This window comes from Salvelinus fontinalis, chromosome 1, assembly GCF_029448725.1.
Source record: "Salvelinus fontinalis isolate EN_2023a chromosome 1, ASM2944872v1, whole genome shotgun sequence".
NCBI lineage: Eukaryota > Metazoa > Chordata > Actinopteri > Salmoniformes > Salmonidae > Salvelinus > Salvelinus fontinalis.
In genome coordinates, this window is record NC_074665.1 from 33,374,878 (window position 1) to 33,436,574 (window position 61,697).

The 61,697-nt window shown below is 42.3% G+C and overlaps 3 protein-coding genes across 4 annotated transcripts; 2 read left to right on the forward strand and 1 right to left on the reverse strand.

The window, feature by feature from the left end:
* The first annotated feature begins 5,674 nt into the window (after positions 1–5,674).
* On the forward strand, positions 5,675–7,675 carry nanp (N-acetylneuraminic acid phosphatase). Its single transcript, XM_055919229.1, has 2 exons — positions 5,675–5,896; positions 6,052–7,675. The coding sequence occupies exons 1-2, from the start codon at positions 5,807–5,809 to the stop codon at positions 6,691–6,693; spliced, it is 732 nt and encodes a 243-aa protein (XP_055775204.1). The 5' UTR covers positions 5,675–5,806; the 3' UTR covers positions 6,694–7,675.
* Positions 7,676–16,354: 8,679 nt separating this feature from the next.
* LOC129853330 (tubulin--tyrosine ligase-like) lies at positions 16,355–32,634 on the reverse strand. 2 transcript variants are annotated; one of them, XM_055919254.1, is made up of 7 exons: positions 32,447–32,634; positions 29,324–29,402; positions 28,964–29,196; positions 28,570–28,705; positions 28,104–28,373; positions 27,774–27,917; positions 16,355–20,726 (listed from the first exon to the last, which is right to left on the reverse strand). In XM_055919254.1, exons 2-7 carry the CDS (start codon positions 29,383–29,385, stop codon positions 20,522–20,524), a joined length of 1,050 nt encoding a protein of 349 aa, XP_055775229.1. In that variant the 5' UTR covers positions 29,386–29,402; positions 32,447–32,634; the 3' UTR covers positions 16,355–20,521. The 2 variants fall into 2 exon arrangements, with proteins under 2 accessions (XP_055775229.1, XP_055775219.1); XM_055919244.1 differs by lacking the exon at positions 32,447–32,634 and adding an exon at positions 30,006–31,693.
* Positions 32,635–42,315: 9,681 nt separating this feature from the next.
* On the forward strand, positions 42,316–56,820 carry fignl1 (fidgetin-like 1). Its single transcript, XM_055919267.1, has 2 exons — positions 42,316–42,488; positions 54,566–56,820. The coding sequence occupies exons 1-2, from the start codon at positions 42,410–42,412 to the stop codon at positions 56,524–56,526; spliced, it is 2,040 nt and encodes a 679-aa protein (XP_055775242.1). The 5' UTR covers positions 42,316–42,409; the 3' UTR covers positions 56,527–56,820.
* Positions 56,821–61,697: the final 4,877 nt, after the last annotated feature.

Consider the following 61,697-nt stretch of genomic DNA (forward strand, 5'->3'; position numbering starts at 1 on the left):
CACTTTTAGTTCTTAAGTATATTCGATAAAGAGCAAAACAAATATACTTTGAATACACCTTAAGTACACTATATATATTTCACATAAATTTGAATTATACAAAAATGGTATTTAAATTAGAAGTCCTGTATTTGACAAAAAATGTGTATTTATAATGTTTCAAGTATACTTTTACAAATACACTTCTACTACTTACCTACATCAGCCATGTAAAGGTTACCTTGATTGACCAAGGTGTCTTCTCAGCAAATGTTAACATGATATTTACAAAGCAGTTGTGGCTGGAGCAACAACTTAAAATAAACACTTTTGAGAACTGTGCACCATTGGCATTTCACACTTAGATGTTCATCTTACTGTAATAAATTAACATTTCAATAATGTGTAATATGTAAAAGTAAACAATATTCAGTTTGAAAATTAACATCAAAACATTTGAATAAGCTAAATGAATAACTGTATCAGATTATAAATCAAAACTTCAGTTGCAGAAAAGGATGCTGGGTAATATGCTAATTTTTTGTTCACATGCTATTTTGAAAGTATACTTATACGTATATATTTTGTGGACATTTAGGTTAAATATACAGTACCAGTTAAAAGTTTGGACATACCTACTCATTCAAGGGTTTTTCTTTATTTTTACTATTTTCTACATTGTAGAATAAGACATCAAAACTATGAAATAACACATATGGAATCATGTAGTAACCAAAAAAGTTTTAAACGAATCAAAATATATGTTATATTTGAGATTCTTCAAAGTAGCCACCCTTTGCCTTGATGACAGCTTTGTGCGCTCGCAAAAACCATCAAGCGCTATGATGCAACTGGCTCTCATGAGGACCGCCACAGAAAAGAAAGACCCAGAGTTACCTCTGCTGCAGAGGATAAGTTCATTAGAGTTAACTGCACCTTAGATTTCAGCCCAAATAAATGCTTCAACGAGTTTAAGTAACAGACACATCTCAACATCAACTGTTCAGAGGAGACTGCATGAATCAGGTCTTCATGGTAAAATTGCTGCAAAGAAACCACTACTAAAGGACACTGTCATTACTCCTGGGAGGGTCAAAGGATCAGGCTACAGTGGATCAGCTCGACAGAGATCTCTCCCTCCCGCAGAAGGGGGAGGGATGAATGTGGGAGTTTTATCATCATCTACATGTCTGATTAGCCATCCTGAGAAGACCACTCTTACAGAACGACTGCAAGAAAACAGACATCTAAGAGAAAGGACATTGTGACATCTTGTGAACAATCAGAGACTTACACCTGAGGACAAAAGACCAGGCCAATCCGGCCTCACGGGTGCCGCAGTGGTCTAAGGCACTGCATCGCAGTGCTAGCTGCGCCACCAGAGATTCTGGGTTCGAGCCCAGGCTCAGTCGCAGCCGGCTACGACCGGGAGGCCCATGGGGCGGCGCACAATTGGCCCAGCGTCGTCCGGGTTAGGGAGGGTTTGGCCGGTAGGGATATCCTTGTCTCATCGTGCACTAGTGACTCCTGTGGCGGGCCGCGTGCAGTGCACGCTGACCAGGTCACCAGGTGTACTGTGTTTTCTCCGACACATTGGTGCGGCTGGCTTCCGGGTTGGATGGGCATTGTGTCAAGAAGCAGTGCGGCTTGGTTGGGTTGTGTTTCAGAGGCTCTCGACCTTCGCCTCTCCCGAGTCCGTACGGGAGTTGCAGCGATGAGACAAGACTGTAACTACTACCAATTGGATACCACGAAATTGGGGAGAAAAAAGGTGTAAAAAAAGACCAGGCCAATCCGAAGACATCCAACGGAGATCTCCAACACATAAACATTATGGATCACACCTGGTTCAGTTCAGTCTTTTGAAAAGGTATTTACAAAACATAAGAGATTCATACTGATAAGTACAGAACATATAAAATAAATATATGTTTTGTGGAATTAGCAAAGATTGTACATGTAATGGAATAAACATACAGACAGTGTAGAATGGAGATAATTATCTATAACATTTTTCTTAGCGCATGCCCCCAAGTTTAGTCTCTATAGCAGAGATTTGTCACCTTACAAACAGGGCCAATCACTAGGGCCAGCTAACAAGTTTTAGATTTTTAGACACAGTTCCGAATCAACACTAAAAGCAAAATTATTTTGAAAACATAAAAACAAATGATCGCATCAACACAGGGCGCAAACTGGCTACACAAAGCTTAAGTAGGCTACCGGAAAGGGAAACTGAACGCTGTTCGCTAGAAGAGTCCAGCGTTTCAGTCTATGTAAAGGTACTTATTGTATTTCTTTGCAGCGCATACATAATTTCAGATTTTCAAATTTGATAAAATATTAAATCTAGTGCAAAAGCATTTTAGAAGCATTGCCTCTATAGCTAATACCAGACACTCATTCATTCTTCATCGCGCAGTCTTCTAAACTCCCGACATTTGATGCCAAGATGTTTCTATTTATTTTTTATTATACTTTTGTAATGCTTTTTGTGACGTGGATCATAATTACAGTTAGTCTCAGGTTGCGTGATACTCGTAATGTTACATGGAAAATACAACTAACGGGACGCAGAATTATATGTATGTCACACTCGCACAAATGCGACCAGTTATTATTCGTAGTTGCATTTAATTCCTTTCACTAGCAAATGCGAGTGACCTGCTGGCACTTTAGAGCCCACAATGTCCTTATGTTCGCTAACGTTAGCTTGAAACAATTAGTGTTTACGTACAGCTGACAGTCAGTGGAGTTATGTTTTGTTCAATATTTTTTTTTATTAATAATACTAATAAATAAATAAATAAATAGAGCCCTATTCATTTCTGCGTACTTTTAACTCGGATCTCGTACCTGCGTACATGGAGGTATGTATGAGTACATTGGTATACAAAATACGTGCATGTTGGCATGTCTGCTGATATAAGGAAATTATTGACTACTATGATAGAGATTCTGATATATTCTTGAGTTAATTCTGGAAACGGTAACTCATTAAACAAACTTTTCCCGTGGTGCCCCAGGTTACTAACGAGTTAATTGTTACATTATTAATTGAATCACATAATAATTAAACATGGCTAATTATTCAATAAATACCATGTCATCAAATGAATGATAGTCACTTCACGACAACACTAATAAGAAGAGACTTGCCTGGGCCAAGAAACACGAGCAACGGACATTAGACCGGTGGAAATCTGTGCTTTAGTCTAACGAGTCTATATTTGAGATTTTTGGTTCCAACTGCTGTGTCTTTGTGAGACGCAGAGTAGGTGAACGGATGATATCCACATGTGTGGTTCCCACCATGAAGCAGGTGGTGTGATGGTGTGTGGGTGCTTTGCTGGTAACAATGTCATTGATTTATTAAGAATTCAAGGTACACTTAACCAGCATGGCTACAACAGCATTCTGCAGTTATACGCCATCCCATCTGGTTTGCGCTTAGTGGGACTATCATTTGTTTTTCAACAGGACAATGAGCCCAAACACACATCCAGGTCGTGTAAAAGCTATTTGACCAAGAAGGAGAGTGATGGAGTCCTGCATCAGATGACCTGGCCTCCACAATCACCCAACCTCAACCCAATTGAGATGGTTTGGGATGAGCTGGACTGCAGAGTGAAGGAAAATCAGCCAACAAGTGCTCAGCATATGTGGGAACTCCTTCAAGACTGTTGGAAAAGCATTCCTCATGAAGCTGGTTGAGAGAATGCCAAGAGTGTGCAAAGCTGTAATCAAGACAAAGGGTGGCTATTATATATAAAGATTGATAGATATTAAATAACTAAAATATAGTCGTTGCATAAGTATTCAACCCCCTGAGTCAATACATGTTAGAAACACCTTTGACAGAGATTACAGCTGTGAGTCTTCTTGAGTAAGTCTCGAAGAGCTTTTCACATCTGGATTGGGCAATATTAGCCCTTTATTATTTTCACAATTCTTCAATCTCTGTCAAGATGTTGGTGCTCATGACTACAAAGCAATTTTCAAATCTTGCCATAGCTTTAAGCATATTTAAGTCAACTGTAACTTGGCCACTCAGGAACATTCTGTCTTCTTAGTAAGCAACCCGTGTAGATTTGGCCTTGTGTTGTAGGCTATTGTCCTGCTGAAAGGTGAATTCATCCCCCAGTGTCTGTTGTAAAGCAGACTGAAGCAGGTTTTCCTCTAAAATTTTGCCTGGGCTTAGCTCCGTACCGTTTCTTTTTATCCTAAAAATCTCCTCAGTATTTGCCGATGTCAAGCATACCCATAGCATGACGCAGCCACCACCATGCTTGAAAATAAGGCGGCTGTTACTCAGTGATGTCTTGTGTTGGATTTGCCCCAAACATAAGGCTTTGCATTTAGGCATTCTGTACATTTGTATTATTCTTTTCACTCTGTCATTTAAATCCTTCTCGTGGAGTCACTACAATGTTGTTGATCCATCCTCAGTTTTCTCCCATCACAGCCATTGAAGTCTGTAATGGTTTTACAAATCACCAATGGTCTCATGGTAACATCCCTGAGCAGTTTCATTCCTGTCCTGCAACTCAGTTCAGAAGGACGCATGTATCTTTGTGTCTGGGTGGTTTAATACATAATCCACAGCATAATTATTAACTTCACTATGCTTAAAAAGATATTCAATGTCTGATTTGATATTGTTACCGATCTACCAATCACTGGCATTTTATGAGGCTTTTGATAGGCTCCTTGGTCTTTGTAGTTGAATCTGTGCTTGAAATTCAAAACTTGACTGAGGGACCTTACAGATGTTTGTACTGTATGGGGACAGAGGAAGGGTTAGTCATAAGAAAATCATGTTAACCCCTATTATTTCCCATAGTCCATGTTACACATTCTGTGATTTGTTAAGCCAAATTTTACTCCTCAGCTAATTATTTCAGCTTGCCTTAACAAAAGGGCTGAATACTTATGCAATGACTATATATTAGTTAATATATCTTATTAATCTTTATTTTCCTTCCACTGACAGAGTAGAGTTCATTGTTGACAACAAATGATAATTAAATATATTTTAATCACACTTAACACAATTTGAAGAAATACAAGGGGTATGAATACGTCTGCAAGGCACTGTATACTTAGATTTTAATTGATCACTAAAGCAGTTTCATAAAAATAAAATTAATGCTTTAACTTAAAAACAATTGCAACTCACGCATCAAATTAGTAAAAGTAATGTGTAAATATTTTGTTAAAAGGTGCAATATGCATAAATCGCATCGCTCCGCCATTTCCTGGTTGCTAAAATTCGAATACTCGCCTAATTTCAGTTTGTGACTAAACAAGGAGTCATTGTAGAGTATCATTGTACCATCTAAACTGCTGTGATATTTTTTCCATAACCAAAAATATTGTAATTTCAGCTGTTTGCTGGTGTACAAATAAACAAAAAATTAATTTAAGAACTGGAAGAATAAAAATATCGCACATTGAACAATCTACTGCTTCTTAACTTGCTTTCAATGAGAATCACAGATCCAGAACTTGATCGGGTCACCCAAAAGGTTACATATTGTAGCTTTATAAGGCTTTTAGAGGGGGTTGCTGATGTCCTTGAAAATTGCTTGCAATTAGGCATATTTATCTGGAACGTATACTGTTTTGTGATATATTGACGCTCTCTAGTGGACAAAAACGGAAGAAAAAAAATAGATCTGAAAACCTACAGCTCCCATAATGCGTTTCTTTATAGCCAACATTTCCGCATTGAAGGCATGCATTTACAGTAGCTAGCCAGTAACTTGCTTCGCCGTATAAAAGCTTTACTAACATTACATTTCTGTGTAACCTGTTGATAGCGGCAATGAACAGTGAAGGTATCAAGGCGATATTGCTCGACTTGGATAACACGCTCATTGACACAGCGGGTGCCGGTGGAGTGGCCATTCAAAAAGTGAGTAGCCCTGCCGTTTCACGACGTTCCATTTTTTCCCCCGAGTAAAGTAGGCTTACAGGTACTTGATTAGGTTGTCCTTTGCTTGATCAAAACATTCTCTGGGTTGTTTAGGTACACATATTACAATCAGCATTGATTTCCTTGTTTCCCAGGTCACAGAGCTCTTGAAGACAACATTAGACCATGAACACGCCATTGCCATTTGTGACAGATTTAAGCACAAGCTCCATCACGAGACCTTTGACCCAGCTGGTGGTAGGACAATAGATGAGGTGCGGATCAGTCACTGGGAAGAGAGCATCCAGGAGGTTATGGGTGGGAGTCCCAGCTCTAACCCCACCCTTGCCATTGAGTGCTACTACCAGTGGAAGAACACTCGCCTGGAGCTTCTAACCATAACACCTCCAGTACTTACCCTGCTGAAGCAGCTGAGGACCAGCCACAAACTGCTGCTGCTGACCAATGGAGAGACCCAGACACAGAGGGAGAAGGTAGTGGCGTTAGGGTGTCAGGGGCTGTTTGATGCTGTGGTGGTGGGGAGAGAGCATGCAGAAGAGAAGCCAGCCCGCTCCATCTTCACCCATTGCTTTGGCCTGCTCAGGGTGCAGGCTCACGACTGCGTTATGGTGGGAGACTCCCTGGACACAGACATTGTCGGGGGGTTTAATGCAGGGGTTAGAGCCACAGTGTGGATTAATAACAGAAGGGTGTGTCCACCTGAGGGATCTGTCAATCCAGACTACACCATTCCCTCTGTGCTGGATTTACCTGAGGTGCTGGCCAAGTTGAAGTGAAAGTACAGGGAACAATGTCTAAACCAATCACATGAAGATTGTTTCCAAAGGCCCAAGTTAATGAAAACATGATTTCTTTGTAAAAGGGATTGTAAAAAAATCTAAAATCAGCTTATTTTCTTTCATATTCATTCTGGATGAAAGACAAAATTACTTTACAGCAACCAAACAATGATTAGCTTACCTACCAAAATTCTGTTTCATTGTTCATTGTCTGTACTCTCTAATGCAGCTCATGTATAATTCTGTCATTTTATGTTATCTGTTGGTGGAGGTCGGTATTACATATAGTTTAATGGAAATAAAAAGCTGAAGCCCTGTGCACAGCAGTGTCAAGGCGCTGGTTAGGTCCGAAACAACTGAGCCACTTGGAAGTGTCTTGATTGTCATTCCGAAAAAGTAACGTAAAGTCAAAACTCACTTTCCCTAGTGGTCACATGAATCAACTTTGTCTAATACATTTACATTTTACATTTAAGTCATTTAGCAGACGCTCTTATCCAGAGCGACTTACAAATTGGTGCATTCACCTTATGACATCCAGTGGAACAGCCACTTTACAATAGTGCTTCTAAATCTTTTAAGGGGGGGGGGGGGGTCAGAAGGATTGCTTTATCCTATCCTAGGTATTCCTTGAAGAGGTGGGGTTTCAGGTGTCTCCGGAAGGTGGTGATTGACTCCGCTGTCCTGGCGTCGTGGGGGAGTTTGTTCCACCATTGGGGTGCCAGAGCAGCGAACAGTTTTGACTAATACACCATCAAAGTGTATTTTCTTACAGAATGTCACTCTAAATAGACTGATTTACAGTATTGTGTGCTGATAAATACTTTGAGGGAAAATGTACTTGATATGATTGTGATGTGTTGTCTCACCTAGCCACCTTAAGATGAATGTACTAATTCTAAGTCTCTCTGTATAGAGCGTCTGCAAAATGACAAATGTTATTTATATATTAAACAGTTACTGTGCAATATGTTTACAATTTTTTGGTAGATTCCAACTATCCTTTGACTTGTCTTAACTCAGCCATTATTTATGATAGGTTAGAGACCATTTTTTATTTATTTCACCTTTATTTAACCAGGGCCAATTGAGAACAAGTTCTCATTTACAACTGCGACCTGGCCAAGATAAAGGAAAGCAGTGCGACAAAAACACAGTTACACATGGGATAAACAAACGTACAGTCAATAACACAATAGAAAAATATATATACAGTGTGTGCAAATGTAGTAAGATTAGGGAGGAAAGGCAAATAGGCCATAGTGGCAAAATAATTACAATTTAGCATTAACTCTGCATAGATGCGCAGATGATGATGTGCAAGTAGAGATACTGGGGTGCAAAAGAGCAAAAATAAATAACAATATGAAGATTAGGTAGTTGGGTGGGCTATTTACAGATGGGCTGTGTACAGGTGCAATGATCGGTAAGCTGCTCTGACAGCTGATGCTTAAAGTTAGTGAGGGAGATATGTCTCCAGCTTCAGTGATTTTTGCAATTCGTTCCAGTCATTGGCAGCAGAAAACTGGAAGGAAAGGTGGCCAAAGGTGGAGTTGGCTTTGGGGATGACCAGTGAAATATACTCGCTGGAGCGTGTGCTACGAGTGGGTGTTGCTATGGTGACCAGTGAGCTGAGATAAGGCAGGGATTTACCTTGCAAAGACTTATAGATGACCTGGAGCCAGTGGGATTGGTGACGAATATGAAGCGAGGGCCAGCCAACGAGAGCATACAGGTTGCAGTGGTGGGTACTATATGGGGCTTTGGTGACAAAACGGATGGCACTGTGATAGACTGCATCCAATTTGTTGAGTAGAGTGTTGGAGGCTATTTTGTAAATGACAATCGCCGAAGTCAAGGATCGGTAGGATAGTCAGTTTTACGAGGGTATGTTCAGCAGCATGAGTGAAGGAGGCTGTGTTGCGAAATAGGAAGCCAATTCTAGATTACATTTTGTATTGGAGATGCTTAATGTGAGTCTGGAAGGAGAGTCTACAGTCTAAACAAACACCTAAGTATTTGTAGTTGTCCACATATTCTAAGTCAGAACCGTCCAGAGTAGTGATGCTAGTCGGGCGGGCAGCGATCGATTGAAGAGCATGCATTTAGTTTTACTAGCATTTAAAGAGCAGTTGGAGGCCACGGAAGGAGTGTTGTATTGAATTGAAGCTCGTCTGGAAGTTTGTTAACACAGTGTCCAAAGAAGGGCCAGATGTATACAGAATGGTGTCGTCTGTGTAGAGGTGGATCAGAGAATCACCAGCAGCAAGAGCAACATCGTTGACATATACAGAGAAAAATAGTCGGCCCGAGGCAGTCAGAGCAGTTGAATAGGTGGTCGTGGAGCAGGAATGAGATCCCGTGCGTCAGCAGGGGTCGTCGCACTCCATCTCCCCAAAGCGGATGCCCCCCTGGATGTTCCTCCCGCCCACCGGCTGGTTGGTCACCTTGTCCCGCGCTCCGAACCTGGAACTTGTCGGAGACCATGTGACGTAGCCTATGGTAGTAGAGACCACGCCGATGAAGATGTCCCCATCCAGCTCAAGGCCGCTGAGGCCAGCTGAAGAGGCGCTCGGTGCTATAGTGGTTGTAGCCGGCGGCGCGTAGCATGTCGCCGAAATGCTCCAGCGCCGAGCTCTCCTCAGAAAAGGTGAAGGGCGTGGCGTATTGGCACAGGCCGTGGAGGGCGCCTGACTTGCTAGCCATTTCTCTCGATGAGCATGCAAATGGTCATGACTGGAGGGGAAGCCGTGGGGGTTGGACAGGATGTCGGGGGTCATGCCGCGGGGGGGCAGACCATCAGCATCCAGTTTGTCCATTACCTTGGGATGACCGGGTTTGACCCCAAACACCAGATTGTCCTCACCCTTCTTCTCAACCAGGTCCACCAGCTCTGTCTTGTAAACACAGCCGCGACCAAAGTTCCTCTCCCATGATGACTTGTTCAGAATCTGGTAAGAAAAGACAGAAACCATGAGCATTCATCTACACATTCCTTCTAAACATGCAAACACAGAATTAAATAGAACACTTATTAATTTTAATATATACAGTGCATTCGGAATGTATTTAGACCCCTTTCCTTTTTCCACATTTTGTAACGTTACTGCCTTTTTCTAAAGTGGATTAAATTAGTTGTCCTCAATCTACACACAATACCCCATAATGACAAAGCAAAAACAGGTTTAGACATTTTTGCAAATGTATTAAAAAACAAATACCTTTGTCACCTTCCTGACCTTATTTCCTTTATTTTGTCTTTGTTTAGTATGGTCAGGACGTGAGCTGGGTGGGCATTCTATGTTATGTGTTTCTATGTTTAGGTTCATTGTTAATTAGCCTGATATGGTTCTCAATCAGGGGCAGGTGTTTTACGTTTCCTCTGATTGAGAACCATATTAAGGTAGGCTGTTCACACCGTTTGTTTGTGGGTGATTGTTTTCTGTGTCAGTACCACACGGGACTGTTCCGTTTGTTTAGTCTGTACCTGTTCGTGCGTTCTTCGTTATATGTAAGTTCACATGTTCAGGTCTGTTGACGTTGTTTGTTGTTTTTGTATTAGTTTGTAAAAGTGTTTATTTTGTCTTCGTTATAATTAAAGTACATGTATTCTCCACAAGCTGCGTTTTGGTCTGATCCATGCTCCTCCTCAGACAAACAATCGTTACAACCTTAAAACATGAGTATTCCGATCCTTTGCTATGAGACTTGAAACTTAGCTCAGATGCATCCTGTTTCCATTGATCATCCTTGAGATATTAATAAATAAAAGGCCACTAAAATGTGCAGTTGTCACAACACAATGCTACAGATGTCACAAGTTGAGGGAACGTGTAATTGGAATGCTGACTGCAGGAATGTCCACCTGAGCTGTTACCATAGAATTTAATGTTAATTTTACCATAAGCCACCTCCAACGTCATTTTAGAGAATTTGGCAGTACGTCTAACCAGCCTCAAATTGCAGACCACGTGTATGGTGTCATGTTGGCAAGCGGTTTGCTGATGTTAACGTTGTGAACAGTGGCCCATGGTGGGGTTATGGTATAGACAGGCATAACCTTTGCACAACAAACAAAATTGCATTTTAGTCAATGTCAATTTGAATGCACAGAGATAACATGACGAGATCCTGAGGCCAATTAGTTTTTTTTTACGGCAACTGTGACCAACAGATGCATATCTGTGTTACCAGTCATTTGAAATCCATAGATTAGGGCCTAATGAAATGATTTCAATTGACTGATTTCCTTATATGAACTGTAAGAGAGTAAAATCTTTGAAATTGTTGCGTTTATATTTCTGTTCAGTATACTTCCATTCGTTTTTTCAACTGATATCGAAGGACCTTCAGACAAGCCTTGAGAGGCCTGTTGGCATCCTGGAGAAAAACAACCGACGTGTTCATGAGTCTCACATTTCCACAAAGGTGTCATGGTCATATTTGTGTGTAGCCCTAACTGTTCAGACGCTACAGACAGAAGTTGGCAGAAGGACAGTACAAACTTCAGATTGAGTTACTAGATGCTTGTGGGCGGGATGGGGGGGGGGGTAAACTTTGTTTGTAGGCCAAACTGTTCGGACTCTACAGACAATTTTGTGAGAAGACCGGTTTTCGGGATGTCTCATGACAAACACAGCTCTAGCTCTGTCACCGCCGATGCAAAAACCCAGACATCTCTAGCTTAGACAGATTTTTTTGTGTGAACGTTTGTATTATGCTAATTTGATTTATGCAGGGGTGTGGACATCGACTCGAGGTTTTTAATAAAATGTCACATGTAGTGCGGGGCGATATGGCCTAAAAAAATCATATTGATTTTTTCAAATTCATGGCTGATTCACAATATATTTGTATTGTTTTCTCTTAATAGGCTGTTGTACAATTACAGTTTTAAAAAAACACTGCATTTCAAACAGTCAGCAATAATCTAATGAATTCAGGGTGTGTGTAATTAAGCTAAATTTAGCCCCACTAATAATGTAATTCTTTTATCAAAATAATTGAACCTGCTTCTTTGCAATAATCATGATCTGGCTTTCAAGTCTGTATATAAAAAATGACCAGAACTATGCATAATGCAAATTCACTTAATAATGACTAACTTCTTGTAGCAACCATTAGAACATTAACACAGGTCTCAATCTTTCAAGCACAAGCCCACGTGCTTTATATTTCAAGTTTAGCCAACTTGAATGTATTTATTAGCGAACAAGGGAGAACATTTGAATTGTTTTGAACACACCTTTCTGTCTGTCTCCAACTGTTTGAACAGCATGCTAGCCTTTCCACTTTGTTCAGATGTTGAAATCAAATGGCCTACCCCATTTCTCAGAATGAGTTGCCAATGACTTGTATAAATTGTGTTTTATGCTTATTGCACATTTATAAAATACAGACTAGACAGCAAGTAGAACAGTCTTTGGCTAAAATGCTGCTAGCATACATTTTCCAGGATCAACGTTCTTCAATAGTCCTGTTTTAGTAGTCTGCTCTGCGTGCAATTTGAGTAGCTGAGACATAAAAATGATATTGTTAGAGAGGTTAACTTCTCTATTAGAGAAAATAATGTTGCAATGTGTTTTGGTGTCCATATGACCGATTCTGTTGAACCAAACCTCAAATGCAAATAGTGAGTTGAAACCGCTTGTCAGAGATGAAGAAATGATCTCTCAACTGTGTTGGTGTGAGTGGCAGGGGGAGGGGCTTGGTGTGTGTGTGTGTGTGTGTGTGTGTGTGTGTGTGTGTGTGTGTGTGTGTGTGTGTGTGTGTGTGTGTGTGTGTGTGTGTGTGTGTGTGTGTGTGTGTGTGTGTGTGTGTGTGTGTGTGTGTGTGTGTAAAAAGAGGAAGAGGAGAAGTGCGAGGCTTCACTCTTGCCAAAATATGTACAAAATAAGCCCAATGCGTTTCTACGGGCTTATTTTGGACCTAAGCTTGTCGCCTGCATTCCCGCCATTTGGGTCAACGGCTCCCATTGTTAGGGCAGCGACATGAGCATCTCGCCATTATATTCAGATTTCTGATGTAAATGGAAGATGCACACCGCACAGAAGGAACGAAAGAGACGAGACCAAAAAGACAGGAGAACAAGCAGACACGAACGCTCATAAAAACGAATTCTTGCGATACAGGCATTTGGAATATTGTGCAAAAACAAATTTGAATTAATCAAATTCAATATATCGCCCTGCTCTAGTCACATGTATGTTCCTGTTCCAAATATCCCTGCTTCATTTCACCTTCAGTGCAAAGCCTAGGGGCAGGAAGAAGAGCTCTTTCTGGTAGATGAGGTTGAGCATCGCAGTCCCGTTATCCAGGTAATGCAAGTTCATATTGATAGCTGTGCACTCCTCCTTTACACAGTGCATGGTGATATGTGGGGAGACAGACAAAGCATAGCTTGATCTTTTGTCTGGATCAAGGTGATAGAATTGTGATAATGAGGGCGGCAGGTAGCCTAGCGGTTAAGTGTTGGGCCCAGTAACCGAAATGTCGCTGGTTCGAATCCCAGAGCCGACTAGGTGAAAAGTCTGTCGATGCGCCCTTGATCAAGGCACTTAGCCCTAATTACTCCTGTAAGAGTGTCTGCTGAATGACTAAAATGTAAAATCAATGTTAGGCTATTTACAGTAGCCTACATACGTCTTAAATACTCCAACACCGCAATGTTCAGCTCGTACATAAACATCCTCCACATACTGTACATTAACTGCCTTGCTTACCATACTGAGTGTATCCCTAGCCTCTGCTCTTCCACTTGGGTCTTGACATAGCAATAGGGTAGTTCCTCCTTGGCATGATCAGCATGTGAATAACTTTCTAGATCCCATTCACAAATTAATCATATCATATATATATATATATACACAGTTGAAGTCGGAAGTTTACATACACCTTAGCCAAATACATTTAAACTCAGTTTTTCACAATTCCTGACATTTAATCCTAGTAAAAACCCCTGTCTTATGTCAGTTAGGATCACCACTTTATTTTAAGGATGTGAAACGTCAGAATAATAGTTGAGAGAATGATTTATTTCAGCTTCTATTTCTTTCATCACATTCCCAGTGGGTCAGACATTTACATACACTCAATTAGTATTTGGTAGCATTGAATTTAAATTGTTTAACTTGGGTCAAACGTTTCAGGTAGCCTTCCACAAGCTTCCCACAATTAGTTGGGTGAATTTTGGCCCATTCCTCCTGACAGAGCTGGTGTAACCGAGTCAGGTTTGTTGGCCTCCTTGTTCGCACATGCTTTTTCAGTTCTGCCCACAAAACTTCTATAGGATGAGGTCAGGGCTTCGTGATGGCCACGCCAATACCTTGACTTTGTTGTCCTTAAGCCATTTCCCACAACTTTGAAATATGCTTGGGGCTATTGTCCATTTGGAAGACCCATTTGCGACCAAGCTTTAACTTCCTGACTGATGTCTTGAGATGTTGCTTCAATATATCCACATAATTTTCCTTCCTCATGCTGCCATCTATTTTGTGAAGTGCACCAGTCCCTCTTGCAGCAAAGCACCCCCACAACATGATGCTGCCACCCCCGTGCTTCACGGTTGGAATGGTGTTCTTCGGCTTGCAAGCATCTCCCTTTTTCCTCCAAACATAACGATGGTCATTATGGCCAAACAGTTATATTTTTGTTTCATCAGACCAGAGGACATTTCTCCAAAAAGTACTATCTTTGTCTCCTCGTGCAGTTGCAAACCGTAGTCTGGCTTTTTAAATGGCGGTTTTGGAGCAGTGGCTTATTCCTTGCTGAGCGGCCTTTTAGGTTATGTCGATATACTACTCGTTTTACTGTGGATATAGATACTTTTGTACCTTTTTCCTGCAGCATCTTCACAAGGTCCTTTTGCTGTTGTTCTGGGATTGATTTGCATTTTTTCGCACCAAAGTACGTTCATCTCTAGGAGACAGAACACGTCTCCTTCCTGAGCGGTATTATGGCTGCGTGGTCCCTTGCGTACTATTGTTTGTACAGATGAACGCGGTACCTTCAGACGTTTGGAAATTGCTCCCAAGGATGAACCAGACTTGTGGAGGTCTTGTGGAGTGGTAGAAAAACGTGTTTTAATGACTCCAACCTAAGTGTATGTAAACTTCCGACTTCAACTGTACATCAGATCTCAGTTGCTCTATGTATTGATTTTGACCGAGTTCGAGAGCATCAAAACTGTTGTATTATGGGTAAACTGTGACCGACTGATAATATTGAGTAGTTATTTATGATGCAAGATGATTTGTAGATCAGTCAGACTCAACTAGCCTTTAATGTCAGCTGCAATGTGGAAAGCCTTTTGTGTCAGTGGTCTATTGCAGAGTCAACGTGACTGTCATTCATAGTTGGCAATTATGTACAACAAACCTACTCATTCAAGGGTATTTCAAATGTATTACTATTTTCTACATTGTAGAATAGTTGTGATTACGTCAAAACTATTTAATAACACATATGGAATCATGTAGTAACCAAAAAAGTGTTAAACAAATCTAAATATATTTTATATTTGAGATTCTTCATAGTAGGCACCATTTGCCTTGATGACAGCTTTGCACACTCTTGGCATTCTCTCAACCAGCTTCATGAGGTAGTCACCTGGAATGCAATTCAAATAACAGGTGTGCCTTGTTAAAAGTTAATTTGGGGAATTTCTTTCCTTCTTAATGTATTTGACCCAATCAGTTGTGTTGTGACAAAGTAGGGGTGTTATACAGAAGATAGCCCTATTTGGTAAAAGACCAAGTCCATGTTATGGCAAGAACAGCTCAAATAAGCAAAGAGAAACAACAGCCCATCATTAATTTAAGACATGAAGGTCAGTCAATTCAGAACATTTCAAGAAATTTTAAAGTTTCTTCAAGTGCAGTCACAAAAACCATCAAGCGCTATGATGAAACTGGCTCTCATGAGGACCACCACAGGAAAGGAAGACAGAGTTAGCTCTGCTGCAGAAGTTCATTAGAGTTACCAGCCTCAGAAATTGCAGCCCAAATAAATGCTTCACAGAGTTCAAGTAACAGACACATCTCAACATCAACTTTTCAGTGGAGATTGCATGAATCAGGCCTTCATGGTCAAATTGCTGCAAAGAAACCACTACTAAAAGGACAGCAATAAGAAGACTTGCTTGGGCCAAGAAACACGAGCAATGGACAGTAGACTGGTGGAAATCTGTCCTTTCATCTGATGAGTCTAAATTTGACCAAGAAGGAGAGTGATGGAGTGCTGCATCAGATGACCCGACCTCAACACAATTGAGATGGTTTTGGATGAGTTGGACCGCAGAGTGAAGAAAAAGCTCATATGTGGGAACTCTTTCAAGACTGTTGGAAAAACATTACAGGTGAAGCTGGTTGAGAGTGTGCAAAGCTGTCATCAAACCAAAGGGTAGATACTTTGAAGAATATAAAATATATTTGGATTTGTTTAACACTTTTTTGGTTGCATGATTTCATGTGTTATTTCATAGAGTTGATGTCTACACTATTATTCTACAATGTAGAAAACAGTAAAAATAAAGAAACTTTTGAATGAGTAGGTTTTCTAAAACTTTAGACTAGTTCTGTATATTATTTTATGTTATATCTAGTGTACATCCCTGGGTCTTATATCACTTTACACCACAAGAGAAGTCAGGAGCCGCAGATCAACAATACATTTTATTCTACATACATTTTTTATCCAATCAAATTTTCATGCAAAAGTTTGAGAAACATTAGCAAAAGAAAAACACATCATAGGCATTCCTCTGACGACATACAGTACAGTAAAATCCTGTTGACTGGAGGAGAGCTTAATATTTAAAATGTGCCAATGTTGCTGTTATGTCTTATACGGATTTATTTCTTCTTGGCTGCCTTGGTTTAGTGAAAAATGTTTGATAATGACAGAATTAAGTCACTTCATCTCCCATGGCAGTACACAAAGGAAGTTACACATTGCTCTTTAAAGGCCTTGAAATACCTACAACTCACATTCATAGCTAGAGAAGTAATACTACGGGGGAAAAGAATGACATTCATTTTAGACATAAAGAAATGTTCTTTGGTAAGAAATAGGAATTCACAAAATACGATGATAATGCAAGTAATTAAAAATGGGAAACGTTCAGTGCAAATAAACTGAGGAGAACCAGACATTACAAGAGATTGAACAATTAAGTCACACAGACCAGATAGCAATAGCCAAATGTATATTTTTGCAATCAAACAAATGAAAGGTGCATTTATATGAAGGAGGTTATTGCGTCTTCCAAACATCAAGAGGCAATTCCCACTAAGACACCCCTTCCCTTGGATTGAAAGACATTTCCCTAATTTTGATAATACTGATAGTCTTTGGATATTTTCCAATATGTTGAATAATAAAGTTTAGCTCTTACCAAATTTTTTAAAATCTAGAAACAAACTCCCCCCCCCCCCCTATGATATACAATCTAACTGAACATTCAACGGCAAATACTATATAATATAATTCATAGCCATTGTATGTTTTGACCATGCGCATATCAAATAGATTATATTTTAGCAGTCATTCACTTGTCCGTACATCATTCCCAATAGCAATCTTGTAAACATAAGATACGGATTAAAATATAAATATGTGCCAATGTTGTCCCTTAACCGGTGTTTCACTCAAAACATGTTGAAGCATAACCTCAACTAAAATATTTGAAAATGTGTGATAATGAAGAGAAGCGGTAGTGGTTAAAGGGGCAGTCTGCAGTTGTACCCATTGATTCTTGAAGAATATAACTTGCACATGCCTCATGAGTTAAGTTAAACTGTCATATCCCATCAGAACCCAAAATACACTATATATTCAAAGGTATGTGGACACCCCTTCAAATTAGTTGTCGTGGCTATTTCAGCCTCACCCTTGCTGACAGGTGTATAAAATCGAGCACACAGCCATGCAATCTCCATACACAAACCTTGGCAGTAGAATGGCCTTACTGAAGAGCTCAGTGAGTTTCAACATGGCACAGTCATAGGATGCCACCTTTCCAATAAGTCAGTTTGTAAAATTTCTTCCCTGTTAGAGCTGCCCCGGTCAACTGTAAGTTCTGTTATTGTGAAGTGGAAACTTTTAAGAGCAACAATGGCTCAGCCTTGAAGTGGTAGGCCACACAAGTACACAGAACGGGACCGCCGAGTGCTGAAGCGTGTAAAAATTGTCTGTCCTTGGTTGCAACACTACCGAGTTCCAAACTGCCTCTGGAAGCAACGTCAGCACAAGAACTGTTCGTCGGGAGCTTCTTGAAATGGGTTTCCATGGTCCAGCAGCCGCACACAAGCCTACGATCTCCATGCACAATGCCAAACGTTGACTGGCATGGTGTAAAGCTCGCCGCCATTGGACTCTGGAGCGACGAATCACGCTTCAACAACTGGTAGTCCAACGGACAAATCTGGGTTTGGCAGATGCCAGGAGAATGCTACCTGCCCAAATCCATAGTTTGGAGGAATAACCGTCTGAGGAATAATGTTCTGGGGCTGTTTTCCATGGTTCGGGCTAGGCCCCTTAGTCCAGTGAAGGGAAATCTTAATGCTACAGCATATAATGACATTCTAGACAATTCTGTGTTTACAACTTTGTGGCAACATTTTGCGGAAGGCCCTTTCCTGTTTTAGCATGACAATGCCCCTGTGCACAAAGCAAGGTTCATACAGAAATGTTTTGTCGACATCTGTGTGGAAGAACTTGACTGGCCTGCACAGAGCCCTGACATCAACCCCATCGAACACCTTTAGGATGAATTGGTACGCCAACTGCGAGCCAGGCCTAATCGCCCAACATCGGTGCCCGACCTCACTAATACTCTTGTGGCTGAATGGAAGCAAGTCCCAGCAGCAATGTTCCAACATCTAGTGGAAAGCCTTCCCAGAAGAGTGGAGGCTGTTATAGCAGCAAAGGGGGTCCATGTTTATGCCGATGATTTTTTTAATGAGATGTTCAACGAACAGGTGTCCACATACTTTTGGTCATGTAGTGTATATGCTTGGTTCACTCCAATGTTTGTAAACAAACAATAGCCTAAAAACATTGTTAAAACTATCATGTTGATTACATGGATGGACAGTCCTTGCATCCATAGCTCGGTCTATGAATTTGAGAGTGGTTACATTTTTCCAGCCGCACTTCGTTATTGTTTCAACTGCGGATTGCCCCTTTTAAGGGACTAACTAATACTACTAATACTTAAAACAAACGTTTAACAGAGGACAAAGTAACTTAATCTAAGAGTTAACTGTGGGTGACAATGCTATAAAGCCTCTGTAAACTGAACGTGGTCAGGTTGTCTACACTGAATATTACAGTTTAACACAGACAGACAAGGGCAGGGAAAATTACTTGTTAGCATGCATGCATAATAACTCCACGTAATATCATGGAAGCTATGCAACACCATAACCAACAGCGTTAGAAGTCTAAAAATCCTTTAAAAAATAAAAATAATACTTGCGTTGACAAAGTAGTTTTGTGGGGTTGAAGCTACTACGTTTACTACAGGTTTTCAAGGAAGCAAGCAAAAACTAACAAGAAACTCACTTTCTATGAAAGACCATTTTTTTTTAAAGGCAGCTCTTGGCTAAGAACCATCAGTATTAGAGGCAAAAGGGAGAGTAGGTCTACTTCCATTATGACACACAACAGACACAGTAACATGCTTCCACACCGACATGCAATCTCTATTAAAATCACAAACAAAAAACAGATCTACAGCTGTAGTGGAGATCCCCATGCATAACCGTGTAACAGTTTGACCGGTAGAACCTTTAGAAGGTTCAAATGGGTTGAAATGTTCTGAAGTTGCAAAGCTAGTCTCAAATTAAACAGGGGAGGTTTATGTCTAGTCCGTCCACAAATGCTCTTTGTTGACAGAGGAAAAAAAGAGTAATCTGTCTCGGAATCTTTTATAGTGTGAATGAACAACACTGACTAAATGAACTTGAATAAAAGTCTGTCAAAATGGAAGACCTAACTCTACACAGCGTGCATGGAATAATAGCTATCAAATAGCTATAATACAATTACAGTAGCAATAAAAATGTAGCCTATTTTCTGCTTTGATCCTATTTTAAAATACAGTACAAAAAAACTCTGGGGCTTTGTGAATAACCATGATATGAAGTATGCCTATAATCAATGTCAGGTATTCATATCAAGATGTAGGAAAGTTACCCCCCTGATAATGCTAACTTTTGTGGATCAAATACAAAGATCTCAAAACCCAGAGAAAAAAAGACTAGACCACACAGACATACACACTTGCCTGACCGACAATAGACAGGCTCACATAACACACACAGTAGCAGAGGCGTTATGCTAAATCGACAGGTTGCATCTTTAAGGGGGTATGGGTGGAGATGTAAGGCACTAAAGTCTGTAGAATAAGTGAAGCGTCCCCTCCATCTTCAGAGGTCGTCCATACAGTCTAGGGGCGCAGTCTAAGGGAATCTCTTCTTGTTCTGGGACCCCCAAATCCGTCATCAGTCTGTCGCCAATTTATCTTAATCCTCATCACCATCCGAATATTCACCAAGTCTACACACATTCATTTTCTGCATGCCTGTCCAGGCTTTCCTCTGAAATGCGCTTCAACTGTGGGGGTATGGGGAGGAGAATGTGGTAGCACATACGAGAAAGTCACACAATCTTCAGTCAATCACAAGGGTATTCCCATTCGAGACAAAACTTGCCATGCAAGAACCAATGAGATGGCAAAGCTTCCTGGCCTGTGGGACATCTCGGGAAAAGCGTAGGAGTGAGGAGCAGAGGGCAGAGATTGGAACTTCTGAAGCAGAGGGACTTACAATCGGGTGAATGGGCCCATGTGGAGGGGTCCTCTCAGTTTTGGCGAGGAACAGGATGAATTGAGAGTGGAAAAGGAGGGGGAGGAGGAGTAAGGAGCGGGGGAGGAGGAAGATGATCGTGGTTCGGGATCATTGTTCAGTGGGAAGACACTGGAGATGGCTACGTCCACGATACCTTGGCATAGCTCCGGGTAGAGTTTCCTAGAGGATGGAGAGAGAGTGCAATTAATAAGATGCCCCTTAAAATCAGGCTTAGTGAGATGATACTGGGAAAAATGAATGATTCAAAGGACAATTTTACAAGCACATTTAGGTTCACTGGCACGTCAGTCATCAAAAGACACAACATTAATTAAGCCTAATATGGGGGGTTGACATAGCTTTGAACAATGGAACAAACATTTTCAAAATAATTCAAATCTCTGCCCAAACCTCTCGGTTGGACAGAAACTAGCGTGAACGAGCAAATATATAACTGACACACATTGTGTTACGTTACAGCCTTATTCTAAAATAGATTAAATCATTTTTTCGCCTCAATCTAAACACAATACCACAAAGCAAAAACAGGTTTTAGAATTTTTTGTAAATTTAAAATAAAAAGCTGAAATATCAAACAAGTATTCAGACCCTTTACTCAGTACTTTGCTGAAAAACCTTTGGCAGCGAATACAGCCTCAAGTCTTCTTGGGTATGACGCTAACACCTTGGCACAGGTGTATTTGGGGAGTTTCTCCCATTCTTCTCAAGCTCCGTCGGGTTGGATGGCGAGCGTCGCTGCACAGCTATTTTCAGGTCTATTTTCAGGTCTCTCCAGAGATGTTAATTCGTGTTCAAGTCTGGGCTCTGGCTGGGCCACTAAAGGACATTCAGAGACTTGTCCCGAAGCCACTCCTGCGTTGTCTTGGCTGTGTGCTTAGAGTCGTTGTTCTGTTGGAAGGTGAACCTTCGCCCCAGTCTCAGGAACCAGAGCGCCCTGGAGCAGGTTTTCATTGAGGATCTCTGTACTTTGCTCCGTTCATCTTTCCCTCGATCCTGACTAGTCTCCCAGTCACTGTCGCTGAAAAAAATCTACACAGCATGGTTGCTGCCAACACCGTGCTTCAACGTAGGGATGTTGCCAAGTCTTCTCCAGACATGACGATCGACATTCAGGCCAAAGAGTTATTGTTTTCGTCAGACCAGAGAATCGTATTTCTCATGGTCTGAGAGTTCTTTAAGTGCCTTTTGGGAAATTCCAAGCGGGCTGTCATATGCCTTTACTGAGGAGTGGCTTGCGTCTGGCCACTCTACCATAAATGCCTGATTGGTGGAGTGCTGCAGAGCTGGTTGTTTATTTAACCAGGTAGGCCAGTTGAGAACAAGTTCTAATTTCAACAGCGACCTGGCCAAGATAAAGCAAAGCGACACAAACAACACAGAGTTACACATGGGATAAACAAATGTACAGTCAATAACACAATAGAAAAGTCTATATTCAGTGTGTGCAAATCTAGTAAGATTAGGGAGTTAAGGCAATAAATAGGCCATAGTGGCAAAATCATTACAATTTAGCAATTAAACACTGGAGTGATAGATGTGCAGAAGATGAAGGTGCAAGTAGAGATGCTGGGGTGCAAAGGAGCAAAAAATAAATAACAATATGGGGATGAGGTAGTTGGGTGGGCTATTTATAGATGGGCTGAGTTCAGGTGCAATGATCGGTAAGCTGCTCTGACAGCTGATGCTTAAAGTTAGTGAGGGAGATATAAGTCTCCAAGCTTCAGTGATTTTTGCAATTCGTTCCAGTCATTGGCAGCAGAGAACTGGAAGGAAAGGCGGGCAAAGGAAGTGTTGGCTTAGGGGATGACCAGTGAAATATACCTGCTGGAGCGCCTGATACGGGTAGGTGCTGCTATGGTGACCAGTGAGTTGAGATAAGGTGGGGCTTTACCTAGCAAAGACTTATAGATGACCTGGAGCCAGTGGGTTTGGCAATGAATATGAAGCGAGGGCCAGCCAATGAGAGCATACAGGTCGCAGTGTTGGGTAGTATATGGGGTTTTGGTGACAAAACGGATGGCACTGTGATAGACTGCATCCAATTTGTTGAGTAGAGTGTTGGAGGCTATTTTGTAAAATGACATCGCTGAAGTCAAGGATCGGTACGATAGTCAGTTTTATGAGGGTATGTTAAGCAGCATGAGTGAAGGATGCTTTGTTGTGAAATAAAAAGCCAATTCTAGATTGGAGATGCTTAATGTGAGTCTGGAAGGAGAGTTTACAGTCTAACCAGACACCTAGGTATTTGTAGTTGTCCACATATTCTAAGTCAGAACCGTCCAGAGTAGTGATGCTAGACGAGCGGGCGGGTGCGGGCAGCGATCGGTTGAAGAGCATACATTTAGTTTTACTTGCATTTAAGAGCAGCTGTAGGCCACGGAAGGAGTGTTGTATGGCATTGAAGCTTGTCTGGAGGTTAGTTAACATAGTGTCCAAAGAAGGACCAGAGGTATACAGAATGGTGTCATCTGCGTAGAGGTGGATCAGAGAATCACCAGCAGCAAGAGCGACATCATTGATATATACAGAGAAAAGAGTTGGCCTGAGAATTGAACCCTGTGGCACCCCCATAGAGACTGCCAGAGGTCCGGACAACAGGCCCTCCGATTTGACACACTGAACTCTATCTGAGAAGTAGTTGGTGAACCAGGCGAGGCAGTCATTTGAGAAACCAAGGCTGTTGAGTCTGCCGATAAGAATGTGGTGATTGACAGAGTCGAAAGCCTTGACCAGGTCGATGAAGATGGCTGCACAGTATTGTCTTTTATCGATGGCGGTTATGATATTGTTTAGGACCTTGAGTGTGGCTGAGGTGCACCCATGACCAGCTCGAATACCAGATTGCATAGCGGAGAAGGTACGGTGGGGTCAAAATGGTCGGTGATCTGTTTGTTAACTTGGCTTTCAAAGACTTTAGAAAGGCAGGGTAGGATAGATATAGGTCTGTAACAGTTTGGGTCTAAAGTGTCTCCCCCTTTGAATAGGGGGATGGCCGCAGCAGCTTTCCAATCATTAGGGATCTCAGACAATACGAAAGAGAGGTTCAACAGGCTAGTAATAGGGGTTGCAAAAATTGTGGCGGATAATTTAAGAAAGAGAGGGTCCAGATTGTTGAGCCTAGATGATTTGTAGGGGTCCAGATTTTGCAGCTCTTTCAGAACATCAGCTATCTGGATTTGGGTGAAGGGGAAATAGGGGTGGCTTGGGCAAGTTGCTGTGCGGGGTGCAAAGCTGTTGACCGGGGTAGGGGTAGCCAGGTGGAAAGCATGGCCAGCCGTAGAAAAATGCTTATTGAAATTCTTGATTATCGTGGATTTATTGGTGGTGACAGTGTTTCCTATCCTCAGTGCAGTGGGCAGCTGGGAGGAGGTGCTCTTATTCTCCATGGACTTTACAGTGTCCCAGAACCTTTTCGAGTTTGTGCTACAGAATGCAAATTTCTGTTTGAAAAAGCTAGCCTTTGCTTTCCTAACTGCCTGTGTATATTGGTTCCTAACTTCCCTGAAAAGTTGCATATCGAAGGGCTATTCGATGCTAATGCAGTACGCCACTGGATGTTTTTGTGCTGGTCAATGGCAGTCAAGTCTGGAGTGAACCAAGGGCTATATCTGTTCTTCGTTATATATTTTTTTGATTGGGGCATGTTTATTTAAGATGGTGAGGAAAGCGCTTTTAAAGAATAAACAGGCATCCTCTACTGACGGAATGAGGTCAATATCCTTCCAGGATACCCGGTCCAGGTTGATTAGAAAAGCCTGCTCGCTGAAGTGTTTTAGGGAGCGTTTGACCGTGATGAGGGATGGTCGCTTGCCAGCGGACCCATTACGGACGCAGGCAATGAGGCAGTGGTCGCTGAGATCCGGTTGAAGACAGCAGAGGTGTATTCAGAGGGCAGGTTGGTCAGGATGATATCTATGAGGGTGCCTGTGTTTATACGGATTTAGGTTTGTACCTGGTAGGTTCCATGATAATTTGTGAGATTGAGGGCACCTAGCTTAGATTGTAGGACGGCCGGGGTGTTAAGCTGTTGATGGAATTTATAGGTTTAAATTAATGACTAGAATATTCCACCCTGAAGCCAAATAATTGTATGAAATTGATTAGAATCGTGAAATTATAATCAATTACGTGTGTAGTGCTAGTCAGTAAAATTATAATAAATGATGTGTGTAGTTTTAGTCAGAATTGGGGTAAAACAATATAACTGTAACAATGTCTATTGTAGTATCTTAAAAACAGACTGAGCAAGATTCGGTGCCAACCTTGGCTGGGGGGCCACAGAGTACTTCCCAGGGTCTCCCTATCTTGAGGGAGGACGGGGAGTGATTCTCACGGACTCCCCTAATCTTTGTCGGCTGGGTAGCAGGACAGTATGTGCATAGGATACCTACTGTTTGTGTGCAAATGTATGTGCGTATAAATTCTGTTTGTGTGCAAGAGTATGTGCGTAAGGAGCTAGTATAAAATTAATGGTTTTGTACAACTAACCAGCGCTCTCGTGAATAAACCTTATTGACTATCTTAGCTGGGCCTCCGTCTGTTTCATTTCAATCAGTATCTTACAAATCCTGATTAGCAGACTGAGTAGTTTAATTGAATTGGTTTATGAACATCGAGAACATAATTCTCATGACATAAGCACATCCCAGTTTAGGTCATTTAACAGTACAAACTCTGAAGATAAATGGGGGGGCAATTAATTCACATATAGTGTCCAGGGCACAGCTGGGGTCTGAGGGGGTCTATAACAACCTGCAACAGCGAGACTTCTTTCTGGAAAGGTGGATTTTTAAAAGTAGAAGCACGAACTGTTTGGGCAGAGACCTGGATAGCATGACAGAACGCTGCAGGCTATCTTTGCAGTAGATTGCAACTCCACCCCCTTTGGCAGTTCTTTCTTGACGGAAAATGTATTAGTTGGGGATGGAAATTTCAGAATTTTTGGTGGCCTTCCTAAGCCAGGATTCAGACATGGCTAGGACATCAGGGTTGGCGGAGTGTGCTAAAGCAGTGAAAAAACAAAGGCTTCTAATGTTAACATGCATGAAACCAAGGCTTTTACAGTTACGTAAGTCAACAAATGATAGCGGCTGGGGAATAGGAGAGAAACTGGGGTCTACAGGGCCTGGGTTAATCTCTACATCACCAGAGGAACAGAGGAGGAGTAGGATAAGGGTACAGCTAAAGGCTATAAAAACTGTTTGTCTAGTGCATTGGGGACAGAGAATAAAAGGAGCAGATTTCTGGGCGTGGTAGAATAGATTCAAGGCATAATGTACAGACAAGGATATGGTAGAATGTGTGTACAGTGAAGGTAAACATAGGCGTTGAGTGATGATGAGAGAGGTTTCGTCTCTGGAGGCACCAGTTAAGCCAGGTGAGGTCTCCACATGTGTGTGGGACAAAAGAGCTATATAGGGCATTTTGAGCGGGACTGAGGGCTCTACAGTGAAATAAAACAATTAGAACTAGCCAAGACAGCAGTAGACAAGGCCTATTGACATTAGAGAGAGGCATAAAGCAATCACAGGTGTTGATCAGGAGAGCAAAGACAACAGGTCAATGGCGATGAATGGGCAGAGCGGGTCAGTTAGGTACATACAGGACCTGAGTTCAAGGCTGGGGCCGACAGGTAAACAAAATGAGGTACTGTGTTATTGAAACAGTCCAGGAGGCATCAGCTGTGTAGCAGAGTGATCATAGGGTCCAAAGAGCAGCAATAGGTGAGTCATGTGCCGTTCGCTAGTCACTACTACGCTAGGCGAGCAGGGGACACAGCGTTCAGAAAAGCTAGCGGGGCCGGGGCTAGTAGATGGCTCTTCGGTGACATCGTAACAGAATAGCCTGTTGAGACCACATCGGGCGATCACGTCGGCAGTCCAGTCGTGATGGATCGTCGGGGCTCCATGTCGACAATAAAGGGTCCAGGCCAATTAGCAAAGGAGGTATTGTAGCCCTAGAATTAGCTGGTATATAGGCATAGCTCGAGGCTAGCTCAAGGCTAGCTGGTGCTTGCTTCGTGACAGAGGCGTTAGCTAACAGTAGCCACTCGTTTGCAGCTAGCTAGCTCCAATGATCCGGAGTAATGATCCAGAGCGGCAGGAATCCGGTGATATGGTAGAGAGAAGCAGTCCAATATGCTCTGAGTTGATATCGCGCTGTGCAGACTGGCAGGTGTTGTCCGAGCTAAGGCTGGCTGATGACCGGGAAAAAGGTGAAGACCGCTAGCCGTGAAGACTAGTAGCTAGTTAGCTGGCTAGCTCCGGATGGAAGTTCCAGTTATAAGGAATAAAAATAGCAGATCCGAACCAAATTCGGTGAAGCGGGTTGCAGGAAAGTGTATTTAGTTTGTAGATAGAAAGTGAGATTAAGATATATACGGAAAAAACTGGCTATTTACACGGGATAAGACACGGGAACAAGACAACAACAAATACACACGTCCTACTGCAACGCCGTCTTGGATCATCTGGAAGGTTCTTCCATCTCCACAGAGGAACTCTGGAGCTCTGTCAGAGTGACCATCGGGTTCTTGTTCACCTTCCCGACCAGACGTTTGGAACCACCAAGGGCGATTGCTCAGTTTGGCCGGGTGGCCAGCTGTAGGAAGAGGCTTGGTGGTTCCAAACGTCTTCCATTTAAGAATGATGGAGCACACTGTGTTCTTGGGGACCTTCAATGCTGCACATTTTTTGGTACCCTTTCCCAGATGTGTGCCTCTGCACAATTCTGTCTTGGAGCACTACGGACAATTCCTTCAACCTCATGGCTTGGTTTTTGCTCCGACATGCACTGTCAACTGTGGGACTTTATATAGACAGGTGTGTGCCTTTCCAAATCATATCCAAACAATTGAATTTACCAATCAAGTTGTAGAAACTTCTCAAGAATGATCCATGGAAACAGGATGCACCTGAGCTCAATTTCGAGTCTCACAGCAAAGGGTCTGAACCTTATGTAAGTAAGGTATTTCTGTTGTTTATTTTTAATAAATGTGCAAACATTTCGAACAACCTGTTTTCACTTTGCCGTTAGGGGGTATTGTGTGTAGATCGGTGAGTTAAATTTTTTAATTTTAAATCAATTTTAGAATAAGGCTGTAATGTAACAAAATGTGGAAAAAGGGAAAGGATCTGAAAACTTTCTGAATGCACTGTATATGTGTATATGACCACTAGGAGGAGAAGGATATAAAATAATACTGACTGCGCGCAGGCCGGCGCTCCATTGATCTCGATCAGCCACACCTTGAAGCTTTCGTCCACCATGAAGTCAAAGCCAAAGAGCTGGAAGCTCTGATAGGACAGGTGCTTAGTGCTGATGGCTGGCTCAATGCATGTCAAACAGCTCCTAGGAGACCAGACAGAACAACCATTGTCAGGAGTCTGAGTAGTGGTGTAGCAAATACCTGTACATAGCTATTTGTAGAACTATGCATGTTAGGGAAAGGTCATGTTTGCAAGGTCATCTGACAAAAAAATTGTATTTTTCCATCTTCAATTAAGTAAAACACAGCACAGGATGAAAAGTAGCTACCTTATGATCTGCTTGATCTGAGGTAAAATGCTGGTCTCCAGTGTTATGTTGTGGGTGCTCAGCAGGTACTGTCGGAACTCGTCGAAGAACATCTCATTGCCCTCCTCGTAGCGGCCGTAGTTCTGGGAGTGCTCTTTCTGGATGCAGTGGTTAGTCAGGTGGCTGGTCATGTCCTGGAAGTTGGAGCTGTCGTAGGGCTCCGAGGCCGTCCTCAGCACACCCTCCCGGTAAAGGTAGATGTTGTACTGATGGTCCACGAGCACCCAGCTCCTAAGAACAACACAAACCCGCAGAGTCAGAGACTACTGGGCAAAACCCCAGCAATAACATTGCTTCTGTTACTGTTCCTCAGACAGCCTGAATTGTGTATTAATAAGGCTATATGGTATTTTGTTGGTAATAAATATGTAATAAACACACATTAGATGTGCTATCACTCACAAAAATATCAGTATCAGCTGCTTACCTGATGTCAAATTTACGGTTGCCAGGTTGCAGCAGTAGTGGTCTTTCTAGGTACTTCTGAATGACATGAACCTGCCCTTGATTATCAATGAACTCCAGCAATTGATTTGCATCGTAGGATATCAAAATTCCAGCACCTGGAACAAGAAAACCAACCCAAGCCTAATCTTTGTATACAAACCTTGGAATACATATTTAGCCAATAAAGAGTTTGTAACTCACTGGGCAGTCCAAGGAAACTTCCAAAAACATGAGGCAAGCATTAACTTAAAAAGAGAGATTCTTTAGGCAACAATACTATCCTATTTTCCCCATAGTGCCCAATGACTACAGTATCTAGCAGTATAAGCTGTCAATAGAAACCCGAGCCTTCAGACGTGATGACTGGGATGTACCTTTTGCTCCAGCAGATGACTTGGCGATCCACACTGTTCCCTCTCCGCTTTCCTTCCTTGAGTGATAAGAGGCCAGGAAAACTTCTCTTTCATCTGTCTTGGGGTTACTTTTCAGGTGGCCGATGCCATTCTTTACAGGAGCGACGGGGGTATTGAGGTTAGTAGGATAGATGATGTAGGATTCAGGCAACCAGTTGCTGGGGTCTGGAAGCTCTGGGCTAGTCTTGATTAACCTGCATAATGTAAAGAAAGAGGATATTGATCATATTTACAGCATCAGTGTGAATTTGAGTGAAAGTTACAGTATCAGAGTGAAAATGATTACACAACCCTTTTCAATACCAAAGTTTAAATACCTACTTGACTAAAGATGCTTTGCGGCACAACTTGTCTGCTCCTCTGTAATAATTCACCTGTTGCATCAGTCCTGGCTCATGACCTATGGAGGATAAACAAACACACAAAGGAAAAAGTGATGACGATAGGGCGGTGTAAGCACAGGAAAGCATTTTGCATGTGTCTGGTCCTTTCCCTCTGTAGTCAAACTTCAATGTGTGTGGCATTCGTACTTATAATGTGTGTGGCATTCGTACTTATCTGCAGAGGATGTGATTCAGTGATGTCACCAGCATAAGGTTTAAATTTCGTAACAAAGTAGCCAATATAGTCTAGACTATAGGCTCCAGGATAGTCAAGCCCAAAATATGAATCATAAAGTGAAACAGGGGTGGGCCACAAAAAATAATTAAGGAACATTTTTAGTGGTATAAGGGAATAACTTTCTTGTACTTTGCATAATGCAGCAGTCCTGGTTAGACTCACAAGGAGGCTGGGAACGATGCAGTGAGTGCCATAATAGTACTGGTGGTGTGTGTGTGTGTATCTACTATGGGCCTCCATCAAATCTCTACATTAACTGTTTCATGCGACACAATTCATGGGTTCAACTTGAGGGTGAGAACAATAATACTGACACTCCAACAAAAGGTATTCAAAGCCATGCAATACCATTTACTGAGTTTGCCAAAAGTGCTACTCTTACCAAGCCGTCCAAATGGCAGTCTGTTCCGTTCGCCCAACATCAAATTGAATCTGGGATTATCCCTTTTCAGTCTCTTCCATTGTCCAGTTGCGACGAGAATTTTGGAAACTTCAGCATAAATAGTGCTGTTCTCGTCTCTTGCGACAAATGTATACATCGGTGCATTCATATTACAACAATAGTATATGTGCAACAGCACACAACAACACGAATTATTAGCTAGCTAGCCCAGGTGTAGCTATTGAATTTAGCAGACTGGCTGGCAAACGCTATCTCGCGGACGGATGTCTTTGGCATGATGATGAGACAGTCATATCCAGGTTCTGAAAAAAGTGCTTCGCGTGTTCTTGTTGCTAGTGAATGTCTTTCATGATCACAAAAGTCCTAACTACTTAATGTTGCATGACTCTCGCCTAACGTTACGTTTCAGTCATGGGTGCCCAGATTTAGGGTGTGCCTGAATAACGACGTTAACGTTACTTGGTCCCACGTCTGGCTAAGATCCTCTGGCTTCTATCTGGCTTGCTTGCTAATGTTACGTATCTAGCTAACTTGCTGTCGTTTACTGGTAGCTGAATATATTTCTCAATTGTTGTTTAAATCGTTATCTATGTAAACTGGTACTTTCCTAAGATTTTAGCTGTTTAATTTGGGAGACAAAAAAAACGACCAATGAAAAGAGATTAACATTTTCCAGTAAAGGTTATTTTAAGGAGCTTTCAAGACAACTGGGAACTCGAAAAATAAGAGCTCAAATCATGACGTCGATGATGTTCAGGCCGGAAAGACTGAGCTCTTGAAAGATGCCAGAGTTTCCGACTTGGAATTCCGACTTCGATGACGGTTCAAAACAATTGTTCCCAGGCGGAGCTCGTCCCCCCCCCCAAATTCCCAGTTGTCTTGAACGCGCTGGAGTAAATCGGAGATTTCCGAGTTCACAGTTGTGGTTATTGTAGTCTTTATATTCTGGTACCTCACTTAAGGTAATTAAATGAAATACCTTCTGCAGATTTAAAATCAACCGTTACATTTCAACGGTATATTTCCTCATAATAACAGCAATTTGGATATAACGGAAATGTTGATGTACTGGATATCCCGGTGCGGACCCCCATTTTAGAAAGGCAAGTCGCTAGATATGTTTTTTTTTTTTATTGCTCATTTTTGTCTTTATTTTTAGTAGCTAGATAGTTTAGCCAGGCCAGGGTGTTAGCTAAAGCACATGTATTGTAGTGATTTTCACAGAAAATGTACAACTACGGCATTAACGTCTGTTACATTTTTGTAAATAATGCTGAGCGATGAGTGCTTTTCTAGGTCGTTCGATTATTTAAAAGGGTATCATATTTATCAGCCTAATTTTTTTTTTCATTTTTGAACGCGGCACGTGTATAATTAGAACCAGTTAGCAAGTCGTATATTTCAGAGCTTCCTAGTAGCAGTCGTCACTAGTTCCCACGGCCACAAATTCGACCAATCAGATGAGGGAGTGATGTTTGATAACGCGTGACCCATCAATGATTTGGTTATTTGTTAGCTATAATAAAACCAAATATTCTACAAACAAAGTGATAATCGGATGTCTTATTCAAACCCAGCTCGCAAGTTTATCATGAGTGTGTGTCCTTACTCATAGTAAATCTTAATAGTAAATAAATAGTAAGTAAATAAATAGTAAATAGTAAATCTCATAGTAAATGTCTTAACCCAAAATAGTGTAATGTTTGACAGAATGTTGACAGCTGTATAGAACACATTGTATTGCTAAAATGCGCAAACTTAATAGCTACTCACCGACACAGGATACACATTATCCCTCATGATGGCCTTCACCAAACCTGCAAGTTTCCCCTAACTATAGCGGCACTTCTCCACATGGCCAGACTTATAGCAGTCTTCTCCCCTTTTAAATTTTCATTCTTGAAAAATGTCATATGGTCTGAAATAGACACCAGTCGACATACTGTACAAACAATTATCTAGGCTAAGTAATACAAAAATATTATGTATCTACTGCTCTGCTAACTAGTTCAAGTGTAGTCAGTGGCTAGCCAAGACAGAGAAAGGGGACATAATAAGTTAAACACTTTATTCAATTCAAAATCAAATTTTATTGGTCACATACACATATTTAGCAGATGTTATTGCGGGTCTAGCGAAATACTTGTGTTCCTAGCTCCAACAGTGCAGTAGTATCTAACAATTCACAACAATCTACACAAATCTAAAAGTATTCATTTCAATGCAGATTTCAATGCGGATTCAACATGGATTGGGCACAGGTATCTGATCGCACTGGTGAACGTAGCTGAAAGCGTTGGCTAGAGATGATATGCAGGAGCTTCCTGCAGGAATTTGTAGTCTTGCTGAGGTCTTCTCTGTTGCTAATTAGCATTTCGATTTTTGGGGTAAATTTAGACAAATATATTGATAACACTCACCTTATCCGAGAAAGAATTACACCAAACACATACTGTACTTAATTTGAAGTGTTGGTAAAATTCACTATGTAAAAAATGAATGGTGGAAAGACAATTGGAACCATTGCTGCGTTTGGCCGCTAGGTTTTATGGGTATTATGATGCGTCCACTGTGTCAGACTACAGCTGCATTGTTTTTAAAATGGCATTTAAACAAACGGACAAGTAGATCACGTAAAGTAAAACATACACACTTTCGCATAAATATTCAGTTTTTTTTCTTTTTAAATTAGTTGATTTTTGGCTAATTTAAGAGGATTTCAACCCTGTTGATTTATTTGGCACTTACTACGGTCATTTTTTAATTTTTACATCTTAAATAAATGCAGCTATAGACTTTTACGAACAGTAGGTAGATATACTTTTTCATATTTACCTTAAAACCAGGAAAGTAAAGCAGATAACTTGTGTGATGTTTATTATCACCTTGCAGTCCAGCTTTTTATTTTTTTAAAAATCAGTTTCCATCTCTGTGCAAAGGCATGGTCCAAGCTACGGAAGATGGTAAAACAGTATTATAATAATTGATTGGAATTGCATCGCACTTTTCTAAACACCCCAAATCTCTTTACAGTGTTTCCTTCCAAAGGCTGTGCATCTGTTGAAGGTAAAGAATACGATAGGCGAGGGATTGGGAGGGATGGTAGGATTAGGGGGAACTAATAAAGGAAAATATATTTTAAAATATATTATATTGGAAATGATGCAGACAATTACATTGACGGAAGCCACAATCTATCTGCAATATTAAAGCTGATCTACCCCCCCCCCCTAAAAAAATTTTACAAATAAATATAGAAATAATATACTATTATAATAAAAGGCTTGTAGAGAATCTAAAAACGAACAATGTTGCTCTATCAAATAGAATAACTCTGTGGTTGGAATGGAATCCATTATGCTAGTTAGCTAGCTCATTTTAGATGAGAGTTGCAACTTAGCTGTAACTAGTATATTAGTTAACTAAAAAAGAAAAAGACAACTTACCCTTTTGTCCTTTCTCAATGTTATGAACGTCAGTGGCGTTGCCGAATGTATTGGTGGTTCCCAGTTGTCTTGAACGTCCTGATTCTCAGTTGTTTTGAACATGGCATATTTAGTTATGTGTGTCGCATTCAAAACAACTTGAAACTCGGAAATCCCCGTCTTCTGATTTCAGTGCATTCAAGACAACTGGGAACTCGGGGGAAAAAAATAGCTCCGACTGGGAAAAATAGTTTTGAACGGTCATCCAACTCGGAATTCCAAGTCGACAACTCTTGCATCTTTCTAGAACTCAGACTTTCCGACCTGAAGATCATTGACGTCATGATTTGACCTAATTTCTTTCCAAATTCGCAATTGTCTTGAAAACACCATTGAACCTAAAACTTGAACTCGAAATATACCGAAACCGGTAAACGTGTTATTACACTCCCTCACCTGATTGGTCGTGTAGACAGACTTTGTAGTTGTGGTAACTAGTGACGATCTAGCTAAGCTGATGCGCAGAAACACGTCATCGAGTCTAACAGTCATCTTGCGCCGAACTGCGCATGTAAAGGCGGTCAAATGAAAGGAACTCCAATATGAAGTTGTTTACGGAAAAAAAAACGTCAGTCTGTCAATTTTATGAGGTTGGAGTAATTACATGTTCAACTACTTATGGCAATTTACAACTAAGGAATAATGTTTATCTTCTCTCAATTGGCTGCCGACTGACTGATCTACAAATAACTTTGCATCATAAATAACTACTCTATTTGTTGAAAAGTCAGTCACAATTTACCCATGATACACTACAGTTTTTGATCCTCTCGAACATGGCCATTGACTTCTCAAACCCCAAAGCGGTCTGCTTTGTCTCTTTCGCAAGCGTTCCTGGAAGTCTCGCGATGTTGAGCCTCTGGGTTTAGAAAGTCTGTTCTAAGGGTCAAAAGGTTTTGATAGAGAAAGTGTTGTTTTTTTGTCTAAAAGAAACCTCTATTTTGCTTGTTTGAAATGGATACAGATGTAATCTCTGAATTCACGTATCTTATTCTCTTGAGAGTATTGCCTAATAATGGTCAGTTGAGCTTGCCTCCTATTCAATCAATACCCAGCAGATCTTATAAATTATGAGACATATAGTGAAAGACAATACACAGCAATGTCCGGGGTCCAAGCCTGTTTGGACACGTGGCTAGACATGACTGATTGACTAGACTGGGCGGACTACACTTGACTAATTAGACTTGAACTAAACTTACTGGACTGGCCCGGACTATCCCCAATTAAACAAAATATATTTGAATTCCCACAGTACGCTATAAATGTTCTGCTATTAGCTACAGTGGCAAGAAAAAGTACGTGAACCATTTGGAATTACCTGGATTTCTGCATAAATTGGTCATAAAATTTGATCTGATCTTCGTCTAAGTCACAACAATAGACAAACTGTCTGCTTAAACTAATAACAAACAATTATACATTTTCATGTCTTTATTGAACACACTGTGTAAACATTCACAGTGTAGGGTGGGAAAAGTATATGAATAACTGGTTGACCCTCCTTTGGCAGCATAAACTTAACCAAACGTTTTCTGTAGTTGTGGATCAGACCTGCACAATGGTCAGGAGGAATTTTGGACCATTCATCTTTACAAAACTGTTTCAGTTCAGCAATGTTCTTGGGATGTCTGGTGTGAACTGCTCGAGGTCATGCCACAGCATTTTAAATCGGGTTGAGGTCAGGACTCTGAAGGCATATTTTCTTCTGTTCAAGCCATTCTGTTGTTGATTTACTTTGGTGTTTTGGGTCGTTGTCCTGTTGCATCACCCAACTTCTGTTGAGCTTCAATTGGCAGACAGATAACCTAACATTCTCCTGCAAAATGTCTTGATAAACTTCGTAATTCATTTTTTCCATTGATAATTGCAAGCGGTTCAGGCCCTGAGGCAGCCCCAAGCTATGATGCTCCCTCCACCATACTTTACAGTTGGGATGAAGTTTTGATGTTGGTGTGCCCCCCCACCCCCCCCATAGTGTTGTGTGTTCCTTCCAAACAACTCAACTGTAGTTTCATCTGTCCACAGAATATTTTGCCAGAAGCGCTGTGGAATATCCAGATGCTCTTTTGCGAACTTCAGACGTGCAGCAATGTTTTGTTTTTGGAAAGCAGTGGCTTCTTCTGTGGTGTCCTCCCATAAATACCATTCTTGTTTAGTGTTTGACATATCGTAGACTCCAGATATTTCTGTAAGTCTTTAGCTGACACTCTAGGATTCCTCTTAACCTCATTGAGCATTCTGTGCTGTGCTCCTGCAGTCATCTTTGCAAAACAGCCACTCCTAGGAAGAGTAGCAACAGTGCTGAACTTTCTCCATTTACAGACAATTTGTCTTACCGTGGACTATTGAACATCAAAGCTTTTAGAGATACGTTTGTAACCCATTCCAGCTTTATGCAAGTCAACAATTCTTAATCTTAGGTATTCTGAGATCTCTTTTGTTCGAGGCATGGTTCACATCAGGCAATGCTTCTTGTAAATAGCAGACATTTTGTGAGTGTTTTTATAGGGCAGGGCAGCTCTAACCAACATCTCCAATCTCGTCTCATTGATTGGACTCCAGGTTAGCTGACTCCTGACTCCTGACTGGAAAAGTCATTAGCCTAGGGGTTCACATACGTTTTCCAACCTACACTGAATGCTTAAATGATGTATTCAATATAGACAAGAAAAATACAATAATTTGTGTGTTATTAGTTTAAGCACACTGTTGTTTGTCTATTGTTGTGACTAAAATGAAGATCAGGTCAAATTTTAAGACTAATGCAGAAATCCAAGTAATTCCAAAGGGTTCACATACCTTTTCTTGCCACTGCATTTCTTCACCACCAGATGGCACCATGGACTATCATTGAGCTCTGTAAGATGGGAGGGCTCAGGATTCAACCCCAATTTGAATATAGTGTTTTACACCTATCCTACCCAAGTGTTAAACATAAGTCTCATCTAGGCCTCCGCATAGCTACATAGATCTACAAATCACTGCTTCGTTGAAGGACGAGAATCGTGAGGAGTGACGCCACCTAATATATGCCAAGCTTATGTGCATGTTGCAGCAGTGTGTAGGAAGGACAGTGTGTAGGAAGGACTGATTCCAAGATGTAAGAAGTGTGCAGGTCAGGAGGGCATGAGACAAAGCAGTGTGTAGAATCGTTGGAAAAAGCTGTGTGTCAACTGTGGGGGTTCCCTGGGGATCAGAAGTGTCGGGTGCGATAGAGACAGTTAGAGGTTGTCAGGGTCATTGTGCAGAAGGTGTCGTATGCTGAGGCATGGAGGAGAGTAGAGGATGATGGGCAAGGATAAGAGTTCAGTTCCCTGTGAGTAGTAGGCCAATACAAAGTGATCTGAATAATATGTCATTCAGTAAGGTTGGCTTCTTAACATTATGTTTTTATAGGAGAGTGGGATATAGGTGCAGGGTTAGTTGGTGGTGCCATCTCCCCCCCTTTTTTAACTTCCCTTTTCACCACAGCCAGCACACTGTTTTTTGTATCACAAAGTAAGTGTAACGTGATCGACTACAACAGTGAACTCTGCTGAGGGGAGGACGGCTCATAATAATGTCTGGAACGGGAACAAATGGAATAATACTGTTCCACTATATCCGCTCCAGCCATTACCACAAGCCTGTCCTCCCCAATTAAGGTGCCACCAACCTCCTGTGGACTACACACTCCCGCACAGTAGGTGGTGGCATGCACATTCCAATTGTTGGTGGCCACAATAATTAATGACACAAAAAAAACAGTAGGTACAGTCAGGGCTGGCTCCAGGCATAAGCGACATAAGCGGAATAGTAGAATGCACAAGGTGCAAGTTCGGAATTTGGTTATGGCAGTCAATGACAGTCACTCAATTAGCCATGTCAGCTAACAATTGTTTTATTTGTAAATTAGTCTAGACAGCTATCATGTCCAAATACCGACCGGTTACGCATTGCACTTGCCCAGGGGCCCTGACCTCCAGGGGGCCCCTATTGATTTTGTTAGTTACTCTCACTCAGATATCATTAACATGGCTTAAGTCACGGCAAAATGTGTAGAATTGCGGGAAATTAGCTTCAAAACGGAAAAAACATTATCTCCACCCCATGGCAAAATGGTAGAATTGCAGAAAACTTGCTTTAAAACTGAAAAAAATATAAAACATTTTGGAGGAACTCAGTCGGGGTCTCAACTTACTGAGTTAGAATAGTAGAATACACAAGGTGGAAGTTCGGGCCATGTAAGGGCCATGGGAAAAAAGTTATTTTTGCGCATTTGATATTGCCTATAGGGTGCAAAATTGCTGGGACCATGACTGGCAAGTGAGCTGCATCGCTAAAATAACATGGCGGGACTGCGGTTGGGTTTGGGACCAGTTCTTGCGGTAGCTGGTGGGAGTCAGAAAAGCTGCAGATGCAGGCTGGCGGGAGCGGAATGAAGAGATTGGTTCCACAAAGACCTCTACTGTGCACCATGACAGTGAAGCCTGTAACGTTAGAGCTGTTTATTACTATGTCAGTGTGAAAAGTAGGGAATTAGCTAGGGAAACTGACAGATCAATAATTGCACTGAGAAAAATATCAGAATATCAATCTTGAATCATTTGGCTGATGGTTTCATTTGATTCAGGTCTAGTGTGAGTGAGGCAAAAATAATAGCTAACGTTAGCCAAAATTTGGCCAGCTCTTTCTCTCTAACGGTACATCAACTGGCGAAAGCTAGCCAAGTTAATTTACTTCTGTTCAAACTGGAAAAAACTAAGGCAAAAAAACATTTCCATACAAACAACTGCTGTAATATTGTAATAATATCCACTTCATATCGCTATCTGAAAGATAGCTAAAGGATAGAGCTGACCTGGCTGTTGTAGCTACTAGCTAGTATAGCTAATTCATTCACCTCAGTCGATAGGGGATGAAACAGTAGCTAACGTTACAATGCTAGCTCAGCACTGCGAATAAACACTGGCTTCGTTTTTTCTGTTAAGTTAAACAGCAGTTACCTTGCCAGCTACATCAGTCAACTAAAGAGTAGCCAGTTTCTGCTCTGCTTGCCTTCCAGAAGCTTTGCTTTCACACAGCCTGTCAGCCTGCTCTGTAGTGTCCATGCAGTCCTAAATCCAGCAGGCTGAACCCTCTGAACAGCCCACCCAACCACTCGAAGGCATCCGCATGGTACTTAAGCACATCGTTGCCGCTTTTTGTATCGCATTGCAATGATAAAACTGGGGGGGGGGACAAAAAAGCAATTTCAGAATGTTGTGGGGGGGACATGATCCCCCATCCACAGTGAAAGTTGCGCTCCTGTCAAAAACGTATAAGAATGTTTTAAGAAAGCATTGCGTTCAGTACAAACCAGTCTGCAACATTACAAACGTTCAAGCTAGCTGAACGCACCCATGGTGTGGTGCCTAGTTGAAGCAAAATCCTGCAGTACCTGCGGCATTCCAGGAACAGGGTTGCCTACCCCTGCTCCAGGGTCCTGTGGTGAACGGACTGCTGTGCAAGGTATTGGGCAACAGCTTTCTTCCAGGGCCCATATTCACAAAGTGTCTTAGAGTAATCAAATCAATAACTTGCTAACACCAGACATTTATATATTAGCCCTTTTTGAGACTCACTTAGATAATTAATTTGATGATACATCCGTAGCAATACAAGGATATAACATCTATAGAAGAGACAGAAATGCTTATGGGGGATGTGTTGCTGTATATATTCAGAGCCATATCCCTGTAACGCTTAGAGAATATATTATGTAAAGTGTTAGTGAAGTGTTGTGGTTGCAGGTTCACTTGGCACATCTACAGCCTTTTCTATTGGGGTGTCAGTAAGTACTTTTTTTTTTTTTTTCACCTTTATTTAACCAGGTAGGCTAGTTAAGAACAAGTTCTGATTTGCAACTGCGACCTGGCCAAGATAAAGCAAAGCAATTCGACACATACAACACATAGTTACACATGGAATAAACAAAACATACAGTCAATAATACAGTAGAAAAATAAGTCTATATACAATGTGAGCAAATGAGGTGAGATAAGGGAGGTAAAGGCAAAAACAAGGCCATGGTAGCGAGGTAAATACAATATAGCAAGTAAAACACTGGAATGGTAGATTTGCAGTGGAAGAATGTGCAAAGTAGAAATAGAAATAATGGGGTGCAAAGGAGCAAAATAAATAAATACAGTAGGGGAAGAGGGTAGTTGTTTGGGCTAAATTATAGATAGGCTATGTAAAGGTGCAGTAATCTGTGAGCTGCTCTGACAGCTGGTGCTTAAAGCTAGTGAGGGAGATAAGTGTTTCCAGCTTCAGAGATTTTTGCAGTTCGTTCCAGTCATTGGCAGCAGAGAACTGGAAGGAAAGACAACCAAAGGAGGAATTGGCTTTGGGGGTGACCAGTGAGATATACCTGCTGGAGCGCGTGCTACGAGTGGGTGCTGCTATGGTGACCAGTGAGCTGAGATAAGGCGGGGCTTTACCTAGCAGAGACTTGTAGATAACCTGTAGCCAGTGGGTTTGGCGACGAGTATGAAGCGAGGTCCAGCCAACGAGAGCATACAGGTCGCAGTGGTGGGTAGTATATGGGGCTTTGGTGACAAAACGGATGGCACTGTGATAGACTACATCCAGTTTGCTGAGTATGGTGTTGGAGGCTATTTTGTAATTGACATTGCCGAAGTCAAGGATCGGTAGGATAGTCCGTTTTAAGAGGGTATGTTTGGCAGCATGAGTGAGGGATGCTTTGTTGCGAAATAGGAAGCTGATTCTAGATTTAATTTTGGATTGGAGTTGCTTAATGTGAGTCTGGAAGGAGAGTTTGCAGTCTAACCAGACACCTAGGTATTTGTAATTGTCCACATATTCTAAGTCAGAACTGTCCAGAGTAGTGATGCTGGACGGGTGGGCAGGTGCGGGCAGCGATCGGTTGAAGAGCATGTATTTAGTTTTACTTGCATTTAACAGCAGTTGTAGGCGACGGAAGGAGAGTTGTATGGCATTGAAGCTCGTCTGGAGGTTAGTTAACACAGTGTCCAAAGAAGGGCCAGAAGTATACAGAATGGTGTCGTCTGCGTATAGGTGGATCAGAGAATCACCAGCAGCAAGAGCGACATCATTGATGTATACAGAGAAAAGAGTCGGCCAGAGAATTGAACCCTGTGGCACCCCCATAGAGACTGCCAGAGGTCCGGACAACAGGCCCTCCAATTTGACACACTGAACTCTGTCTGAGAAGTAGTTGGTGAACCAGGCGAGGCAGTCATTTGAGAAACCAAGGCTGTTGAGTCTGCCGATAAGAATGTGGTGATTGAGAGAGTCGAAAGCCTTGGCCAGGTCGATGAATACGGCTGCACAGTATTGTCTTTTATCGATGGCGGTTTTGATATCGTTTAGGACCTTGAGCGTGGCTGAGGTGCACTCATGACCAGCTCGGAAACCAGATTGCATAGCGGAGAAGGTACGGTGGGATTCAAAATGGTTGGTGATCTGTTTGTTAACTTGGCTTTCGAAGACCTTAGAAAGGCAGGGTAGGATAGATATAGGTCTGTACAGTTTGGGTCTAGTGTCTCCCCCTTTGAATAGGAGGATGACCGCGGCAGCTTTCCAACCTTTGGGGATCTCAAACGAAACAAAAGAGAGGTTGAACAGGCTAGTAATATGGGTTGCAACAATTGTGGCGGATAATTTTAGAAATAGAGGGTCCAGATTGTCTAGCCCGACTGATTTGTAGGGGTCCAGATTTTGCAGCTCTTTCAGAACATCAGATAGAGGACTCATCTTTGTATCTGTGCCATTATAGCATCTGTGACAGCATTGAAGCTATCTCGATTTAAAAATAGTCCATTTTATTCTTCTTTATTTTTTCTTTATTTATCATAGGAATCCCCACCCAGTTGACTACTTTAAAATAGTGGAAGCCCTCAATGGCAATGTCCATGCTAAAATGTGTTTTATAAACTGGGTGGGTCGAGCCCTGAATGCTGATTGTCAGACAGCCGTGTACCACGGGTATGACAAAACATTTCCTTTCACTGCTCTAATTACATTGGTAACCAGTTTATAATAGCAATAAGGCACCTCAGGGGTTTGTGATATATGGCCAATATACCACGGCTAGGGGCTGTGTCTAGGCACCCCGCATTGCGTTGTGCATAAGAACAGCTTTTAGCCATTGTATATTGGCCATATACCACACCTCCTCTGGCCTTATTGCTTAAGGGTGCATTCGTAAATTTCCTCTGGCTATCTACTCCGATTTTTGAGCACTCTAATCTGAGTGTGCCAGAGCGCAGAATAACTGATGAGTTGAACATGGCTGGTGTCAGTAAACATCGGCAAAGAGTTAGTACAGTTACAGTCAAGTCAACGCTCTGAATAACATGAAAACAGCCTAACCAGCTCTGTTAGGGCAAGTAAAATGGTCAAAGTGAGGTGTTCTCTCATTTATGTCTGGAAGTAGCTAACAAGCTAGCTAACTTTAGCCAGTTAGCTTGGGTGCTTAACTACAGTTGTCAGAACACTCGAATGTACGCTCTGAGAGCAAAAACGCTCTGAATTTACGAACGGACAATCTGATAATTATCTGAATTTACGCCCTCTGGCACTCCACAGTGAAATATCTTTGACAAGTCCCCTATCTGTTGCTATGACAACGGGCTATAAAGTCGTTTTCCCACCCAAAGTTGCCAAAATGCCTCGTGCGTCCACTTATATCACTCCATTCGTAACAACCTAACCATTACGAAACTTATATTCGAACAAATAAACCTCACGTAGCAATATATGTTATTGTTGACCAAATTCGAAATTAATTTACCTCCATACAACATTTCGTCACTTCGTGGGCGGAGTAAAACCTCTCGCTTCTCCTCTTCCTATGGACGGGAAGCATTGTTGTACCAGCTGGGCCTGTGAATGGGATATAACCACTTTTCCATGGTGCAAAAAGTTATTCTCTATTTTTCCAGCTACAACTGTTTGTTACGTATCTGTGGTAAGTCGAGATCTGTCTAGCACGCCAGTTAAATTTGTAAATTAGCTAGCTTAGCTAACTAGCTAGAAGATACCGATCCTACCGCGCTTGTTTACGACGTGCACTGGGTCCGAACGCAATCATTGTTACATTACATTAAGACATCGTGGATCCGACGCGTATCTCAAAGCAGGGATGGGATATGCCACTGTACTCCAAATGTTACCTTTATCCACACTGCTCCATCGAGAAGATTGAAATACTGCTAGCCACTATGTGAACAGAATAAGCAGTTATTTTTGATTAAGCTGTCCATTTTCCTAGCCTGGTCGCCTGCAAAATGTGCCCGCTAAATGTACAGTTCATATAGTTTCAGTCGCGCTGCACTTCGTTATCCAGCCAGGTGTTACGAAAATATGCCCGGAGCGAGTAAAAAAAAAAAGACAACCTTGAACACAAATGACAACAGTAATTTAGAGGACCGTGACGCCAGGCTAGTGGGTAAATATTTTCCAAAAACATTATCTTCCACTTTCGGACGTTATATTCATAATCCTAACTGGAGTTCGGAAATGTGCCATATGGCTAAAATGTGAAGTTCGCTACTTGACATGACACATTGAATAAGTGAAGTAATGTGACGTTCTCTTCAACACTAACTGGACTCGGGGGTAGATCCAGGACACTCAAATTAGTATGATATGTTATGTTTGGTATATTTACAGTCAGATAATAGACAGAACGTCTGCGCCCCGCCCGCCTCGGGGGGGAAATATCCAATTATCACCTTGGCTCACAGCAAAAACATTACCTTTTTCAAACACAATTTTCTTGTTCTGTGCAGTTTTGGAAATTGCATTGCCTAATACAGACAGAAGCATGTCTGTTTTACGAAATATATAATCAAATATTTTATTTTCTCCGTATGATTGTTGATGACACTCCGATGTTCCGATGAAGGGAATTAAATAGTCAAATAATGCGCTCAACTCAGACAGCGGTGTGTAGGCTACTGTAGCTGCTGGCAAAGTAATTCAAAGCCTATACTGTGTCACTCAGGATGTAACTTTCCAGTGCTACTATTTTTTGCAATGTAATGTTACTTAAACAAAATCAGACAACCCCATAGTAGAATAGTTTACATATTTACCTAGTCGGCTTGTTGTGTGTGCTATGCGAGATAAATATTCTTCTTGAGACGCATTTAATGCTAGAGTCATAGGAAAGAAACATGTGTTCAAGCAGTCAATGCACAACAATTCTTAAAGCAAACAGGAGGAAAACACTTTTGAAAGCAGTTTTGGCCTTTGTTTTTTTAAAGAGGGGGGATCCCAGTTTTACATTGCTACCACGTTTATTCCTATACTCATTCAATTGTGGCATTCAATAATGGTTTACGGTGGCAGCAGACTATGTTGCGTTCCATCCAGAGAGGAAGTCTGTTTTGTGTAGTGTATATCCACTGGGGGCTTGGGGAGCCAAGGTAGTTTACCATTCAAGAGGGGCTGAGGCACTCTGACTCTAGCTAGCGAAGGTGTTTGAACTTCCGGATCTGGTATTATATGCCTGTTTACAAATGCTAGTTGCATGCCAGACTAGTCTGGTGTTCTATGCTTAATGACACTACTTTTACTTTTGACACTACTACCTTTGACACTACTACTACTCTATGCTTAATGACATTTTCAATACTTTCGGGTGTCGGTTGCCAGATTTGCCGACTTGCTTCAGCGACTTGCCCCATACATCTCGCACGAGAGAACTCACAGCTTGCCTGTAAGTTCTGCAGAAAGGCTGTCTGTGACCCTTTGGGTTTTTAGCGAGTGGCAGAACACAGAAAAGTATCGCTGAGAGTTTATAAGTTAGGAATCTCAACAGTTTGTGCCATAGTGTGGCACACTTCCATGACGATCTGGAATGTCCTGAAGGAAGATTTTGTTGCTTAATGGGCAGATATTGCCAGAGGTTCGGGGTACTGCTGGAATGATCCGTTTTGTGCATGAGCTGTCGACAGAAAACATGTTCAGATCCGAGATCCGGCAAGCTCGGGCAGCGATTACTACAACTAAAATCAATTTTTCTCAATGGTCCTGATGGCAGTCTGCGATGCAAGGTACCAGCCATATCCAGGTAAGATGCGCTAAATACATGTGACTATGTACATATGTGAAAATTATACCAATATAAACGTTGTAATGATATGCCTCACATAAAAGTGATCTGGCATCCCTATAAGAGGATGGGTCCTATGTCCAAAGTATAGGCCACACAGTTATGATAGTACACATTTGATAGCTTTCATGGTCCTTTTCAATACTAATGGTAACTCTTTTATTCAAAGGTTCTTCTGGCCTTGATGACGCCAAGAAGATCTACAACTATTGCCACTCAGGAGCCAGAATAATTTCAAAGAACTGCTTTGGGATCCTTGCTGCAAGATGGAGGATCCTGGGATGAGCCCTTGAGGTTGCCCCAGACAAAGCTGAGACCATTGCGAAAGCATGTGTGGCCTTCCACAACTACCTTTGCACCACAGACACTGACAACACAACACAGATTCATCAACACGGTACATCCACCTCACATTTGTTGACCACTCCACACCCACTGTGTGGGACCTACTTCCAGAGCAGTGGAGACAAGGTTGTACAAGGCGACACCAGCTTCCTGGACCCAAGAAACATGTCGGCAGAAAGGTCAACCAGAGTTGCAATAGACGTGTGCAACAACACAAAGGACTACATCCACACACCAGTTGGTCAAGTGTCTTTCCAGGATGCTGCTTTCACACATGGAACCCTACAGTAAATGTTGGAGTGTGGTTTTGAAAACATGTCCACAAGTACAGTACCAGTCAAAAGTTTGGACACTTACTTATTCAAGGGTTTTTCTTTATTTTTACTATTTTCTACATTGTAGAATAATAGTGAAGACATCAAAACTATGAAATAACACATATGGAATCATGTAGTAACCAAAAAAGTGTTAATCAAATCAAAATATATTTTATATTCTTCAAAGTAGCCACCCTTTGGTTTTATGACAGATTTGCACACTCTTGGCATTCTCTCAACCAGCTTCACCTGGAATGCTTTTCTAACATTCTTGAAGGAGTTCCCACATATACTGAGCACTTGTTGGCTGCTTTTCCTTCACTCTGCGGTCCAACTTATCCCAAACCATCTCGATTGGTTTGAGGTCGGGTGATTGTGGAGTCCAGGTCATCTGATGCAGCACTCCGTCACTCTCCTTATTGATCAAATAGCCCTTACTTAGCCTGGAGGTGTGTTGGGTCATTGTCCTGTTGAAAAACAAATGATAGTCCCACTAAGCGTAAACCAGATGGGATGGTGTATCGCTGCAGAATGCTGTGGTATCCATGCTGGTTAAGTGTGCCTTGAATTCTAAATAAATCACAGACGGTACCACCAGCAAAGCACCATCACACCTCCTCCATGCTTCACTGTGGGAACCACACATGCAAAGATATGTTCATCTGCTCTGCGTCTCACAAAGACATTGCGGTTGGAACCAAAAATCTCAAATTTGGACTCATCAGACCAAAGGACAGATTTCCACCAGTGTAATGTCCATTGCTTGTGTTTCCTGGCCCAAGCAAGTCTCTTCTTATTATTGGTGTCCTTTTAGTAGTGTTTTCTTTGCAGCAATTTCACCATGAAGGCCTGATTCAAACAATCTCCTCTGAACAGTTGATGATGAGTTGTGTATGTTACTTGAACCCTGTGAAGCATTTATTTGGGATGCAATCTGAGGTGCAGTTAACTCTAAAGAACTTATCCTCTGCTGCAGAGGAGACTCTGGGTCTTCCTTTCCTGTGTCGGTCCTCATGAGAGCCAGTTTCATCATAGCGTTTGATGGTTTTTGTGACAGCACTTGAAGAAACTTTCAAAGTTCTTAATTGTCCACATTGACTGACCTTCATGTCTTGAAGTAATGAAGGACTGTTGTTTCTCTTAGCTTATTTGAGCTGTTCTTGTCATAATATGGACTTGGTCTTTTACCAAATAGGGTTATCTTCTGTATACCACCCCTTCTTTGTGACAGCACTGATTGGTTCAAATGCATTAAGTTCCACAAATTAACTTTTAACAAGGCACACCTGTTAATTAAAATGCATTCCAGGTGACTACCTCATGAAGCTGGTTAAGAGAATGCCAAGAAAGCTTTTCATATTTTTTGGGAGACTCTCAAGGCATTTACCTTAACTTGGGTCGTGTCATGGCCTTTCAATGAGATCTTTCCTGCTATGTTAAATGGGTGAGAATGGCTGTCCAGCTGTTTATTTTTTTATTTCACCTTTATTTAACCAGGTAGGCAAATTGAGAACACGTTCTCATTTACAATTGCGACCTGGCCAAGATAAAGCAAAGCAGTTTGACACATACAACAACACATAGTTACACATGGAGTAAAACAAACATACAGTCAATAATACAGTGAAAAATAAGTCTATATACAATATGAGCAAGTGAGGTGAGATAAGGGAGGTGAAGGCAAACAAAATATATATATATATAAATAAAAATAAAAATAAAAAAAGGCCATGGTGGCGAAGTAAATACAATATAGCAAGTAAAAAAAAAACACTGAAATGGTTGGTTTGCAGTGGAAGAAGGTGCAAAGTAGAGAGAAATAATGGGGTGCAAAGGAGCAAAATAAATACAGTAGGTAAAGAGGTAGTTGTTTGGGCTAAATTATAGATGGGCTATGTACAGGTGCAGTAATCTATGAGCTGCTCTGACAGCTGGTGCTTAAAGCTAGTGAGGGAGATAAGTGTTTCCAGTTTCAGAGATTTTTGTAGTTCGTTCCAGTCATTGGCAGCAGAGAACTGGAAGGAGAGGCGGCCAAAGGAAGAATTGGTTTTGGGGGTGACCAGAGATATACCTGCTGGAGCCGTGCTACGGGTGGGCGTTGCTATGGTGACCAGCGAGCTGAGATAAGGGGGGACTTTACCTAGCAGGGTCTTGTAGATGACCTGGAGCCAGTGGGTTTGGCGACGAGTGTGAAGCGAGGGCCAGCCAACGAGAGCGTACAGGTCGCAGTGGTGGGTAGTATATGGGGCTTTGGTGACAAAACGGATGGCACTGTGATAGACTGCATCCAATTTATTGAGTAGGGTTTTGGAGGCTATTTTGTAAATGACATCACCGAAGTCGAGGATTGGTAGGATGGTCAGTTTTAAAAGGGTATGTTTGGCAGCATGAGTGAAGGATGCTTTGTTGCGGAATAGGAAGCCGATTCTAGATTTAACTTTGGATTGGAGATGCTTGATGTGAGTCTGGAAGGAGAGTTTACAGTCTAACCAGACACCTAGGTATTTGTAGTTGTCCACATATTCTAAGTCAGAGCCGTCCAGAGTAGTGATGTTGGACAGGCGGGCAGGTGCAGGCAGCGATCGGTTGAAGAGCATGCATTTAGTTTTACTTGTATTTAAGAGCAGTTGGAGGCCACAGAAGGAGAGTTGTATGGCATTGAAGCTCGCCTGGAGGGTTGTTAACACAGTGTCCAAAGAAGGGCCAGAAGTATACAGAATAGTGTCGTCTGCGTAGAGGTGGATCAGAGACTCACCAGCAGCAAGAGCGACATCATTGATGTATACAGAGAAGAGAGTCGGTCCAAGAATTGAACCCTGTGGCACCCCCATAGAGATTGCCAGAGGTCCGGACAACAGACCCTCCGATTTGACACACTGAACTCGATCAGAGAAGTAGTTGGTGAACCAGGCGAGGCAATCATTAGAGAAACCAAGGCTGTTGAGTCTGCCAATGAGGATGTGGTGATTGACAGAGTCAAAAGCCTTGGCCAGGTCAATGAATATGGCTGCACAGTACTGTTTCCTATCGATAGCGGTTAAGATATCGTTTATGACCTTGAGCGTGGCTGAGGTGCACCCATGACCAGCTCTGAAACCAGATTGCATAGCGGAGAAGGTATGGTGGGATTCGAGATGGTCGGTAATCTGTTTGTTGACTTGGCTTTCGAAGACCTTAGAAAGGCAGGGTAGGATAGATATAGGTCTGTAGCTGTTTGGGTCAAGAGTGTCCCCCCCTTTGAAGAGGGGGATAACCGCAGCTGCTTTCCAATCTTTGGGAATCTCAGACGACATAAAAGAGAGTTTGAAAATGCTGGTAATAGGGGTGGCAACAGTTTTAGAAAGAAAGGGTCCAGATTATCTAGCCCGGCTGATTTGTAAGGGTCCAGATTTTGCAGCTCTTTCAGAACATCAGCTGACTGTATTTGGGAGAAAGAGAAATGGGGAAGGCGTGGGCGAGTAGCAGAGGGGAGGCCAGTGCTGTTGACCGGGGTAGGGGTAGCCAGGTGGAAAGCATGGCCAGCCGTAGAAAAATGCTTGTTGAAATTCTCAATTATAGTGGATTTGTCGGTGGTGACAGTGTTTCCTATCTTCAGTGCAGTTGGAAGCTGGGTGGAGGTGTTCTTATTCTCCATGGACTTTACAGTGTCCCAGAACTTTTTTGAGTTTGTGTTGCAGGAAGCAAATTTCTGCTTGAAAAAGCTAGCCTTGGCTTTTCTAACTGCCTGTGTATACTGGTTTCTAGCTTCCCTGAAAAGTTGCATATCACGGGGGCTGTTCGATGCTAATGCAGAACGCCATAGGAAGTTTTTCTGTTGGTTAAGGGCAGTCAGGTCAGGAGAGAACCAAGGGCTATATCTGTTCCTGGTTCTACATTTCTTGAATGGGGCATGCTTATTCAAGATGGTGAGGAAGGCATTTAAAAAAAATATCCAGGCATCCTCTACTGACGGGATGAGATCAATATCCTTCCAGGATACCTCGGCCAGGTCGATTAGAAAGGCCTGCTCGCTGAAGTGTTTCAGGGAGCGTTTGATAGTGATGAGTGGAGGTCGTTTGATCGCTGACCCATTACGGATACAGGCAATGAGGCAGTGATCGCTGAGATCTTGGTTGAAAACAGCAGAGGTGTATTTGGAGGGCAAGTTGGTTAGGATGATGTCTATGAGGGTACCCGTGTTTACGGAATTGGGGTGATACCTGGTACGTTCATTGATAATTTGTGTGAGATTGAGGGCATCAAGCTTAGATTGTAGGATGGCTGGGGTGTTAAGCATGTTCCAATTTAGGTCGCCTAGCAGCACAAGCTCTGAAGATAGATGGGGGGCAATCAGTTCACATATGGTGTCCAGAGCACAGCTGGGGGCAGAGGGTGGTCTATAGCAGGCGGCAACAGTGAGAGACTTGTTTTTAGAGAGGTGGATTTTTAAAAGTAGAAGTTCAAATTGTTTCGGAACAGACCTGGATAGTAAAACAGAACTCTGCAGGCAATCCTTGCAGTAGATTGCAACACCGCCCCCTTTGGCTGTTCTATCTTGTCTGAAAATCTTGTAGTTAGGGATGAAAATGTCAGAATTTTTGGTGGTCTTCCTAAGCCAGGATTCAGACATGGCTAAAACATCTGGGTTGGCAGAGTGTGCTAAAGCAGTGAACAAAACAAACTTAGGGAGGAGGCTTCTAATGTTAACATGCATGAAACCAAGGCTATTACGGTTACAGAAGTCATCAAAAGAGAGCGCCTGGGGAATAGGAGTGGAGCTAGGTACTGTAGATAGCTGTAGATAGTAAGGCTAGACCCCCAAGCCCTCATCTACATAGCTTATGTACAAAGCAGTACAATTTTACTGAGTGACTCATTCAAACACAATTACAAATAACCAGACAAATACTTTTTAAGATATGAATTTATTAGCACCAGAGAGAAATAGTGCAAAGTAATACAGGGGAGACAAGTTAGCCCCCCCCAGTAAATTACCCAAGCACCATAACGTGTGAATAAGAAAAAGAAAGCATGCAACATTTTTTGCTGTGAGACAAATGGGAGATGTTGATCAGCAGTAATAGACACCATCCATGGTACTATGACATTGTAGATGGCCTTTGCTGGACTCTGCTGCTGTTTCTGTAACTCCTGCTATCATTTCTTTAAGTCATCCACCTGCTGCTTAATGTCGGTGTCCAAAGGATCCTCAGCTGCAGTGGCAATTTTAGCATGTAAATCTTGGTGGGGCAAAATCTAGATTTTTTTTTTTAGATGCATGCCATTAAAGCCACTACACAACACTAAACCATATATTCATTGCACTATAACCGTGACAAACGGTGCCCACAAACTGTTAGGGCCTACATAAAGCAGAGCCTTTTCTGGCAGCAAAACAGTTCATTCAGCCTCATTTACTGCCTTAAAAAAAAAAAAACATGGCTGATATGGCTGACTTGCCTAAGCAAATGTGGTTTTTACTGACAATTGAGATGTACAAACTATGGCATAAGGGAACGACAAGCGGATAAGAGGCAATCCGTAATTTCGATTTAAGATGTTAATGAGCGAGCTAGGACGGATTCAGTCAATATAACTTGATAACTATAATTTGTTCAGCACTTTTGAAATGTACAGCGACAGAATTCAGAACATGGGCCGTTCTTACAGTATTCCCCCAGGGGGCACCAAGTCAAAATCGTAGGATAAATAAAGGAGGCATATAAGCAGACAATGAAAGCTCTTACAATATTCAATAATTTGTCATCAAAGTCTGGCATTCTCTGGATTTATGGTGCTTTCAAGACAACTGGGAACTCTGGGGGTGACCAAAAAAACTAGGTCGAATAATGATGTCTGATCTTCAGGTCGGAGCTCCAGAAAGAAGCCCAAATTGGATGACCGTTTTCCCCGAGTTCCCAGTTGTCTTGAACTCACGGAAGTCTGAGATTTCCGAGTTTCCAGTTGTTCCACACTGCTCTAAGCTCCGTCGGACCTCTTTGCTATCGTCTATAGACCCCTTTTTTAAAGGCGCTGCATGGTCATTCCGACGTCTACATTGGCCGTGCAGCATTTACGGTGATATTACCTCTGCAGAAGTCAGGGCATTCATACTTCTTGCGCTTTGCCGAGCAGTGCAGAGCTGTTTGTTCATACCGGACCTCTCGCCCTCACCTACTGTTAACCAATCATGTCAACGCGGAGCTATACGGAGCCCTTCACAATGTAAAAAAATTGAGAGGCACACGGCGATACAGTACGCAGCACCATTCGGCCTCTGTTATCCTCTGGAGGCTTGGTAATTGCGTCACACCATCCATACGGCGCCGCCGACCACATTTTCGGATCAAGCATCAATTGTCTGTTAGGCGCAGCTGCGTCAGAGCTCTTAAAGGGGAAATTACTTCTTAAAAGGGCATACAGTGCCTTCAGAAAGTAATCATACCCTATGACTTATTCCATATTTTGTTACAGCCTGAATTCAAAATGTATAAAAATATTTAAAAAATTTCACCCATCTACACACAATACCCCATAATGACAAAGTGAAAACATGTTTTTAGATATTTTTGCCAATGTATTGAAAATTAAATACAGAAATGTCTAATTTACGTAAATATTCACACCCATGGGTTAATACATGTTAGAATCACTTTTGGCAGTGACTACAGCTGTGAGTCTTTCTGGGTAATACTCTTAAGAGCTTTGCACAGTTGGATTGTACAATATTTGCCAATTATTATTTTCAAAATTCTTCAAGCTTTGTCAAATTGATTGTTGATCATTGCTAGACAACCATTTAAGTCTTGCCATAGATTTTCAAGCAGATTTAAGTCAAAACTAACACTCTGGAACATTCACTGTCTTCTTGGTAAGGAACTCCAGTGTAGATTTGGCCTTGTTTTAGTTTATTGTCCTGCTGAAAGGTTATTTAATCTCCCAGTGTCTTGTGGAAAGCAGACTGAACCAGGTTTTCCTCCAGGATTCTGTGCTCAGCTTCATTTCATTTTTTTTATCCTGAAAAACTCACCAGTTCTTAACTATTACAAGCATACCCATAACATGATACAGCCACCACTATGCTTGCAAATATGGAGAGTGGTACTTAGTGTTGTATTGGATTTGCCCCAAACATAGCACTTTGTATTCAGGACAAAAAGTTACTTGCTTTGCCAGATATTTTGCAGTATTTTTGCAAAAAGGATGCATGTTTTGGAATATTTGTTTATTTTGTACAGTCTTCCTTCTTTTCCCTTGGTCAATTATGTTAGTTTTGTGGAGTAACTACATTGTTGATCCATCCCCAGTTTTCTCCTATCACAGCAATTGAACCCTGTAACTGTTTTAAAGTCACCATTGGCCTAATGGGGAAATCTCTGGGCGGTTTCCTTCCTCTCCGTCAACTGAGTTAGGGAGGACGCCTGTATCTTTGTAGTGACTGGGTGTATTGGTATTCCATCCAAAGTGTAATTAATAATGTCACCATGCTCAAAGCGATATTCAATGTCTGCTTTATTTTTTTTACCCATCTACCAATAGTTGTCCTTTGTGAGGCATTGGGAAACCTCCCTGGTCCTGTTTGAAATGCACTGCTTGTCAGAGGGACCTTACAGATATGTGTGGGTACAGAGATGAGGTGGTCATTAAAAAATCATGTTAAACACTATTATTGCACAGAGTGAGTCTGTGCAAAATATTATGTGACTTGTTAAGCACATTTTTATTCCTGAACTTATTTTGGCTTGCTATAACGGGCTGAATAATCTTTTCTTTTTTTAAATTCGCCTTTGATTTAACCAGGTAGGCTAGTTGAGAACAAGTTCTCATTTACAACTGCGATCCGGCCAAGATAAATCAAAGCAGTTTGACACATACAACAACACATGGAATAGACAAACATAGTCAATAATAAAGTCTATATACTTTGTGTGCAAGGGAGGTAAGGCAATAAATAGGCCATGGTGGCGAAGTAATTACAATATAACTATTAACCACTGGAGTGAATAGATGTGCAGAAGATGAATGTGCAGGTAGAGATACTGGGGTGCAAAGGAGCAAGATAAATAAATACGGTATTGGGATGAGGTAGTTGGATGGGCTATGTAAAGGTGCAGTGATCTGTGAGCTGCTCTGACAGCTGGTGCTTAAAACTAGTGAGGGAGAAATGAGTCTCCAGCTTCAGTGATTGTTTTTTATTTTTTGCAGTTTGTTCCAGTCATTGGCAGCAGAGAACTGGAAGGAAAAGGGGAATAGGCTTTGGGGGTGACCTGTGAGATATACCTGCTGGAGCGTGTGCTAGGGGTGGGCGCTGCTATGGTGACCAGTGAGCTGAGATAAGGCGGGGCTTTACCTAGCAAAGACTTGTAGATGACCTGGAGCCAGTTGGTTTGGCGATGAATATGAAGCGAGGGCCAGCCAACGAGAGCGTACAGGTCGCAGTGGTGGGTAGTATATGGGGCTTTGGTGACAAAACGGATGGCACTGTGATAGACTGCATCCAATTTGTTGAGTGTTGGAGGCTATTTTGTAGGTGACATCGCCGAAGTCGAGAATCGGTAGCTTTCTATAGCTACTATGCTTCAGCAGTTGGTTACAGGCGATAACGCCTTTTACTATTACAAAGATTGCTCTGTTACAATGTGGTTCAATGGGAAAGATTGTTAGTTTTCCCCAATTTCGTCGAGGGGAATTCCGTCTTATGACGAGTATGTATTTATTTGTGGATGTCAATCATCAATTTCGTATGATATGTTACTACAAATTGCAATTCGTATAATATGTTACGAAGTCCAATTTGTTGTAGCCAACATTAGTTAGGTGGTTTGCTGGCTAATGCTAACGTTAGCTAGGTGGATAATGTTAGCTAGGTTAGGGGTTAACGTTAGGCGTTTGGTTAAGGCTAGGGGAAGGGTTAACTAACATGCTAGTAGTTTTAAAGTAGCTGAAAAGTAATAAGTTGCTAAAGTTGTCTGTGATGAGATTCGAATGGGCAACCTTTGGGTTGCAAGACATTTGCGTTATACGCCCACCCTGACCAACCACCCTCTTTCGTTTTTGCCTTAAGTAACCTTCTGTCTTAATGTAACCATACCAAACGTAACATATCATACTAATGAGTGTCCCAGATTTACTATGTTAAATCTTGTCTATGAGACCAGGCTGTCAACACAACTTACTGAGGCTCATGGAATTTATAAAATTACTGTTCTCTGTGTGTTGTTGTTTGCCTGGCTGCTTCTTGGGTCATGCATTTTTAATGAGTCCTGTCCCCCATTTCTCAAACAGGTTGGAGCACGCCAGGCATGAGTGGTGCACACCTAGGCGAGTGGCAGAGGAGGTCCTTTGACATTTCATCTGGCACCTGCGCACCTGAGCAGACGGCAGACGCCTATCGGGCGCACATCCTCGCCATTCAATATGCATGGGCGAGCTCCCAGCTCTCTCAGGCCGGCACGGCCAGCCTGCTCAGGACTTACTCTGAGCGCTATGCCGCAGTGCTGGACTCGGACGACCCTCGCACGGGGCTTAACAACTATGCAGAGAGCGCACTGCACCTGGCCCGCAGTCAGAGGAACCACAGTGACAAATGGGAGTCGTCCCTGACAACTGCGAATGTGCTGGAGCTGCCATGCGTGCAGAAGATGATTCAGGCTGGGACAGGGGGTGGAAAGTCCCTGGTGGCACCTGCAGATGTTGACGTCACTGTTGGACAAGAGAGCAGAGGCAGCTCCCTGCCTGTTGTTTCCTCCACTGGACTCAGAGCTGCAGAGCCTCCATTCAAACCCCTGGGACCCACATCATGGCCCAAGGCTGCGGGCAACAGCACTTTCAGCAATTTACAGAGTATTACTGCAGAGAGACCAAGAGGCCCTGAGGGATTCCCCAGCCACCCCAATTCCTCTGCTGGCCCCTCAGGAAGTGCTCAGTCTCTGTTTGGCCAGCACTCCTCAGCTCCACCACATCCAAACCCAGGCCCTGAAGCGAACCAATCTGTCTTCTTCAACTCTAACCCCTCCAAGAGGAAGACATTCTATAACTCCTGTGGAGAGAGTGGCAGAGGGGGGGCATCTAGAGGGCAAGACCAAAGTGGTGGTGGCACTAACTTCAAAACGGCAAGGGAGCAGTTTATTGTTGATCAGCAGAAAAAGCACTCCCACCAGCCCCAGAGAGCTCAGCAGCCACCTGGGACGGTGGTTGCCATGGGGAATGCCACGAAGAAGTCACTGGGGGCCAACAGGCCACGGGGGACATTTTCCAAATTTGTGTCCCCAATGCCAAGGCAGGAGGACAAGGAGGGTGGGGTCGGGAGTAACAATGGCCAGGAGACTCAGCCAGTTGACGAGCGTCTGAAAAACTTTGAGCCAAAGATCATCGAGCTGATCATGAGTGAAATTATGGACCACGGGCCGCCCGTAGCCTGGGATGACATTGCTGGCCTGGAGTTTGCCAAAGCCACCATCAAGGAGATTGTTGTGTGGCCTATGCTCCGGCCTGACATCTTCACTGGCCTCCGTGGTCCACCCAAAGGCATCCTTCTATTCGGGCCCCCGGGGACAGGAAAAACTCTGATTGGGAAGTGCATCGCTTGCCAGTCAGGTGCCACCTTCTTCAGCATCAGCGCCTCCTCTCTCACCTCAAAGTGGGTGGGGGAGGGAGAGAAAATGGTGAGAGCACTCTTCGCCATTGCCCGCTGCCACCAGCCAGCAGTCATCTTCATCGACGAGATAGACTCTCTGCTGTCCCAGCGTACGGACGGGGAGCACGAGTCATCCCGGCGGATAAAGACTGAGTTCCTGGTTCAGTTGGACGGGGCGGCCACCTCAGCCGACGACCGTATCCTGGTGGTGGGGGCCACCAACCGCCCTCAGGAGATAGACGAGGCGGCTCGGCGCCGCCTTGCCAAACGCCTCTACATACCCCTTCCCGAGGCAGCCGCAAGACGGCAGATAGTCTCTAGCCTCATGGCCTGCGAGAAAAGCCAGCTGGAAGAGGAAGAGCTGGAGAACGTGGTCACAGGGACGAAGGGCTTTTCCGGGGCCGATATGACAGGACTGTGCCGGGAGGCAGCGCTAGGCCCCATCAGGAGCATCCAGCTCAGTGACATTGCCACCATCACCCCCGACCAGGTGCGGCCCATCCTCCACTGTGACTTCCAGGAGGCCCTGAGGGTCGTGAGGCCCAGCGTCTCAGCCAAAGACCTGGAGCTCTATGAGGAGTGGAACAATACTTTTGGTTGTGGTCGTTGATCAGGGAAGTAGTAATGACTCGCATTATACATATTTGCCATTTACTGCTGTTGGGGAAATATTTAGTTTATGTTGAGTAAATAAAATTGCATTTTAGATTTCCCGCAACAGACTCCACCATAAAATGAGACTATTTTAATAATCTGTCTATGTTAACTTGATTTTTCATTTACTAATCCATGGCACAATGTTTATTTCCAAATATAGGCTATTTGTTTTTCTACACTGTTGATTCACTAAATAAGATATTGGTGTAAGTAATATGTTCCTAATAAATTTGCTAAATGTTTTCTATTGCGTTGCACAGCAAACGGGTTTTCCTTTGTAACACAGAGAGGAAATGTGACTGTTTTTCTGAGGACGGATTACGGGAAATATTCCCTATTCACTCCATTAGTTAGCTACCTGTTTATCCAAAGTAGATGAAATCAGGCCTACGTCAGCTTTCAGTTTCTTGTCATCATCAATGTTTGTTAAATGAGGTCTAGTGTCTCCCTGTCACTTGCATATCTTCATCCCTTACAGTTTACATTCAAACTCGACCGTGATCTGGCAAAATTACTCCACCTCAAATTCCATTTGACGAAAGCAGACCTGCCAACACGCACGCATTTTGCGTACCAACTACGCAATTCTCTGTCCGTGTATGCAGGTACGAGATCCGAGTAAAAAGTACGCCGAAATTAATAGGGCCTGATTTATTTATTTACATTTTATTTACATTTTAATAAAAAATAAATCCACTGAGTAAATCTAACATCCGGATTCTCGAGCTGCAACACACAGACGTGTATGGAGTTTGTGTCAACGGACATAGAGATTAAAACATAATTATTCGACGTAGCTACCCGGTGTCTGCGCCTCCTGTTTGTTATGATGCTGAGTTTGCCGAATGTCAACTGTAAGTAAATACATGGAGAAATCCCTTCGACTCCGTGTGTTGTGGAAAGGTAAACACTAATGGTTTCAAGCTAACGTTAGTGAACATAAGATGGAAATTCAGTGGGCTCTAAAGTGCCAGCAGTTCACTCGCATTTGCTAGTGAAAGAAATTAAACGGAAATACGAAAAATAACTTCATTTGTGCGAGTGTGATATACAGTACATTTAATTCTGCGTCCCATTAGTTGTATTTTACACGTAACATTACGAGGATCGCACAACCTGGTAGACTGTAACGGTAATTATGATCCGAGTCACAAAAAGCATTACAAAGTATAATCAAAAATAAATAGAAATATCTTGGCATTAAATGGAGTCGGGAGTTTAGAAGACTGCGTGATGAAGAATGAATGAGTGTCCGGTATTAGCTATAGAGGCAATGCTTCTAAAATGCCTTTGCACTGGATTTGAGATTTTGTCAATTTCGAAAATCTTAATTGATGTATGCGCTGCAAAGAAATACAATGGGAACCTTTACGTAGGCTGAAACACCGGACTTGTCTAGCGAACAGCGTTCAGATTCCATTTGCGGTAACCAGTTTGCGGTCTGTGTCGATGCGATCATTTGTTTTTGTTTGTATGTTTTCAACATTATTTAGCTTTTAGTGTTGATTAGGAACCGTGTCTAAAACTTGTGAGTTGGCCCTAGTGATTGGCCCTGTTTGTAAGGTGACACGCGTTTCTCTGCTTTAGAGACTAAACTTGGGGGCCAAGGCAAGCTGGATCTGAAGACTTTCTATGCAGATGTCAGAAAATAATTGTATTTTGCAGTAGACTACATGTTGCTGAAATTTACATTTGGAGATGTGCTCCTTCAGCATGCAGTGGTCGCTGACATTGCCAAAAGGCAGACTGCCAAGTTCTCATCCCTCAACTTTTTCATGGCATGCTTTCCCTGCATTATTCCTGAGGGAGCCTCTGTTGATCTGGTGGAAGAGGAGTTTAGACTCTAACAGGCAACAACCTTTGAGCAGAGTCTAGTCAACATGCGCACAGATCAGGCCTAGAGAGAAATCGGCACAATGAAAAGGGCGGGGGGGGGGCTGTGATGCTGGGGATATTGATATTCAGTCTCGTTTCCAAGAACAAAACCCAGTAAAGAGCTTCCCTCAGTACAGACATGCTGAGTGCCCTCGTTACCAAGAAGGTTTCAACGATTGCCAAAGGAACTGTTTGCCACAGAGAAGTCTACCCTGATGCCCTGCTGCGTAAGGCTAAATCTGCTAGCTACCAGGCAAATCTTTTTAGGAAATTATTTCCTGAACATTTGAAGGTCTCCAGAAGATTTGTTCTCACCCACTGTTTCCTATCATAGCTTTTTCGGTTTCATTATGGATAACATGTTTATTTGATACTGATGCTCTTCTTCAAACATTTGTTCTTATCATATCAGAGTTTTAAAAAATGTTTTATCGTGGATGCGACGTTTGTACATTTTGTACCTAAACAAATAACTTATTATTTGTTTAATAAAATAAAACATCTCCAAGAATAAAGGCCCTTTGTCTTCTTTCTAATGATGTCTTGTTAGTGACTTTTACCATATGTGTAAATGGTATGCTGTCAAGAATACTTGATTTGGTACAATTCTATAATTGCGATCAGACCCACAAACAGCGTGCGCACGAGCGTGCAGGGGAAAGAGAACCCCAATTCGGCGCGTGCTATGCAGGTGAGTTGTATCTCCAATATTTCCGCGTGCGTCTGGTACTCTAAAAAGTTGGACAGGGTTGGCAGGTCTGTGAAAGGCACAAGCATACTCAGACAAACTAGCTCTCGTTCAGGCAAATAAGTGCATTCAGGCTATCCGGAAGGCCAAAGTTAGTTACTTTAAGGCGCAGTTCTCTCTCTGTGGATCTAACCCCAAGAAGTTCTGGAAAATGGTTACAGACCTGGAGAATAAACCCTCCCTCTCACAGCTGACCATGTCCCTTAATGTTGATGATGTGGTTGTTACTGACAAGGAGCACATGGCTGAGCTTTTTCAATCACCACTTCATTAATTCAGGATTCCTATTTGACTCAGCCATGCCTCCTTGCCCGTCTAACATTTCCTCATCTCCCACCTCTTCTAATGCGACAAGCCCCGATGCTCCTCACTCTTTTTCCCCTGCCCCACTACAAAGTTTCTCCCTGCAGGCGGTCACTGAGTCCAAGGTGCTAAAGGAGCTCCTTAAACTTGACCCCCAAAAAACATCTGGATCAGATGGTTTAGACCCTTTCTTCTTTAAGGTTGCTGCCCCTATCATCACAAGCGTATCTCTGACCTTTTTAACCGGTCTCTCCTCTCTGGGGAGGTTCCTATTGCTGGAAGTCAGCCACGGTGCATCCTTTATTTAAGGGGGAGATCAAGCTGATCCTAACTGTTATAGGCCAATTTCTATTTTGCCCTGTTTATCAAAAGTGTTGGAAAAACATGTCAATAATCAACTGACTGGCTTTCTTCGTGTTTATAGTATTCTCTCTAGTATGCAATTTGGTTTCAGCTCAGGTTATGGATGTGTCACTGCATCCTTAAAGGTCCTAAATTATGTCACTATTGCCTTTTATTCTAAGCAGTATTGTGCTGCTATTGTTATTGACTAGTCTAATGCTTTTTGATACGGTAGACAATTCCATTCTTGTGGGCCGACTAAGGAGTATTGGTGTCTCTGAGGGGTCTTTGGCCTGGTTTCCTAACTACCACTCTCAAAGAGTGCAGTGTATAAATTCAGAACATCTGTCTCAGCCACTACCTGTCACCAAGGGAGTAGTCCAAGGCTCGATCCTTGGCCCCACTCTCTTCTCAATATACATCAACAACATAGCTCAGGAAGTAGGAAGCTCTCTCATCCATTTATACGCAGATGAAAATCTAATACTCAGCTGGCCCCTCCCCGGCTTTTGTGTTAAACGCTCTACAACAAAGCTGTCTTAGTATCCAACAGGCTTTCTTTACTCTTAACCTTGTTCTAAACACCTCCAAAACAAAGGTCATGTGGTTTGGTAAGAAGAATGCCCCTCTCCCCACCGGTGTGATTGCTACCTCTGAGGGTTTAGAGCTTGATACAAGTTATTGGGAGTATGGCTAGACACTGTCCTCTCAGCACATATCAAAGCTGTAGGCTAAGGTTAAATCTAGACTTGGTTTCCTCTTTCATAATTGCTCCTCTTTCACCTAGCTGCCAAACTAACCCTGATTCAGATGACCATTCTACCCATGCTAGATTACGGAGACGTAATATATAGATCGGCAGGTAAGGGTGCTCTCGAGCGGCTAGATGTTCTTTACCATTCGGCCATCAGATTTGCCACCAATGCTCCTTATAGGACACATCACTGCACTCTATACTCCCCTGGAAATCGGTCATCTCTGTACACCCGTCGCAAGACCAACTAGCTGATGCTTATTTATAAAACCCTCTTAGGCCTCACTCCCCCCTATCTGAGATACCTACTGCAGCCCTCATCCTCCACATACATCTGTTCTGCCAGTCACATTTTGTTAAAGGTCCCGAAAGAACACACATCCCTGGGTCGCTCCTCTTTTCAGTTCACTGCAGCTAGCGACTGGAACGAGCTGCAACAAACACTCAAACTGGACAGTTTTATCTCTTCATTCAAAGACTCAATCATGGACACTTACTGACAGTTGTGGCTGCGTCGCCTGATGTATTGTTGTCTCTACCTTCTTGCCCTTTGTGCTGTTGTCTATGCCCAATTGTTTGTACCATGTTTTGTGCTGCTGCCATGTTGTGTTGCTACCATGTTGTTGTTGTTGTTGTGTTGCTTCTATGCTGTGTTCTCATGTGTTGCTGCCATGCTATGTTGTTGTCTTAGGTCTCTCTTTATGTAGTGTTGTGGTGTCTCTTGTCGTGATGTGTTGTCCTATATTTTAATTTTTAATCCCCGTCCCCGCAGGAGGCCTTTTGGTAGGCCGTCATTGTAAATAAGAATTTGACTTAAATCAAATAAAAACAAATTCTCAAACGGAGAATCCAAAATGTTCCTGAAACATTGACTTAATTAATGGATGGGAGATTCCTGATCTCATAAGGCTTGCCCACTGATCTGCCTTGTATTGCCTCTGCCTGTCACAGTGACCATACGCTATTAAGCTGGTATGTGACAGGAAACAGGAAAACTGTAATTGAATGTTTCTGTAAGAATCCATATTTGAATGATCAAAAAACAAGTACTTTTGGTATCCTGCTCATCTCACTAAGCTATTCAGTTATGTTTCACCAAATG

Coding starts and splice junctions, on each gene's coding strand:
- nanp (XM_055919229.1), top strand. CDS start 5,807: ATGAACAGTGAAGGTATCAAGGCGATATTGCTCGACTTGGATAACACG. Junction 5,897..6,051: donor GTGGAGTGGCCATTCAAAAA/GTGAGTAGCCCT, acceptor CTTGTTTCCCAG/GTCACAGAGCTCTTGAAGAC.
- LOC129853330 (XM_055919244.1), bottom strand. CDS start 30,174: ATGAATGCACCGATGTATACATTTGTCGCAAGAGACGAGAACAGCACT. Junction 28,374..28,569: donor AACCGTAAATTTGACATCAG/GTAAGCAGCTGA, acceptor TGTTGTTCTTAG/GAGCTGGGTGCTCGTGGACC. Junction 20,727..27,773: donor GGAGCGCCGGCCTGCGCGCA/GTCAGTATTATT, acceptor TCCATCCTCTAG/GAAACTCTACCCGGAGCTAT.
- fignl1 (XM_055919267.1), top strand. CDS start 42,410: ATGGGATATAACCACTTTTCCATGGTGCAAAAAGTTATTCTCTATTTT. Junction 42,489..54,565: donor CTGTTTGTTACGTATCTGTG/GTAAGTCGAGAT, acceptor TTTCTCAAACAG/GTTGGAGCACGCCAGGCATG.